General features: G+C 39.9%; 1 protein-coding gene and 1 non-coding gene across 3 annotated transcripts; one reads left to right on the forward strand and one right to left on the reverse strand.

Annotated features, from left to right (window-relative positions):
- Positions 1-30,236: 30,236 nt before the first annotated feature.
- On the forward strand, positions 30,237-39,560 carry LOC131253630 (methylesterase 17). Of its 2 annotated transcripts, XM_058254708.1 has the most exons (4): positions 30,237-30,755; positions 32,267-32,407; positions 37,809-37,943; positions 39,122-39,560. In XM_058254708.1, exons 1-4 carry the CDS (start codon positions 30,252-30,254, stop codon positions 39,401-39,403), a joined length of 1,062 nt encoding a protein of 353 aa, XP_058110691.1. In that variant the 5' UTR covers positions 30,237-30,251; the 3' UTR covers positions 39,404-39,560. The 2 variants fall into 2 exon arrangements, with proteins under 2 accessions (XP_058110691.1, XP_058110692.1); XM_058254709.1 differs by lacking the exon at positions 37,809-37,943.
- A 19,035-nt stretch (positions 39,561-58,595) lies between these two features.
- On the reverse strand, positions 58,596-58,702 carry LOC131254563 (small nucleolar RNA R71). The gene has a single exon (XR_009175682.1). It is a non-coding gene; the product is annotated as a small nucleolar RNA R71 (small nucleolar RNA).
- Between the last annotated feature and the right edge of the window lie 2,246 nt (positions 58,703-60,948).

Raw genomic sequence — 60,948 nt, forward strand, 5'->3', positions numbered from 1 at the left:
ATCGGAATTGCAGTCTTTCCATCAACTACAAGACATCTTAGATCTAAAACATTAAACCTGAGTTTTTTTATATGTATGAGTCGTGTTTCCGATTGAGTTGAGTCAGTACCAAGTCAGATTTTGGGTCGGGTCGAGTCGAGGCGAGTTACCCGGTGACCCGAACTCAACTCGGTTTGAGTTCGGATTGAATGAAGTTTACTCAGTTCAGATCGACTCAGTCACTTAGTTCAGGTCGAGTCAAGTCCAAACGAGTCGGATGAGTCGAGTTTACCGAGTCGAGTCGTCCTATGACCAACTCTACTCTCAACAACTCATTTTAGCTATGCTCATCTTATGAATATGTTGTTTCTTAATTATTTAGTGTTGTCTTACAATCATCTTATAAAGTCTTACTTCAAAAGCTTTCCAAGGGCATATTCCTTGGCATAAAACTTTAGAAGGGCATCTCTACATCAAATTAACACCCAGCTCTAACTCTTAGGAGCAACATCCTTCTCAATCTCTCCGCTCCATTGAGTCGTCGACGGATGACATCAAACAGTAGTGATTAAATTAAACTAGGACTTAAATATTATTATATTTTATTCTAGATTTTATATTAAATATGCGCAGGCCGGTAGATTATTTGAAAAATATTGCAGCTTGTCCACTCCATTCAAAGTCAACTTTGTGAATCAATCCTAACCTCATATAAACCACATTGCTTAGATGATCCTAACCATTAATTAATGGCCTAGAAATAGCGAAAACAAGAGAAGATTATTAATGGCTCACATTCAACGATGAGATGGTTCCCTTATTGGATGGATGGTCCAACCGAATTTAACTTTTAGTTAGTGGCTGATCGATGATGCAGCCTTGAAATTGGATATTTTGTATCATGTGTGTGGCATTATAGCATTGTAGTTGGCACCGGATCTATTGACCTTATCTGCTCATTTTCCCATTATTTCCAATATTTCAACTATTAAGTGGGCCACCAGAAGAAGAATACAACTCACTCATAGTGCTAAAAAAAATTGTGGTGATCAGAACTGTTGTTTTTGTTGGCCATCAGGAATGATTGTCCATATCCAAAAATCAAGGGCAGTAGACCATCATAGACATCCAACAAGCTATCTACAATAAAACCATTAAGACTTACAACAACTAGGGAGTGAGGGTGGTTCGATCACTGCTATTTTTTGGCTATAGTCCATCCACGCGGTGGGCCACCAAATCAACAGTCCCGATCACCACATTTTTTCCACGTGCACCTTGACAAGGGAGCAACCAATTTTAAAGAAACATTCAGTATCCGTCCATTCTGCCCAAGCACGGTCCAGCATTTTCTGATCCATACCGTTGATATAATGGGACTTACCATCGATTGATTACCATCTAAAAATTTCCAGATTCGACAATTAGATCTAATCAATCGAAGATCATAGCTTCAAAACCATTGGTTTGTTCTTTTCCCAGCCAGTATTTATCTACCTCTATTCCAAGGGTTAGAATAGTCTTACTCAGGAAAATTTTCACACATCACTCATCCTTTGCACTTTCCTTTTTATTAAGGTCTTAGATCCCCCAAGCATGGGCCCCACATGAACAAACTAGAACATCAGGACCTAATTCTTCCCTAGCTTTTATCTACTTCCATTTTTTTATTTATTTTATAGCTAGATGCCTCTATCCAGAAGGGAAAAAACAAACAGAGATGAAGAAGTCACATTGGACTTTGTGATCATGAAAACTACACCTGACCTAAAAATGGCACTTTCATGATCAATGCCCCACTTATGCTAAATTGGAGATTTCTCACCTAATAAACCAACTTACTAATTTTTCGGGCCCACAACATGTGTATGGCATGGCCCACTAAATGAGTGGCCCAGATCTTGCATATTGGCAAGTGTTGTTAGTGGGCAAGCTCGGGGTGTCTCTACCAATAGCGAGGTTCGTAAACACATTTTGTGTCCATGTATGAACTAAGGGTCCTTTTTCATAACATGAAAATTACAACTTAACTAATATTTTCTAAAACTGAGAAAGCATTTGATATGTGAGAATTGTAAACCTTAATGCGGAATTGCACGGGACCATGCATGTGACACAATTGTAGCGCACCGCCCCTTGCATGTTTTTAGATGAATCAAAACTAAGTGGGGTTCATTGGTACTCTCAATCACACTATCCAACCCTTAAGGCAATCTAGACAATTGATCAATAAGGCTCACCTTATAGATTTCTTATAAGAGCATCTCACACTTCTTAGTTAAAAAGATTAAAAAAAAAAAATCCATGCAACTAGCTAAACATGGGCCCACAATGGTGTGTGTGGCATCTACCTGTCAAGTAGGTTTTACCCACCAAGAAAATGGGATGCCCTAAAAATCAGGCCAATCAAGTCGACTTTATTAGCAAGCTACCTAAAGGTAAAAAGCTTGAAAATGGCAAAAAATTTTAGGTGATGTGATCATTAAGTGGGCCATGATTATATTACATGAACCGATGTTTAAGAAATATCAACCAATGTTAAACGTTGTAGGTATGTAAGTGGTCCACCAACTCATCAAATTTGTTTTGATCTTTGAGAAAAGGCATCAACAAGGATGCTGTGACCCGATGAGCAGCTCCGGTCCCTCACATGCGTGCCCAATTGCTACATGTATAGTGAGTTCACTTACAATGTGAGGAACTTTCGGCGCCTTTATTGTACTTCAAACATGTGCATCTTCGTAGAAGGATTTGAGGAGCCTTGCAATTTCATCCCACTAGCGCATATATATGTGCATCCTTGCAAAATAACTCAATAGCCTTGCATTTTATAGTTTTAGCAAATGGTTTGAACCAATTTGAGCCACAGAAGTTCATGTGGTCAGAAGCTAGGTAGGGCTTATGGTGATATTTTTAACGTTCATGTGGTCAGAAGCTAGGTAGGGCCTATGGTGACATTTGTTAGAAATTATTCTGCCCATCCATTTTATTAGATCATGTTAGGTCATGAGCCCAAAAATAAGATAGATCCAAAGGCCACATGACAAAAATTGAAAACACAAAAAATATTTATATGCCATCCAAACCATTCATAAGGTCATTCCTACTAATGAAATGAAAACACAAAAAAATATTAGCTTGATCCATTCAGTATCGTTAAGCCATATTCTGTTTTTATAAGAGGTTTGCCCAATTGATACGTGGGCTTACAAATCAAGATCCAAATGTGGTGTTAGTTGGGTCCATGTGGCTAGGCCAGCCAACGGGGGACCCGTGAGTGTAACATGTCTTGCCATTTGGCTACAGCTTCTAACCGTTGTAATAACCGTCGTTGTCGGAGTGAGACAACCAGATAACTTGCATATGAAAAAGCATGATTACGAAATGACATGCTGATTAGGCATATAATTGTGTGTGATAGGGTGAGAGAATGTTGAGAAGACACACAAGCCATTATCAAGAACAAACAAAGTGTCCTTACATTTTGAAAGGTCAGGATCATCTCATGATTGAGACTTTCAGAGCATTGTCCATCAATAGGGAGACATAAAAGACCATTGCTTTGGATCACCTAACAATGTGCTCCTCTAATTCAAACTTTTTCTCTTTTTCTGAAAGCAATGTGACAAATATCACCTTGATTTTGAAAACCTTGCAATATTTTTGTGAAAAATAAACTAAGTGATATTACTGTGAGATTTTCAACAATTTTAAGTCTTAAATATATATTTTTTTTTTGCAAAAATGTTGTAATATTAACACAAATTCTTTTTGGGGATTTTACATAATAGCTGTACATTTAAAATTTAAAATTATCTCTTAGTTTATAATTATAAATAGTTCTAAAATTTTATTTTTAAAAAGATAGAGCTATTGGGGTTGAAAAATCGAGCTAGGGGCCTCCACACAGCCGGACAAATAATTGGGTGCCACCAATAGAACCAAAACATGTAAATATTGGGTTGGGTGATATTGATATGGATGGATAATCTTTGAAAAAAGAAATTTATTAACACAATTCTATCTATAATTACTTCCTTTTCTTTTTTCTTTTTTTTAATACCGTTTAGCCATTGCATATTTAACTGTTAAATGTTTTTATTTTGTACCTTTGTATAGTAGCTAAGATAAGATAAATGGTTTTGTTGTATTACTGTGTTGGAATATTTAGCTGAATTAAATAGACTATAGAAAATTGAGAAATAAAAAAGAAAATAAGATTTGAGAAAGAGGACTTATTGAATTAAGTCGAGGCGTGACTGAGTCACACTCGGCTTGAAATCAAATTTGCTCATCTTGGATAGTGTCCCAAGTGCAATAGGTTTCCAGAGTAATCGACCTCTAAGATACAACAACTATGACCCGGTCCTAGCAGTGCACTCACTGTACACAGGCTCGAACCACTTGCAGTTTAACCCGAAGTGCTGAGTTGACTCAGCGATGAACTCAGTAAAATTTTTAAACCAGAATATCAGAGAAAGTTTTATAAAAGAGAAAGATTTTTCGTATTTTCAAACATAAATTAGAAGTCTTTATATAGACTCCGAAGTGGTGTATAAGCACCATTTACAAAGGGTTAGGTCCGTTGGGTTTAAACCCAACAGGTGCGACTAACTGGAACAGATACATCTCCCTGGTTTAAAACGAAAAGGCGTAAGTGTGAGTACGTTCTCGCAAATAAAGTCCCGCGAGTACCCATACATACACCCACGCGAGTACACTCACACCGCACCCGCACCCGCACATGTGCCCACGCCCAGTCTGTCCCGTCCCGTCCCGTACGCGCACGGACTCGGCTCGGCGCGCGCGTGTGGTCAATGGCATAGATTAGAGCTATTGGTATAGCCCCCATGACCAAATTCACATACCCCCTAAATTGGGCTTAAGCCTAATGCAAAAAGCCTATCTTATATATAAGAGGATCTACTTTGTCAAATTCGATGTAAGACAAAACCCACAATCTAAAAACATCAAAAATTTTCAAATGTAGAGGGAAATCGAAAATTTGAAAAATCGAATTTTTAATAGTTATTTTAAAATAAAAGACAACATACGGTACCATGTCACCATATCACGAGGCGCAGATCGGCTGGAGACCTGTGCACTAGCTAGGTAGTTAGTGGAAAAGCTTTCTGGGTCACTATGATGTATGTGTTTTATCCACATTATTCGTTCATTTTTTTCAACTCATTTTAGGGCATTAGCCCAAAAATGATACACATCCAAAGCTCAAGTGAGCCACACCATAGGAAATAATGAAGACTCAACACTCACAATTGAAAATGTCTTACAGGCCCACCACAATGTCTAATTGCCGTCCAACCTATTCATAATAAAGTCATGCATTTACTACAAATGAGCATAAATATTAGCTTGATTCAAAACTTCTCTAGTTCTTAAGAAGTTTTCAACTGTAAGAAGGATAAAACTTAATTTGCGGAATTAAAATGATCAAACGGTGAATCAGAAATGAGATCAGATAATCCATAATTTAATCATATCCGAATAAGATACCATCTTTAAAATATAGTTGTGAAAATCTTCTGCACCGTAGAGCTGTTATAGAAGCACCCGGGATGGAAAATTAGCTTCAAAAGTGTGTAGATTTGGAGGCCAAGCCAAGTTTAAATAGTCAAAGGATCGAAAAGTTTGAAACCCATTATAATTCCTCTCTAAAAGCTTCACACAAAATTTAATATTCTTAGTCTAATTAGCACCCCGTAAGTATAACATAGTTGAAGTGTACCGCTCCTATATCAATTTAGGTTAATCACAATTTTAGTCGATATCATTAGTATGCCCTATCACAATATCCAACCCTTAACTAAATTCAAACTGTTAATCAATTAAGTCCACCATATAGGATTCTTATAGTTGTTTAATCCCTACTATTTCTTGTTTTGTGATTCACTTGAGCTTGTAATATGCCTTATTTTGAAATAAGTGTGAGTGTCTCTTTAATTTTTTTTATTTTTTATTTTAATTTTTTAAATTGATTTGTCATTTTGATCTCCTAATGGATTTTCCTTTGCTTAATGTAGCCTTCTAGCCTTATTCTTTAGAAACTTTTGGAAGTCGAAAAATTAACTATAAGCTCATCCCCTAAAATGTGCTGGAAATATGGATGGATGGTGTGGATAAAACACATACATTATAGAGGGTTCCAAGAGCTTTTCCACGGTGGTCTAACCGTCTGGTGACCGTTAGGATTGTCCAAAAGTATAATTTCTGAATTAAGGTCCATTCATTCTTAGACCGATCAATTGAACGGTTTGGATCTAGTCCATGTATAGAGTATGCAGCAGACATCCACCAACATCCCTTCCCAGGCATGATCTGGTCCCTTGAAGCAATGAGAGATAGCCGTGATTTACAGATCAACGGTCTCTCGCACCGAACCAGGTTCTGCGATCTACTTTTTTTTTTTTTTTTAATCAAATCATCGGAGTGAGCCGAACAGAGACTATACATTCAGTGGGCAAAAGTCCATTGATCCAACGGTTAAGATTGAGTCAATGTCATTGGAGTACATTTGGCATACACGCGTTGAAACCGTTTATTTGATAAGTCAAATGGTGAATATGCTTTATTATATGATTTTAGTACTGTATGGAAATCCTAACCTTTGAATCGAGTGCATACAGACGGATACCAAGAAATTAAAAATAAAAATAAAAATCAGCAACGGCTCATATCGAAGTAAGAAAGGGTCTTTGAGCGAGAAAAAAGGCCCATTTATTGGATGGTTATGATAGTACAGTCAGCAATTAGTCGCAAGATGCTTGGTTCGGATCACCATACAGGCATACACTTGCAAAATGTGCGACGCGGATTGCATACTGACCCTGTGCTCTGTGGACCCCACTATAATTTATGTGTTTTATCCACGCCGTTGATCCATTATCCCAGCTCATTTTATGACAGAAGCCCAAAAATTAGGCAGATCTAAAACTCAGGTGGACCACACTATAGGAAGACAGTAGTGATTAAATTTCCACCATTAAAAACTTCCTAAAGCCCATCCAAACCGTTAATTAGGTCACACAGACCTGCATGAAGGTTAAAAACAAATATCAGCTTCATCAAAAACTTTTGTGGGCCCCACTATGTTTTTAATAGGGGGCGTTCAATCACCACCGTTTCCTGTGATGAGAATTGGATCTGAACTGATCAGAAAAATTGATGCACGGCGTGGATTAAACACATTCATCGTGGTGGGGCCCACAGATCACCCATCAATAGCGACGTCTTTACAGGCAGGATCAGTAAGCAATCCGCCTCCCAAAACGTGTGGTCCACGATGTCGTGCCTCAGAAGGCAATGGATATGCTCGAGTCTTTATTTTCAGCATTTGTGGGCCCAATCAAATGAACGGCTTGAATATTCAACATCTGATTCTTTGATAATTGTTTGTTGATATTGGACAACTGTCCCCCAATACGATAGTCAGGTAATCAAATAAATCTTAATTGTTAAAACACGTATGCCATTCCTGAGTCATTTCGAAGTGCCTGAGTATCATACAACACGCTCTACCGGAGTATCATTTTTCTCTCTGTTTTCTAATCTTCGGTTTCAACCGTCTGTCTTCTTTGTCCGTCAAAAACAGTGTGTCCGTCGAAAACAGTATGGGCATCGGCAAACATGAAACACCAAAGGGATGGCAAGGTACAGCAGGACGAACCGGAATATGGTACATCCATCTCTCAACAGAACACGTGTCAGTATAATACATCAATCTGAACCGTCCATGTAGTGAAAAATATAATGAATGGTTGATATGTTGAAAATATCTCATATTGGAATTTAAATCCGTAACCATTCCTCACTTCCATGAATTGACTTTTTGACCGATAATGTATCTTTCTTTATCACCGTTAATTTTAAATAGTACCAATCTATCTATGAATTTATTTAATTTTCTATCCACAATAAGAAAAACGAGATGGACAGTCCCGATTTAAGATTTACAATCTAATATGTCATTTTTGGAGATGGATCTACCTTGTTCTGGCACTTCGCGCTCTACCTTTTCATGGTATTTACAGACCTTAGCTGTAACTTGCAATGCGTTGATGTCATCCACGGCATGTACGTCCTTCGCTGTCGTTTTGTCAGTCACTTTTGTATCTTTTTTCTTCTATCGAATATAAAATGAGAAAAGATTTGATACTCTGTCAGTGTGTGCAGATGATACACCCGCACTTAAAAATTGCTTATAAGATACACTTATGAATATAATTATGGTTTATATTAAAATATCTAAAAATTAAGCCAAATTGATATTTTGACTCTCGTATTTGTGGGCATATATTGGACGGTCAATAATGAAAATATCCCATGGTTCTATGTCAATAAACACGTGTCCCCACATCAGTAGTTTGGTTTGTAAAAAAAACAAAAAAAACCTAACTTTGGAATTTTGATTTTTTTCCACAATTTTGTCGGTTTACCTTGAGTTGATATATGACACGTATTCAATTTCTGAGCATGCGTATCAAGAGTTATATGCTGTCCGAGTGTCATATAACTTCCCAAAATTGGAAATCGGATTGCGTACTGAGTTGGCCCCACCCTGAATGTATGTGGTTTATCCACGCCGTCCATCCGTTTTTCCAAGTCATTTTAGATCTTGACCCCAAAATTGAAGAATATCCAAAACTCGAGTTAACCACACCATAGGAAATAGTGAGAATAATGATCTCCACCGTTGAAACCTTCCTAGAGCCTACTGTGATGTTTACTAGTCATCCAACCTGTTCGGGAGATCACACAGACATGGATGAAGGGAAAACACAAATATCAGCTTGATCTAAAATTTATTTGTCCCACAAGAATTTTTCAACGATGGATGTACAATGGCGGATGTACACTGTATTGAGTGCCCTTTTCGTTTACGAAAAAATTGTTTGGGAAGGACTGGCTTTAGACATGTAATCAGTGGATGTATGCATATTCACTGTTTGTTGAAGGATGAATTTGCAATGGACGGTTAAGCAAACCACATACAATATAAGGTCCGGACCTCGTCTTCACCACATACATCCACGCTCAGGACCTCGTATGGATCTCGACGGACGGCGGGTGCTAAAGGATCTCCCATCTTCGCAGACGCCATCCTCTCTCTTCTCTCTCCCCCTCGCCTTCTCCCTCTGTCTCTTTCTGTCTCTGTCTTTCTCTCTCTTCTTATACCTCTATCTTTCCATCAATCTTCCAAAAACCAAACCTTCCAAATCACGATTCCCTCAATTCACGATCCAATGCTTTGGAATTCAACGGCCTAGGGTTTCAAATAACCGGCAAAAGATCGTCAGATTCTGAAAACATCGGCAAAAGGGTAGGAATGAAAACCCAAGGATCGGCATGGATCTGAGACAACGTGAGAACGGAATTCTAATCAGCGTACCTGATATTATAAGGTCCAAAAAAATCGATAGCTGCACCTCTTCTCATTTTGATTTTCCGTCATTTCTGTAAAATTAAGGAAATGCGGTGTTTTCATTAAAAAACGAGGGGGTTGTTTTCTTCTTGTTTTTCCTGATGGAAGAAAGCTCTTTCAAGCACGCAGCCTAAGGAAAGAGTTATTTGGTGGGAAGAGGTGGTGCAGTGCAATGACTTCGCTGCACTACCCGATGTCTTCTAAATGTACGTCCGAACCACGTGTCCACGCTGTTTTGGTTCCGCACTGTATTCGCATATCATGTACAGATACGGATTTCAAATCCAATTCAAACGGCGTATATTATATTTATTACTCATAAAATAATGCAGTACGTTAGGATCCGATGATCCAAACACGCCGCCCAAATTTATTTGTCCCACAAGAATTTTTCAACGATGGATGTTCAATTCACACTGTTTCCTGTGGTGTGGTCCACTTAACCTTTGGATATTCCTTTTTTTTTTGCTCGATCTGTAAAATTATCTGGCAAAATTGATGGACGGAGTAGATGAAATGCATAAAGCATGGTGGACTCCACGGAGTTTATTCAGTACACAATCCGCTTCCACAAAATTGATTTTTCGGAAAAGATCACGTGCACTAGGGTGCACCCACGTTATTATACCGGTCCAGGGCTTTTAGACATTGGTTTGCCGAATATCGATATGGATCGTCCATTAATTTCCTCGACTATCTATTGACCACCATAGAAAACTTCAATTGATTAGATGCCACTGTTTAAAAGATTGAACTTAGTACGCTCCTCTTTTTTATTAACCGTTGGTTTGCCAAGCAAATGAATGGGTGGTTGTGATGATCTTTTTTATTTCATCCAAATTCCAAAGTGGACGCTACCCAATGGACGATTTATATTGATTATTAGATGTTTGATCTAAAGTGTCCATTTTTGTGTGACATTGATCTGATGGAAATTTCTCTCCAACAGGTGTGGATTTTTCATGTGGTTCATGTTAAAGTGACACCACTACCTCCGATGGGACGGTGGGACCCACCAACAGATCGGATCAATTGGCCAATTGGGCATCCTGTTCAAGCATGAGGTGGTGGGCCAGCATTCACAGAAGCAATGTGCATGTTTTCCGTAATATGGCATCTGCCCTGTTAGGTGAAAATGGGAGGAGCGGATTAGGTGAGACCCCTCCCTTGGGGTGGGCCCACCTTGATTTATCTATTATGTATCCATGACGTCCATCCACTTCTACGGAACAATTTAGGGCATAATCCTAAAAATGATTAAGATCCAAATCTCAGTTGGACCACACTTTAGGAAACAGTGATGATTGAATGCCCTACCATTAAAAACTACTCAGGCCGCACCTTAACATTTCCGTGGTGTTTACTTTCCATCCAATCTTTTGATAAGGTCATATAAGTGTAGGGAAAAAAGGATGGACGGCATGGATTTAGAATAGATACATCATGTTGGCCCCACCGTAAGTCCCCACCGTCCATGGGTGAGTCGGGGTCTCTAGAAACTCCAGAAATAATAGTTGACTTGACATACCATGGAAACAATGAGGGAAAACGCAGCCACTCCGGTAAAGTATGATGGATGATGCGCATGCACTTAAAAATGAGTTATGTAGCATTTAAATTGTCCAAATTAAAGTGATCAAATTTGTGGTATTGCTCTAGATGTGTCATGAAAAAAAAAAAAAAAAAACTTTTCTCACTTGCAGTAATGTTTCAGATTTTTACAATTTTTTATTTCCAAAAACTCTAAAAAAAAAATCACTATTAGCTTACGTTGTTACTTATTGACCCTTAACACTCGAAGTAAGCCTATACGCGAGTGGTACCAATAAAGAACCGCACAAATCCAATTAATCAACTGTAGGAAACCAAGAAATATGACCGATCACTCAAACCTTGAATCTAGCCTCGTGATTTATTCATTTAGGGCCCAAATTTATCTGACCTATCACTGACTAATAAAGATAGCCACAACTAAATAAAGACATACTAAAAGCCGAGACAACTAGGGATTTGATCTTAATTAACAAACCAATCTAACTCAGTTACTCTTTTAGCCTAAAAACCAACGGTTTATGGTAATTATGATCGAATCGTCATTTTCGTTAATTACAAATAAAGCATACTATGAAAATATCTAATCCAAATCATAATAATCACATATAAGAAATCTTGATACCCAATTCATTCCAGAAATGTTATGATTGTCCAAACAAGTTATACATCACTCATCAGTGGGCTACTAAACCCGATACAATAGAAAGACATCTGTCTTAATAGACTTGACGTCCATCGTGAGACATCGAGTTGAAATCGCGTTTCAAATCTTTCAACATGGACTCTCAAGGCCATTAGATGAGATATGTGAATACTTCTGAAAGTAATTGAGAACTTAAGTTAATTGTCCGTATCTAATCTTTGCCAAAGTTGTGGCCTTTAGACTGTTAAATCATAACCAAATTTAATGCAACAACTTAAGTTAATACCATTCACATATACGTATAGTCTTGGCCTCGATCGATCATCGGTGATCATCAAACTGACTTCTGATTATACCCGTCGATCGATGCATCCAAATGGCAGACTGATCACATTCATACGTATATCATCACTAAAGCCAACTATCATATGGTATATATTGACCCTTACACCCCATAGTAGACTTCAAATGTTAGAAACAACCTCCCATATGGCTAGTATAATGAAAACCTAGGCCTTAAAGCCATTTGCACAATTTCTGGCACTATAAATAGTTCACTATTTCACACCCCGTCTCCCCTTACGAATTTCATTCCCTAAGTTGGGAAAGAAAGAAAAAAAGAGAGAAAGAGAAGAGAAAAGGAGAGAGAAAGGAGGAAGAGTGAGAGCATGTGAGGGGGAGATTGGTGTCTCCACGTGTGGAATAAATGTGAATCTGAATGAGGTCGCACGTGCATTTTCATTTGGTTCACACCCGAAAACTTGGAATCAGGGTCTCTGTACTCGGGTGTCGATTTTTGGGGTGTGACACTTGTAAAGTGGCAAACGCATGGAGAGAGAGAGAGAGAGAGAGAGAGAGAGAGAGAGAGAGAGAGAGAGAGAAATTTTCTGAAGCAAGAGAGGAGAAGAAAAGAAATAAGGGAAACGATGCGTTGTATTCACACATGAACACATTCATGGATAAGAAGTCTTAAATGGTGGTGTCAAATAACAACTCCAAAAAACTTAAGCTGTTAGAGGACGATGTATCAATGTAAAAATCATCCCACTTTCTTCTTTATTATTTTTTGTTATTTTAGATTTTAGAATTGTTTTTATTTAACTGACGTTTTAATATAAGATGGTACAATAGACACACAAATGAATATTAGACAATTGCTATGTTAAGCCTCATATTGCACTCCAATTCAATCAAACTAGATCACTTGTGTGACTGAAGGTTTAAATTGGATACATGTGTGTGCCAGAGTCTTCTTGACCCATGTGTTGATTGAATTGTCAGTGTCTCTTTACTAAGGTGAACAGATTGGAGACTGAGATTAAAGATTCAGAATCTCTTGGATACCAACATTACACTCCCTTCAGGCGACTAGTGAAAGGAAATGAGGCTACTCCTTCTGAATGAGTTCTTTTTTTACTTGTGATAATAGACGTAGGAGTACATCCTTGAGGACTAGTTCTTTCACCAATACTTTAAGTTCAAAATACTTCACAAATGAACAAAGATGCACATTCAAATTAAATAAGGCAGAATGGTGCAAATTTTATTAAGTATTATAAAATGATGTTAATTACAACTGACAACTTGCAAGATAACCAAATGAGTAAACAAAAATGAAAAGGGATGAATTCTTAATATACCTATTAGAATAGACGAACCAAGGTGGGTGTGATCAACCAAATCGAAACTTAGAAGATCATGATTTACAACATAAGGTTGCAGAAAGACAAACTCTACTCTTAAAGTATTGCAACGGGAGCCACTGGGCAATAACTAACTTAAGTAAAGCTAAGCTACGCTAGAAAAAGAAAAGAAACATAAAATATAGATTGATGTATTTGGCATAGGGCTTGTGTTTAGCGTGGGGCTTGTATTTGGCGTATGGCCTTGCAAAGCCTTCAGTATCGTGAAGGATCTGGACGTTTGGTTGTGCAAATTTCATTGATTCTCCCATGTAAGCATAACCTATCGCGTGCAGCGTACAAGAGAGAGACTTACGCGTGCATCAATTGGAATCCTCGCATCTCTAGACTCCCATATTTGAAAATTGGTAAAGTCCTTACATCACTTTGGCATTCGTAGAGAGTTGCTTTGGCCAAGGCTCTATCATTTATATGCTAGATAGAGAACTCATTTAATTGGATTCTAGTATTTAATGCTGAGAGAGATAGAGTCTTACTTTAATGAGATTCTTACTTTTGCATAGAGTGTTTTTTATAGAATTATAATATTTAATGCTCTCTCATGTTCACGTCTTTAACTTCTCTTAAAGTTGATCTACACCGCATAATGTATGACTACCATGTGGCGCCTCTTGGGCTCATTCGATTTGGTTGCGCCAAATTGTGTGTAAACAATGATGGAAAGCGTGAGTAGGATTTCACTCATCATTTAGCATGTGATGCTGACACATTGTGACATCTCATTGACCCATGTAATTGTGCAAAAATTGGGTATAAACAACTATTATAACGTTTCTTAAATGGACTTTGATAATAACATCATGCAGCTATAGGTAAACCTGAAGAGAAGTGAAAGGGGTACTAATGCATAAGAAAAGAGCAAGGAGGATTAGGTAAAGTCTAAGTCATTAGTTGATGTAATGTAACACATGTCATCCAAGTGGGCCCCTTCCACTAGGAGATGTTTATGGCGGCATCAAGGTAACTAACTACCTATGATCTAGCAGTTTCCAAACTGCAAGAGCAATTTCTTCTGAAATTTCATAACTACCCTAGTTGCATTTTCTATGCTCATGACTAAGGATTTAGAAAAGATTTCGAGCACTACTTTGTGACGTGTAGAGAGATCATTTGTGAAGAATGGAGAGTTGAATTCTATCACTGCCACACAATTTACAATGTGGATCTTGCTTAACGAATAGAGTTCCTTTAGACCTCTTCTTATGCTAGTGAAAGCAGTGTAAACTTCTTCCTGTGATGTGAGATGCATCAGAAAAGATTCAACATTCGAGCCTCCATTTTATGTTGCTGTTGGATCCAAGGAATTTATCGCTTTCAAGTAGATAATTTTTAACAGTTGAGACAACCAAAATTAAAGCTATTAATTTATAAGTAGCTATATTTTCAAATTGTCATAAATGCCCTGTTGGGGATTTGTGCTGCGAAATCACATAGATCTACATCTAGGATAGCAATTCAATAGTAACAAGCAATCATAGAAGAATACAAAGTTTAACGTGGAAAACCCTTACGGGAAAAAACCACGGCACAAAGTGACAGAAATCCACTATGAAATAAAAATTACAAGAGAAAGGACTTACCCGATTTGAACAATCTCGAATCTCACCCTTGCTACACCCTTTGATAACCCTAGGATCCCTTTAGAAAGCTTTAGAATTATTTCTCATGCCTTAGAAAAATCCTAGGGACACCTACTTATAGTTTAGGCAACTTCCCTTTCGCGCCCTTGTGAAAACCGACTCAAATTTCTGCAGTCCGCATCAAATCCAGAAACGAAACTGTGTAACTTCGACTGGTCGAGCAACCTGCTTGACCGGTCGTGCAATCTCCTCGACCAGTCGTGCATCTCGGACACCAAAAAACTGAACTTACTGGACTTTGAGTTGAGCGGGCCACGACCGGTCGAGCCAGTCCCTCGACCGGTCGAGCATAGCAAAAAACGTCAGATTTAAGACATCTGACAACAATCTCAACATGTCTTCAATCTTCAACCGTGTAGCTTCTTGACCTCTTTTCTTATTTCTGTATTGCATCATAGCTTCAATCAACACTTCTCATGCACACTCCATCCTTCTTTTATGTCATCGCCAAGCCCAGAGAAGTTACACAGAACTTGAACTTCTCTACAGGAATGATCTAGGTGAACATGCCTGCCAGATCTGAGTCCACGTGCCCAACCACCTTTGTTCCTTTCTTCTCAAAAGGAAAGACGTGGTCTTCTTACCATTTCACTGCTACCCAATATTGCTTGCCGGGGTACTTGCTTACAACATTGATAGCCTGTGAAATAACCGGTCTAATCTAGACCTTGGCATACACTGACAACTGTATTCGAATAAGGCTCATGAGATATCCTGTTTTTCCTCATTTGTTTTGGGACATGTCCTGAGGAAAACTTGAGGAGAGACACGTAGGGAACGCTCTCTAGCTTTACCTGGCTCATCACATCCTTGATTAATACCTACACACAAGGTATTCCTCCTGTGATTACCAAAGCCTACTCCTCCTTCAGTCTCACTGCCGAGAACCATCTTTACAACCCTCTGATCCTTCATCCTGAATGTCCTACTTAACCGAGTCTTTAGCACATTGATTTCAAACATGTCATAATTGGCGATCTACATGTCATCAATTCCTGACTTACCATGAAGGAATCAAACCACTGCCTAGGCGACAGGTCGAACCACGACCTCTTGCAAAGTCTTTTCTCAACCCCTTTAACTTCGAACCGTTCTGGTTGCTTCATGTAAATCTGCTCTTCACTTTCCCTTACAGAAGTATAGACTCTACATCCATCCTTCCAGCTCAAGATCACATTGGCCAACCAGCGCTAATCACGGATCTGATAGACACCTGCTATACCGTCAGCGCGAATATCTCTGAGAAGTCGATCCCTTCTATCTGAGTATAACCCTTCACTACCAACCTCACCTTATATCTATGATGTATCCTCCAGAAGATCCACTTGCATCTAACCGCTCTCCGGCCCAGTGAAAGCTCCACCCGCTCCCATATATCGGTCTGATACAATGAATCCATTACATCGCCCTTAGTTACCTTTCACTTCTCATCACCAAGCCTACCTAGAGCCATTTGAATAGAAGATAAATCCCCCGAAATATTGGAGTCATTCATGTACCTCACCGATATCCTGCAATCATGCTGTGTGATTCTTCTCACAGGTGGCTGCTCCACCTACTCTGTATCCCTGTCCGCATGTCTCAGCCTTACTGCCCTACCCGCTCTTGTGGTCATGCCCAACATGTCACACACGTGCAGAGGTGGAATCCACTACATCCACTACAGCTCCACCTTTTGAAGTGCTGCCTATCAACCTGTACAAGTTATCGAGTCGTTGCGCTTTCATGATTTCTCGTGCCCCCTTAGATACCTTAAAAGTACCATCAATACTTGTGTACATGCAGCCCATTGCCTCAAGTACACCAAGAGAAATCAGATTCTTCTTCAAATCAGGAACGTGCCTGACATCAGTCAAGGTACACTCCACCCCATCAAACATCTTGATGCACACCAAACCAACAGCTACAACATTATAGGCAATGTCATTGCCCATAAATACTTATCCACCATCGCACCCCCTGTAGCTGGTGAACTAACTCCGATGAGGAGTCATGTGAAAAGATGCTCCTATGTCTAGCATTCACTTATCCTTACGATCATTGTATGACCGCCTGATAGTAGACACAGATAAAACATTACCATCACATCCACTCGATCCATCTGACGTGGCAGCATTGGCCTCCCTGTACGAAGCCTCAGAATCTTCTCTCTTTGATTTAGGATTTTCACAATCCTTCTTCACATGTCCTTCCTTCCCACAATTTCAGCACTTTACTTTTCCTTTGCCCTTGCCCTTGGATTTGGACCTAGAACATAAAGAACCTGTACCTTGTTCAGATTTCTTACCCCTTGTAAGCAGTGCCTCAGAAGATATCATCATGTCGACGTTAAGCTTTCTCATAACCTTCCCTTGAAGGGCTGAGATAACGGTGTCGACACTCAGGATTTTATTCGTGCTATACATAGTGTCATTAAATGACTCATACGATGCCGGGAGAGAATTTAGCAACATACATGATTGTTCTTCATCTTTCATCACTTCATTCATATCCAGCAATTTGCAAACCAATTTAATAAAGTTGCTGATGTGAGCCTCTAGATCTTCACCCTCTGCCATCTTGAAGTTATACTACTACTGCTTCAAGTGAAGGCGTTTTCAGAGAATTTTTTCGCATAGACATCCTCTAACTTCGCCCATAACTTAGCCGCAATTTTCTCCCTCATGACGTTGTAGAGCACCTCATCCGTGAGATATAAACAGATCGATGATAAAGCCTTCTTATCAAGAGTATTCCATTCATCATCAGTCATAGTAGACTTTCGCTCCTCAAGAGCACCATCTTCGCTTTGCTTGATTAAGGAACTCATCATCTTGATTTTTCATAACTCAAAATTATTTTTCACTGAGTACTTCTCAATATCATACCTAGTGCTTGCCATTATTACTAATCCATCAGATTCAGATCTGTGCCCCAATGATTTCTCTGATACCACTTGTTGGGGATTTGTGCTGCAGAATCACACAGATTTAAATCTAGGATAGCAATTCAATAGTAACAAGCAATCATAAAAGAATACAAAGTTTAACATGAAAAACTCTTGTGGGAAAAAACCACGACACAAAGCGACAGAAATCCACTATGAAATAGAAATTACAAGAGAGGAGACTTACCCGATTCGAACAATCTCGAATCTCACCCATGCTACACCCTTTGATAACCCTAAAATCTCTTTGGAAAGCTTTAGAATTATTTCTCATGCCTTAGAAAAATCCTAGGGACACCTACTTATAGTTTAGGTAACTTTCTTTTCTCACCCTTGCGAAAACCGACTCAAATTTTCGGAGTCCACATCAAATCTGGAAACGAAACTACGTAACCTCAACTGGTCGAAGGACGGCCACGATTGGTTGAGCAACCCGCTCGACCGGTCGTGCAATCCCCTTGACCGGTCGAGTATCCCGAACACCAAAAAACTAAGCTTGCTGGACTTTGAGTTGAGCGGGCCATGACCGGTCGTGCAGCCCCCTCGACCAGTCGAGCCAGTCCCTCGACTGGTCGACCATAGCAAAAAACGTCAGATTTAAGACATTTGACAACATGCCCTTTATTTATATTGAAAATCCCATTTAATGTCCCTAAAATTTTTAAATAATGACTCTAGTAAGGAATCATTTAGTACCTTACATTTGGGAGTAAATGGGTGTATTTCAAATTTAAGCAGCTACTTTTTTAGTTTAGTAACCCCATATTTAGATGTAAATGAAATTAGAGATATTTTAAATATACCATTTTGATGTGTTTTAAAATTTCAAAAAAAAAAAAAAAGTAGGAATTTTCGTGTAATCTAAATAAAATGCCTATTTTGACTCTTTTTTAAAGGTACAAGAGTCACATGTGTAACAAAAGTGTCACTAAGCTATTAATCCATTGTATAGGTGAGACATTAATGATACCCCTAAAACAATCCATTTATTAGTTTCAACATTGAAATCACTTCAACAGAATGATTTGAAACATCCAAACGTTGGACATTTGAATGAACAATTAAAAATCATCGGTGAGTCACTTGTTTGTGCACCTGATGTTTGTAAGCTACCCAAGACTTGAAATTTCCTCATTTTTAGCTAAAGTATATATTTCAAAGAGCTTATTACAATCATTCTACCATTTGTATGTGTGTATGTGTGTATAGAAAAATGTTCACTTGTGCACCTTGTTAGATGTGCACCTGTGCGTACCTTCGCACTTGTGTCATGGGCACAAAATCTGAATGGTTTACATGATGCGGCACCCCTTGAAACCTCACTTGCTAACTTTAAGAAAGATTCAAAAATATGGTGGGCCAAGGCAAAAGGAAACAATTTCCTCCCTTGATTTGCATCTCTCTTTACCATGGCTCACTAGAGTTTTGGATCGGGATGAAAGTTGGGTCCATGGGTTTTCAAGGGGTGCTTCATCATGTGGACCGTTCAGATTTTGTGCCCATGGCATGTGTACGAAGGTATGCACATCTAAGAAGGTGCACTGGAGAGTATGCCCCCCTCCCTCTCACGTGATATAAGCACAAAATCTAAACAGTACACATGATGCAACACCCCATGAAATCCACTGAGGCCCAACTTTTATCCTAATCCAAAATTTGGTAGGCCGTGGCAAAAGAAATCAATTCCCTCCCTTAATTTGTCTTTCTTTGCTATGACCCATAAGAATTTTAGATCAGGTTGAAAGTTGGGCCCCGGAGATTTTATGAGGTGCCACATCTCATAGACCATTCAGATTTTGTGCCCATGACACATGTGTGAAGGCGTGCATAGGTGCGACTCTAAAAAGGTGTCCCGGTGAGCATTATTCTACACACGCTAATTTAGGATATGAAAGTTAATTTAATTACTCAAATATAAGTCCCATGAATATATCGAACAATTTCAATATATTCCAAATACAACCTTCCAAATAGAAGAATTGGATTCCAGTGCATTTCAACCGAACACAATTAGGATTTGGAGTCACCTTAATTCTCAATGTAATTGTAAGTTGGATTCCAATGCATTCCAAATCCAAGCTCCCGGACAAGTCATAAAATTAATTGTATGGGAAGTGTAGTGTAACGTCCCGCCCAACCAGAACAATGTCCTGGGGCGTCCACGTAGGATTTGCCACAAGACCGTTCATTTAAGCTACTCGTAGTGAGGTATCACAAATAAATTAGACCAAGATTTGCCTAATTGATTAGGCCAGACGGGTCTGATAGAACTGGTGCGGGCCTCGAGCCGGATGGACCGTTACACTAGCGGCGGCCGTGCGAGGCAGCGCGACGCGGAAGGTCGAAAAATTTAAAAATTTAGGGAACCATAGAGCTCACCGGGCTTGTGGACCATCGCGGACCACGGACCTAGTGGACACCCAGTGGGATCGCGCGACTAAATGCACCACTTATCTTGGGACCAGAATCGGCGCTCGCAAATGAAGGTGAGATACAAGGTTATCCAGCCGTCGGATCTCTTCTACATTTTCAGGGGAGGTCTAATGAATTTTTCTACACCCGTCCACAAACTTTTGGACTCGATCGTGGAACGGTGACCGTTGATCGCAATCAGGCTCGTGCGACCAAACTCCAGATCCGATCGTCCCCAAATTTTACGTGGCCCTTCATCGGGCCATGAAGCAACTATCCTATGAAATTCATAACCAGACGGCCACCAGAACTAATCCAATCACCAGAATGGACCCCATAAGGGCATTTGAAAACCGGGACCGTTTACTTAAACCCCATAACCGTTCATTCGTTTGTTCTCAAATTTTTTATGGCCCCTCATTGGGCCATAAGGCACCTACACACCAAATTTGGTGGCCAAGGGGGTATTGGGTCCGCCCCAAAGCCAATGAGGAATCCTAGAGGGCCATTGTGGGAATTCATTGAAACTTAAGGCCAGAGGGCCCAAATATAACCGACCCTTCGCTAACTAATCAAAGCAAGTATGACTAAATTAAAGATCTAACTGGGACAGAATAAGATAAGGCTCGGATCTTGAATAATAGACTAAATCAACCCCATTACTCTTTTAGTCTAAAACCGACGGTTTAGAGTGATTATGACCAAATATCCACTTCCACTAGTTATAAATAGGCCACCCTATAAATATAGTTAATCCAAACCCTGATCATTGCCCACGAGAAATCTCAATACCTAATTCATTCCAAAAATGCCTCAATTTTCTGAACAAGATCTAGACCGCTCGTTGGTGGGCCACTAGTTCCAAAACTATAGAATAATGTCCGTCTCATTGGGCTTGACGTCCATCGCGGGAGACGGACTCTGGTAGTGTCCAGAACCGCTCAACTTGAGCTGAAGGATGAGTGCATGAGAAGCGCAAATACCCTAAAGACAGGATCTGGAACTTAAGTGAATTGAGTATCCACTCTTATGCAAAGTTGAGGATATTGGACCGTCGGTTTACGACCAAATTTCACACATAGAGTAAGAATATTTCCCTACTCATATCCGTATAGCCGCGGCCCCGATCGACTATCGGTGACCGTTAACAGACTTCTAATCATATCTGTTGATCGGCGCATCCAAATGGCGGGCCGATCATGTTCATACGTAGATCATCATTAGGGCTAACTATCCTACGGTGTATATCAATATGTACACCTCATAGTGGGCCCTAGAGCTTAGAAAGACCCTCCCATAGGTCTAGTATAGTAAAAACCCAACACTTGGGGCCATTTCCACCAAATCTGGCATTATAAAAGGGCCTCATTTGGGCACCCCCTCTCCCCATACGATTTTTTCCTAGAAAAGAGAGAATAGAGAAAGGGGAGAAGAGAAGAAGGAGAAAGAGAGAGGAAGAAGAGAGTGAAGAAGGGTGTTGTTGATGGTGGGGCCCAAGGAAGCTCAACCTTGCAACTCTCTACCTCTTCTCCAAGAAAACCCTCCACCACAACCGCAAGAACCGCTTCCGTTGATTATGTAGGTAAATTCGTCACCCCTTTTTCCTTAAAACCCTTGTGATGAGAAGGGATTTCATGGATTTCTAACATGCAAATGGTTATTTTAGGGAATCCGGCCGTCCGACCCCAAAAGCCTCATTCCTAGGTCGTTTTCCAAGTCTCCAACGATCCATAGGTGCGGACTATTATTCTTAGGTGGTCTAGCACCAATTATAGTACGAGATTAATGATTTTGATTGCTTGGATGCCATATTAGGAGAAACTAGAGGAACCCTAGGAATTGTATGTTTGTTGAAATAGTATGGAATTGTAGGTTTGACTCTTATGATGATTATTCTTGCCTCTCACATGATTTGTGTATGGATTATTACATGTTCATGCCTTGTTTGATTTTTTCATGTATTGTTGTTTCATAGGATGTATGATTCATTACCCTTGTGCATATGATTTCTTAAGATGGAGGAAGTGTTTAACTTCCTCACGAACCCACACTCACACACGCACTTTATTTCTTGATAATGTTGCTTGCTTGCAGGAATGTCCGTTTTGTATATTGAGATGTCCGAGAATATGATAATGTTAAGCTTGTTGATAACTTGGATAGTTGACATGTTATGGATCACCTCACCCTCTTAGGTTGGTCAGGAACATGAAGAGAGACGGTAGTTCCATCGGTAGGACTATGCTATGGCTAGACTCGAGGGTTTGAGTGGGTGTGTTCGGGTGGCTGTAGTTCGATTACATGGGTTCCTTGTGCTCGACGTCACTCGTCTCACGCTCGCCTGACTCATGCGGTCTAGCCTACTGTCTGACCAACCTTGTTTGTTAACCCTGTTTGCTCACACATGTATGGAACCTGGAACACCCTACGACCGTTGTAGCTCATCAATAACCCACTTGAAATTGGTCCACAGCCTCGTGAGCGGGGCATAGTGGAATGGGACATTATGTTCGAGCTGTCGGCCTACGTTGGGGTACCGCGTCTCCCTGTAGTGACCGCAAGCGATCCCTTTCTCTCGGCACTCCTCATGTGCTTGAAGTCGAGGATGAGGAACCCGACGGGATCACGGACCGCGGGGTCTCGGCCTCACGCATTGGGGGGTCTTGGCCTCGCACCCAGTTTAGGGCATTAATACGTGGGGTGTACCAGATTCTCCAATCTGCTGGATGAATGGACCTAACTAATAACTCGGCTAACACGATCGCATTGCATCGCACTAGTTAGGGTGGCGACTCGGCAGTCGAGGTCGCACTGAGGGAGTGTTGTCATACGCGATCGTTAGATGGAGTCGCTCGAGGGAGCGTTGTGGCGAGGGCATGCATCATATCATCCTGCATGCATGCGCATTAATAAGATTAGTTAGATGTTTATGCTTGACTGCTTTTCATTAAGGTCATATTATAATTGATGTCTGTGATAACTTAAGATTAATAGCACTCACTCCCACTCTGGGACGGTGTTTTAAAACACCAACCAGACCCTTTTCTAGATGCAGGTGAGGCGGAGCTCGATGAGCCGAGCGAGGTGAGCAAGGATAGGGAAGAGGAGCTTCTCTGCTTCCAGACTTTCGACGGATCCGTTTAGTTGAGTTCGGGCTACCGCAGGGTATGGACCAGGGCCCTAGTCGCTTTGGGTCGTGTATGGGTGGGACTAGTTCCCTATTTAGATGACTTTGGATTCATTATCTGGATATTTTTATAATTAGTAGCAATTGATACTGCTTATGACGTACTTCTGCTTCATGCCTTGCTAAATCCATTCATTGCTTTTGAGATCATCCAAATGTAATTAAAATATGAAGCCCATTATTACTCAAATATAAGTCCCATGAATATATCGAACAATTTCAATATATTCCAAATACAACCTTCCAAATAGAAGAATTGGATTCCAGTGCATTTCAACCGAACACAATTAGGATTTGGAGTCACCTTAATTCTCAATGTAATTGTAAGTTGGATTCCAATGCATTCCAAATCCAAGCTCCCGGACAAGTCATAAAATTAATTGTATGGGCAAAAATATTAGTTTACTGCTAGCATTACATATGATAGAGATTTTCTATTAGACCATATGATTAGTGGACACATATTGGATGGCTAAAATGGAAAAAAAACAAAAAGTTTTAATTTTGACTTTGAGAAAGTGGGTTCCAATAATTAGTTTGTTTGACTCACTTCAGTAATTAGTGAGTGCCAGTTCTACATGTGCTGCTTGAGTATTATATAACTCTTAAAATAACAAGGAATGGCACTTGCTCGGCTGGGTCCAGGTTAGGTTTGAACCTAGTCAGTTGCCCGTGGCTTGAGCCTAACCCAGACCCTAAATCAAGCTAAAGAGGCCGTGGTCCTGATCTTCACCATGTAGGACGAGAAGGGACTTGGTCTAGCCCTATAAAAAAAGATTTAAATAATAAAAGGCTTAAATGACCTATTCTATAAATTTTTATTTATTTGTTTATTATTATTTTGGTATCCCTAGTAGATTAGCTAGCCTCATCATATGAATGATCTGTAACCCGGAAACATTACCCGGATCTAATGAATGTTTTAAGCTGTCTATTTTTTTAATGCAATGGTGGCTCACTTGATGATTTGACAGAGTCAATGAACCAAGTGGGCCCATTTATCATTATCCCAGCTGGATTTCGTGCCAAGTTTAGGGGTCCAACCCCAAGTCCTACAAGCCAGGCCCCCTGCCCAGTGGGCACTGATTGCATACTAACCCTAGTTAGTACCTAGCTACTGCCTGGTGCTGCGTGGCCTCATCATGATGTACGTTTTTTTACCCATATGATCCATTCATTTTTCCAGCTCATTTTTAGATACGAGCAAAAAATGAATCAGATTATATATATATATATATATATATATATATATATATATATATATATATATATATATATATATATATATAGATATATATATATATATATATATAAAAGGAGATTATTAGAAATAAGCATTGACCACATAGTATCACAGTGGAAGGTTTTGTATTCCATTTTTTGAAGTAACAAATATGACACTTGGAATATATTCATTTATGGTGTGAGTTATATGTCCCTTTGGCACGATGTGAGTTGAGTGTTCCTTCACCTTCCCTAATATACCCTAATGCGTGGTTTCACCTCGTGGGGAAGTAATATTAGAATGTTAATTCCATTTATATACATTGATACACCCTCCTTCAATAGCTCGGGCTTTTAGAAAAAATGATGATTTGACAAGTTAAACTACACCACAAGAAACAGTGGTAATTGAACACCCTTCATTAGAAACTTCCCGGGGTATACAAAAGTTTTGAATCAAGCTGATATTTTTGTTTTCCTTTTATCCATGACTGTGTAACCTAATAAGATGGTTGGATGAGAAAGAAATATTACAGTAGCTCTTGATAAGCTTGTAATGGTGCTCATTCAAGCGCAATTGTTTTCATGTAGTTTGGTCCACCTGAGATTTGAATCTACTTTTTTTTTTTTTTTTAATCTCGTATCCTAAAGTAAGCTGGAAAAATGAATGGATATAGTGGATAAAAGACATGCATCACGGTGTGATGGGGTTTTCCTCCTCAGGTCAGAGGAGATGTGGTGCGGTTCGGATGCCATAAACAGTAGAATCACCACACTGCTCGACCAGTCGAGTGAACAGTACTCGACCAGTCGAGGGTCACTCGACTCAAAGTCTAGCGAGTTTAGTAAACAGTGCTCGACCAGTCGAGTGAACAGTGCTCGACCATTCAAGGATTCTGGTCGATTAGTCGAGCTTACACATTTTTGAGTCCGAATCTTGTGCGGACTATGAAAATTGGAGGCAGTTTTGCAAGAGGTGCGAAAGGGGGTTTCCAAATATATAAATATGGGTGCCTAGGGCCTTTCTAGGTAATGTAAGAGGATTTTCTAAAGCTTTGCAAGGGTTTGCTAAAGAGTTTATGGCTATCAAAGGTGTGTGTGAGAGAGAGAAAGAAAAAGAGGAAGCTTGTGGAAGGGAGACTATGCTCGTAGAGGTGATCTACTATGCACTGAACATCTCATCGCTTTTACGTTCTCGTGATCGGTGAGATCTCTCCGTTTTTCTTTTATTCTGTTATTGTTTATCCACTCCTGCGTAAGTGAAGAATGTTGTAACGTTCTACTTTATAGTGGATTATTGTTGATCTGGATGAGGTCCCGTGGTTTTTACCTCTTTGAGAGTTTTCCACGTAAAATTCTCTTGTGTCGTATGGTTTGTGCTTTGATTTATTTCATTATTTTATTATCTCATAATTCTGATTTGTTTTAGGAGGTTATAAACTCTAAGGTTTTGTGCCAGGCCCCCAACAAGGTAGGTCCTACAGAGCACCGATTAATAGCAACATGCTAATGTGTACTGTGGGTCAGTATGCAATCCATGTTCCCCATTGCCGCCCCTTATATTAAAATAAGGAAGAAAAACAACAAAACCCGTGGACGAATTTTATATGAATAAGTTTTACACGCATACGAATAAATTATGGACGTGTATTAGATTAGGCTTATCCACAAATGGTTGTAGGATCTAATGATCATTAAATCGGCAAAAGCCGGATTATCTTTGACAGTGTGTGTCCCACCTAATACACCGCTGGATGTTCTACACACGTGTTTGTATGTGGGGCCGGCAAAGTTCTTTTTTACTTCTTTTTTAAAAAAAAAAAAAAAAAGAAAAGCAAAAAAAGGATATTTGGTATTTTTATTTCCATTTTGCATCCTGCGTCGACACGTAGCTTTGGTACTAAATGGGAATATAGACAAGTGGCTCATGATCCATTGATCCTAGCCATTAATCGGATGGGTTCCACTTTCTATGTTGGCTGAAGAAGGCTGCTTGCATCCATTGTCAAGGGATCAAATAATTAATCTTAAATACTAATTTGCACCGTTCAAATGAGGACATCCACTGGCCTGCACTCGAATAGATTAAAAAAAGAGAGATATTCACATAACAACGCTCCAGGTGAACTTTCGCGTCCGACGGTTCTTTTCCTACCATCGTTTTATTTTTGAGAAAATCCGAGCCGTTAGAAATATGCAACCTACTATAAAGATTAATCAGATGAAAATAAGTATGGGTCATTGACATCAATGGTCAGATTTTGGTCTGATACGAAGGGCGGGCCTGGCCCATCTAACGAGTGAATTTGTCTGCTTTTTATCCCATATAATATCCATAGCTCAGGCCACATTTTGCACGGCTAGGATGTTCCATGAAATGAGATTTTTGTAGGAAAAGAATGCCTTGTACCTTAAAATCACATGCAATGCTGTACACGAACAATACTATTAAATGATAATAAAAACAAGTACAAAAACCCAATGACTGAAAATAAAATGCAAAAGAGCAACTGGCATGAGAGTGACCTCCAGTATTCATGGGTCTACCCTCACTGATCCTAACAGTTCATCTGGTGGGCCGGCCAAGGACATATCAATATGAAAAAAAGGAAAAAAAAACCCATGAACTGCAAGATTCAGTCGTCATCATCGAAAGTCAACCGTCCGTATTCAAGGGACAAAAACCAATTGATTGGGCATCCAAACGAGACTGCTTTCACAATATGGGCCATTGGACAGGGTATCCGGCGAGATGAACGGTTGGAATCACAAAGAAATTCACACACATGGTGGGGCTGACTGCGTACTACAGTTTCAAATATTCCCAATTATTACCAGCAAAGAGACTTACTAACTCATTAACAGAATTATTTAATACTCTGGAAAAGTAACATGCTTCATACACAGGCACAGAAATTATACAAGTGGTAAATAATAACTCAAATTAGTGAAGTGCATAGCACACTTTCATGGATGGAGATTGCTTTGTGACGAAGCTATGGCTGATGGCCTTGCCATGTTTTGTTACCAAAGATGACGCCACACAAAGCTTGTTTGAAAGTGATTCGGCTCTTTTTTAAATTCTCATATTTGGCTGTATTACGTGACCCAAATAAATTCTGTCACATTGAGAAATCTCTTAAGGTAATGTGGGTCCCCCCATAAATCTTTGAAGATGCAAATTATTAGGTGACCACCTAACATAGCAAAATTTGATTGGGCTACATGTCAATATCTGGGACGGAGTCACGTGAAGTATGTTTGAAAGTCGTTTGGTTGTGTCTAATAATCAACTAGTGGGCCATCTTAGCAATGGCATATGGCCAAATCAAATCCCGTTAGGTATGATCATAGGGATATCAATGAGCCATAGGCCCTATGGGAGAGAATTCCTATCTATTGATTTGTCAATACTTGTTTGTTGAAAAACTTGACCATTGGATTTTTCAATGTTAACCGTTTAATAAATGTCCAGCATCTAAACGATGAAATGATCTGAATTGTTGGATCATTATACATCCAAAGTGGGACCTGTAATTTGAGAGCTTAATTTGAATTATTTGTATGCCATATGTGTAATTCATCAATGTAGGGTGTTTGCAATCCACAACGATTCAAGGACCTGATTTGTGGAAGCAATCTTATTAGTAGCAGATCAAACATACAAACCTTATGTCATGAAAATAATGTCTTCAAATCGCAGTTACATGGTTACAATTACAAATGATTGAACTTGTGTTGTACGTAATTCAATTGTCTAAATTTCACTAACTATTGATAGTGCTAGATGGATTCTCTAAGAACAAAAAGAATGGTGGAAGAGAAAATGAGGTTTTTGGACAATTTCTTCTTAGTCCAAAAATATTATATTCACCAAGAACAAGAGAGCTTTCTATGAAATCTCTACAACTTAATTATAGTTAACTTTTCTTTTATGTTTATTTTCACTTTTATACGACTCTTCATGCAAGTTTTATAAACCACCATAAAATCACATGCATATGCATGCTGGGTAACTCCTCCATTAAGGACAATCAAGGAGCCACGTTAATGGTTACACATGCAACTCCTATGATGAATATATATAAGGAGCCATATTAATGGCTATACATATGCATATGACTCCTATAATGAAAGAGCATCAAGGAGTCATGTTAATAGCTACACATGCATGGCAATTCCTATGTATAGTGTTTGTGGAGCCTATGGGGGACTCATAAGATCGCACACACCTATATGAAGGGAAAACACGATATGAACTTAATCCAAAGCTTTCAGGGATTGTTGGATATGCGAGATTACATGGAATAGAATTGTATTAAATGGAATTAACACCATTATTACACAATAATTATATGTATGAAAATATTATGTATTTTGACCATCCAATCTCATGCTTGGGATCAAATTCTTCATTTGAAAATAACACGATATTAAGTGAAACCTGCATTTGGTGGACCATGGAATAGCAATATTCAATGGACTATATTTCACAACTAATGCTGGTGATTGCCTGCACACATTCAACTCAAATGTCATGTGTGAAGGACATGCAGATGGACTACGTGAGTAAAATATATGCATCAAGGTGGGGCCCACAAATGTAGTGGATTTCAAAATCCATAAAAAAATCCCACAATATTTATTACGACTAGATGATTTGATACTTTGATTAATCTAATCATTCTTATCGTTTCCAGAGATACTGGATAGAATTTGGATGAGACCAAATACTTACATCCCACCAAATCCCATTTAATCCCACATTCCCAACGGACCATTGGTGGCTCCAGGGAGTTTTCAATAGTAAGCACTTCATCCCCATTGTTCTCTATAATATGGTAGATGTTAGCCTTGAATTTGCCTCAATTTTTTTCCTCATACTTTAAAACGATCTTAAAAAATAGATGAATAATGTAGATAAAAACACATACATTACAATGGCCCCCATAGAGTCTATGGTGACCGGGCTCTCGTAAATACACTAGATGAGTTGTGTACACACACACACATATATATGGTATTATTATAGGTTGACTTCATGGGAAATTCCCATGAGGTTGAGCTATGTGGGCCTTACCGTGATGTGTGTCGAACATCAACCCCATCAGTCAGATGCACCATTCTATGATGGGCCATGGGTTTAAAAATCAAGTCAATCTATGACTTGAGTGGGCCACAGTACAACCATCAGTTGAGAGGGGTTACCCTCCCATTAAAACAGTCATAATTATTTATTCGGCCCACCGAGACGTGGTTCGAAAATCCAGACCATCCATTGTGTGTGTCCCACTTGGATGAGGTGTCAAACCAAGTTTCAGCCACATCCAAAACTGAAGTGGACCCCACCAATTACTTTTATATATTTTAGGCATGTACCATGATTAAGGCCAATTCAAATATTACATGATATAGAACTTCAACAGCCCCAGTAAAGATTGAATGGTACGTATCAAATCACCCAATTTCCTATGGTGTGGCCCACTTGAGTTTGGATTTATTGGAGATCACGTCCAAACATGAGCTGTATATAACATAGAAACCATGGTGGCCCACGGAGTGGAAACTATTCATTCCTACAAAAGGGGAGGCAGGAAATTCGCATCTGCCTCGTGCTCAGTGCCAGGCGTACAGAATCATGCGCTTGCGTGCAAATTCCCATACTCCAGCAGAGCACCGAAGACTTTTTCTCGCTCTGAAAATCCGCACCCGACCCAGCATAAGAAGAACGCGTACAGCAGCTGTATCATTTGTATTGGAAACGCCGGAGGAGGGATAGATAGAGAAGATTCCATCATGGGGGAGGAGGTGAAAATGACCAAAACACCCTCGACGCAGCACCACTTCGTGCTCGTGCATGGCATAAGCCACGGTGCATGGTGCTGGTACAAAATCAGAGTACTATTGGAGAATTCGGGCCACAAGGTGTCGTGTCTGGACCTTGCCGGAGCCGGTATCGACCGTTCAGATGCCGACGCGGTCCTCTCTTTCGACGACTACGATAAGCCGCTCGTCGATTTCATGTCGGCCTTGCCGGAGGGCGAAAAGGTAATTTCACACGCAGTAGAATTGTTACAATACCTTCTCCTCTCTCAATGTTTTCAGTGTTAGGAGAGAGAGAGAGAGAGAGAGAGAGATTTTCTTTCATTAACTTGATTGTATCTTGAGTAATTTAAAATGGTTTTTTCATATCCACTTTTTTCCATTGAAAAAACAAGAAATCTTCTAAAAGATGTAAATTTTTTTTTATAAAGAAATAGATGTGATTTTTTCATGAAAGGTAATTTTCTTTATTTTTTTTCTTAATTTGATTGTAATTTGTACGAAATGGGTATTTTTCATTCCTTCGGAAGAAACAAAAAAAACTTTTTTTAATTTTTGGTTTGAAAGAAATAATTTGATTTTCATTAAAAATATAATTTTATGCAACAACTTAGTAAGGGTGTGTTTGGTTGCATTAAATTTCATGAAATATTGCACCTAATTAGACTGGCTGATTACTAAATATCATGAAAGCTGATTTTATTCAATTCTCAGTGTTTTTCAAGATCGGAAAAAGATTATAAGTAGAAAATTTCTTTCATTCATTTGATATATATAAGTAATTTGAAACAGGTTTTTTTTTTTCATTGAAACAAACAAGAAATCTTCCAAAAAAATGTATTCTTTTTTTAAAGAAATGGATGTGTCTTTTTCACGAAAGGTAATTTTATTTATTTATTTTCTTAATTTGATGGTAATTCGAATGAAATGGGTATTTTTCATTTCGTTGGAAGAAACAAGAAATCTAAAAATAATAATAATAATAATAATAATCTTAAAGAAATAATTGTGATTTTCATTAAAAATAGAATTCTATGATTAGTTCTATAACTTAGGATGGGCGTGTTTGGTTGCACCAAATTAAATGAGAAATTTCACCAAATATTTTATTCAATTTTCAGTGTTTTTCCAATATAGGAAAAGGATTATTCTTGAATTTTTTTTTAATTTTTTTTTTCTGCATTCTATTATTTTTACAAAATAAAATGAGAATTGATCATGTACAACCGGCTGCATGCTAATCTAGTATGCAACCCATCTTTCCTATCAATCTATCACTTGTATATAAAATCCAATCCGTGTAAAGGGTGGGCCCACCTTGAAGATCAAATAACAATGAAAACAGGCCAATTCATTTACCAGAAATTCTACGTTGTCAAAATCATTAGCTGGCCGTCTGTATGAATCAGTATAAAGGTGTGGCCCATCTAACAGGTGGAAGGTCATGGTTTGCAAAATAGAAAATACTAACGGCCGTCCCCACCTTTTACATGGATAGGATGTCCTTCAAAGTTCATATTTTTGGCGGGAAAGCTGGGGCTGCGTGCTAGAATCCTGGAATTATTTATTTTTAATATTTTCTTGAGGAAAATGAAAATAGTTGTTTTCCCATCTATTCATCTTCTTTAGTTGTTCTCCTATCTATTCATCTCCTTTCTTTAAATAATTATTTTTTTTAAAAAAACGACTTATAATTATAAAAATAATTTCTATAATCATTTCCTTCAAAATTTCAGGTAATTTTGGTGGGCCATAGTGCAGGTGGACTGAGTGTAGCCCACACGTGTCACGAATTTCCGAATAAAATCGAGCTTGCAATCTACGTAGGTGCGACGATGCTAAGATCAGGATTTTGTTGCGATCAAGACATCCATGACGTAAATATTCCTTGCTTATTATTCTTTTATTTTTCTCTTTTTTACTTAAAAATGGATTAATCTTAAAATGTGCATGGTGCGCAGTACGCATACCTGCATTAGGCCCTTACCCTCTTACACATCCATGCATGCATGCACACGTAATTTCACTTTTTTAAAAAAATTTAGTATTTATTTTCAATTCATTAAAAAAAAGGAAGCTGCTATTTAGACCCTAAGTTTTTTACGCATGCTCCTGTTTTTCTACTTTCGATAGTCTTCTCTAGACTATTCTGTACCATTCGCCACTGTTTTTCCCGCCAACGTACTACGTGCATGCTACATCCACGTGCAAAAGATGGACCCTTCATGACGATTTCCCATCAGGCAGATCCGCTCATCAAGTGGGCCACGTCGTTGGAATCAATGAATCACGCGTGTGGCGCACGTGATTAAAGGATCTGCCTGATTTTTTCGGCAGGTAACTTTTATGATGGGCCCCACCTTTTGGTCGGCTCGGATGTACTGGGAACATGACAGACTGGCGAGAGTCGAAATGTAAATTATGCATTCTTCATCAAAGGTAGAAAACGGGGTGTAGCTATCAAAAATAAGGTTGTTAGTGTTAATAGTTATTTTAGTTACTATCATATGGTGGAGGCAACTCTTCGTGTTACACGTGGCGGTTTAATATCTCCATCTGACCGTCCATATAGCATCCCATATCGTGGATGAGATTATGGTCACATATTTCGACATATTTCGAGATTTTAACCGTCCGATGAGTGTCCTGAAAAAGAGATCCTGTAAAATGAAATTTAACGGTCAAATACCATTACCGTAGAAGAAAAGTGATGGGTAAGAGTGATTGATTGATGTATATATTAAAAATGAACCATCCATGATAGTTTTTAGTAGATGGACGGTCTAGATTGATCTATATTATTGCAGCGTGTGCACTTCTGGAGATGGCTGTACCATATACCGTTTAACCAGGTTCCATCGTATCAATATCATCTCTGTATCACAAGAGGTTTCGCTTGTCGCCGAACAAATCATTGGCCTCGTGAATACAGGCGAGAGATGACCGGTTAAGGCCGGTGACTTTCTCTGACACGTAGGCCAGGTTAGGATCTTGTCCCCACCTGGAAACAGCGACCTTACACGTGGTCATGGTGGATTTTAGGCCACCCATCCTGCGGCCTGTACTTTCGATGTGTGAATGTTACAGTGATTAGACGATCTTAACCGTTGATGTCATGGTGTCCCGACGATCTTAACCGTTGGATCAATTACTATTTTGCCTTTGAGTTGGACCCTTCACCAGTTTTGTTTTTCGACCGTTTGTTTCAAGGTCTCGTATGGAACAGTTTGGGTCATATTCTTCTGATGGCTATATCCGGCGTGCTGATTGGTGGAGTGGACTGATCTCCTCAAGGGCTGCTGGCGATCCACCGAGGTGGGTGGATCGGAAGCGGATTGTGCAGTAACTCACTAAGCTTAGTGTACTGAGTAAACTCTAAGAGGTCCACCCTGATTTATATATTTTATCCGCTCTGTTGATCCATTTTACCAGATAATTTTAGAGCTTGAGACCAAAAATGAAATATATACAATGTACAAATGGACCACATCACAGGAAAAAGTTGAATTTAATGTCTGCTGTTGACAAATCCTTGGGGGCCACAGAAGTTTTGGATCAAGCTTATATTTTTGTTTTTCCTTCATCCATGTCATCTGTATGATTGTATGAACGGTTTGGATGACAAATAAACATCACTTTGAGGCCACGGAAGGTTTCAACAGTGGAAATCATTATCCCCACTGTTTCCTATGGTATCATCCACTTGACCTTTGGATATACTTTGATTTTGGCCTAAATCCCTTAAATTAGATGCAAAAATGGATGGCAGGAGTGGATAGACCACATACATTCAAGGTGGGCCCAAATGAGTTTACTCAGTGCAATAAGAGCCTACCCATTTCGTTTTCGGGTGGATCCCTGTTTGTAGGGCAAGATCCGTTTTGAAAATTTATTCCAGGGCAAGATTCCGTAAACCACAGAGATTCAAATCTCAAGTGGACCATACTATAGGAAACAATGGTAATTAATCATTAAAAACTTCCTGTGGACCACAAAAGTTTTAGATCAAGCTGATTATTTTATGCTATCTTCATCCAAGTCTTTGTGATCTTATCAACAAGTTTGATGGAAAATAAACATTCCGGTGGGCCTCATTAATTTTTTTAATGGTAGAAATTCAATCACTACCTTTTCCTTTGGTGTGGTTTAACTAAGATTTGGATGTTCTCTGTATTTTAGTCCTTGCCTTAGATTGAGATTTAAAAATGAATGGACAGTATGAATATAAGTCAAATATATCACAGTGTGCCCACATCCAGGAATCCACGACCTCGGTGGGATCCACCGAAGCAGCGCCCAAAGGTGTGCGGATTCGGTGGGCGCGGATTCGGTGCTATCCAGCTACTCGGTACGCTCTTCTCGTGCTTAGTAAATTCATTTGGGCCCAGCTTGAATGTATGTGGTCAATTCATGCCATTCATACGTTTTTCCATCTAATTTAAGGGGTTGAGCCCAAAATTTAAACATATACAAAGAGCAATTGAATCATACCAATGAAACAATGGGGATAATGATTTCCACCGTTGAAACCTTTCTAGGCCCTACAGTGATGTTTATTCGTCATCCAACCTATTAATAAGATCAAACAGACATGGATGAAGGGAATAAACAAATTTAAGCTTAATCCAAAACTTATGTGGCCCCAATGAGTTCTTCAACAGTAGACATTCAATTCACACTGTTTCCCATGTTGTGGTACATTTGAACATTGGATATGCTTCAATTTTGATATAAAGTCATAAAATTATCTGATAATATGGATGGACGGAGAAGATAAAATACATAAATTACGGTGGACCTCACAGAGTTTACTCAGTACCCTAAGCGTAGTGAGTTACTCAGTACGCAATCCACTTCCGTGCTATCCCACCTCGACTAGCTATAGTCGGACGGTCCTGTCAGCGGTACTATGTAGCCCAACACGATGTGTATGTTTTACCGACGCAGTCAATCCATTTGACAGATCATTTTACGGCATGAGTCTAAAAAGAGAAAGTTTGAACGGTCTGGATCTCTTTTCTATCGGTAGTAGTCATCCACATCGTGGCCTGCAGTATTAACGGTTCTAACTGAATTGTGGGCCCAACTTGTACACACTGAAAGCCAGAACACTGATGGAACAGTAATGTCAACCTGACTGCTTCAACAGTGGTCTACGTACAATGCTCGGGCCGATTTTATTTTATTTTTAGTACGCTTGGTTTCTGATTTTGTACAAGTTATGTCATGACTAGTGATCTGAACGGTTGATATGATGGGCCATGTCCTCGGTAGCTTACCCACTAAAAATAAAAGAGGAAAGAACTGTCCCCTTTTTGAATTGAATATGTACCATGTGTACACCGAGTCCAACCTGAGTTGAGCTGGTCTCGGCTCAACTCAGCTCGGCCACTAGCTGACCCAGCTTGAACTCTGCTCTGCTCGGTCTAGTCAGTAGCTCAGGGTAGTTTGAGCTGAGTTCGAGCCAAAATCACGCTTCTGCAGCATTTTTACAAACACATACAATGCACTTTTAATTTCTTATGTAAAGAAATAGTAGCTATTTATAAGTCTTTCATCAAACAACTTACATACAACATTAAAATCAAGGAAAAATAGTATTTGTCTCATATACATACCTTCCTCGCTACTAGTTGGCACTTCATTTAATCATTTCATCGAATACTTGGTGAGCAACATCAATATCTGAGTAACAGAGTCACCGAGCTATTTTGATCCGAGTTTGATTTGAGTAGGGGTTCAATTCGTGTTGAGTTGAGCTTCCGCAAGCTCGAACTCAGTTCAAAATTTTCATCAAGATCAAAAAATCAGCTTGGCTCGGCTCAAACTCAGCTTCAAACCGAGTCCAATTAGGCTTTTTCGAGTCGAGTGGAGCATGCTAACCGAGCTAACTTGGTTTGTGTACACCCCTATTACCAGCTCTTTCCTGTATTTTCTTTTATTTATTTTGAAAACCGATTGAAGGGTTAAGATGTATCCATCTGGGAGATTTTCAGTGTATCATCCACCCACTTTTGGGCCCATCATATCAACTGATCAGATCATGGACCATGTGCCCCACTTATCATGGACCGTTTACTTGTCGAATTATAGTGGGCCAATTGATGGAAGGGTTGACATATTTCAATCATGAATGTTTTTGAGGCAAAGCTCATCAACCGTGCATCTCAATCGATCAATGGTTTGGATCACAACCATGGGCCCCTGCACGTACTGAATAATGACGTTTTGTTGCTGTTAATCAGGATTCAGGACCCCAAACATTCCTCGCTGGTCATTGTCCTCTGTCACTATCACTTCCTTAGTCATGTGGTGCCCACCTTCTGATGATCCATACTGTTGGTCCACAAGGTCATATCATTAATGGGACATCGTGAAAAAAGTTCACCGATTCGAGATCCTCACCCTCCATAAGAAGTGAGACAGAAACAACGGTCCATGTCTCGATATAGGTGTACGGACCATGAGGATTTCTAATCAGTTCATGTAGGCTTGACTGAAGACCTGTACATGAACCGAGTTAGCTTAGTTTATTTGTTCGACTTGACTTGGCTTGAAATTAGGTTCCAGCCCCGTCGAGCTGATCTTTTGAGCTCGAAAGTCTCGGTTAGACCAAACTCAACTCGACTCAGCTTGAAACTTGACTCGGTTTGAATCGATTCAACTCGAATCGAGTTCACTTAATATAAATATTGTATATATATTTATATATTTAAATAAATTATATATTACATATATTAAAAACTCTATAACTTACCCTCCAACTCACCTAGTAGGTTAGAACTCATCAAGCTCAAGCTCAGCTCAAACTGGGTTGAACTATAGGCCGAGTTGAGCCAAGCTACCCAGTCAGGCTTGAGAACTGAGCCAAGTTGAGTTCGAGCTAGGGTAACTTGATGGTCGAGCCAAGTCAAGCTGGGCCAAGCTCGACTCGGTTTAACTCGTGTATAGCCCTAGGCTTGAACTTCAGTCTCAAGCTCGGGCCTGATGTCATGGGCTAGGCCTGGCTAATGGCATGGGCAAGGCCCAGCCATTTGATTTTGAGCCCAAATGAAATGGGTTGGGCTCACGGGCTCAGGCTAAGCCTATCCCATCAAGTCCTAATGGAACTGTATAATTGCAGCCATGCCAAAGCGCTAATTGGATGGTATCATTAGTGTCGTGGACCGTCCAACATGCAGGATGCAGAATCGACGGCCTTGATCATCACACACGTGGGACATGTGATACGATCATGATGTTGATTATAGCTAATATCTTTTTATTATCATTAAACAGGGTGTTCCAGATTTGTCAGATTTCGGCGATGTGTATGATCTAGGGTTCGGATTAGGGCCCGATAAGCCTCCGACAAGTGCACTTATTCGGAAAGAATTTCAACGGATGATCTTATCTGAGTTTAGCCCAGTAGAGGTAAAGAAAACAAAAGAAATGAATAATATTAAATAGAAAATCATTTTAAAAGGATGGTTAAAGTGTGACGGGTCATCTCGCGCACACGTAAGCGTCCACCGTGTACACCCGAGTCTGGATGGGGCATCAGCTGAAATTCAGATTGATTGGACGGTCTTGATCTCTGATCTCGGTGGCTGATCCTTTTCATTTTGACCCTCCATTTCATTGAAAACACGATTTTGGATAATCTGGATTATGTTATGGTGGGCCCATCTGATTGGGCTGCTCTCATATTTCACAGGCCCAAGAAGCCCATTTTCTTCCCAACACCAAGTTCTTCAATTTGGGGCTGTCAGTGGGCCAGTCTGAAATTCCAAGCCCATTTATTAATTGGGCCGGACTTAAAGACTTTTTTTAAGAGACCATCGTCCTACCCTTTGAGTGGCCACCGTGATGTGTGGGTATTATCCACACCGTCCATCCATTTTTTTCATATCATTTTAGGGTATAAACCCAAAAATGAGGCAGATCCAAGTCTTAAGTGGACTACACAATGGGGATTAAACTCTTACCGTTGAAAACTTCTTAGAGGCCACATATGTTTTGGATGGAGCTGATATTTATATTTTCTCTTCATCCAGGTCTATGTAACTTGATGAATAGGTTGGATGGAAAATAAACATTACAGTGGGGCTTAGAAAAGTTTCAACGATGGTGTGGTCCATTTGACCTTGGATCTTCCTCATTTTTGGGTTTATACCCTAAAATGATACGGAAAAAAATTGATGGACGGTGTGGATAAGACCCATATATCATCGTGGCCACTCAAAGCTCCTGCCCATTCCCAGCTGGAGATCTGTGGGGTAGGATGCAATCCGTGTCCATTTAGGATTTCAGTGGTAATTTTTTCAATATATCTTGTAAAATGGGCCATACCTAATGAACAGATTGGATCATGCAATAAGTTGGGTGGGCCAAGGATCTTGCTGTGGCAGTCATTATTATCTTGGGCTGGGCTTGGGATCAAGCCCATTTGTTGTGGCCCACATGAGTCTAGCCCTACCTAGGCCCAGGTTTTACTACACGGGTCAAGCTTGGACAGACCCGATCCGTTTACAGCTCCGTCTTATTTTAAGATAAAATTACCATAATACCCTTAGTAAGTTTTGTAATGTCCGGCTCTGATTGGTTCTTAGGACTCGACCCTTGGCTCGATGTTGCTGCGGCCTGGGCCAGTTATGGCGATACAAAGTGCAAGGTTTGAAGGAGGGAATGACCAGATCAACCAGATAAAACGGGTCTACATAAGGACCACGCATGACCGAGTCGTTAAGCCCGAGCAACAAGATGCGATGATCAAGAGGTGGGCCCCGAGCGAGGTGTGGACACTAGAGAGTGACCATAGCCCTTTTTTCTCAACTCCCAATGAGCTATTTGGCTTTCTAATCAAAGCTTTAACTTATACCCATTGTGACTAGATACGTGTGCATGTGGTGTAAGCATGCGTGATCTGGATCGTTTGTTTGTTGAGAGGTGCCATGGATGGGGTATTGTGAGAAAATCACCCTGTTTTGATAATCGGCGCCTCTGATTGGATGATTTTTTTTATGATTATAATTGGGTCTTGATTGTGTAGACATGTCATACACTGCGTGTGATTTGGACCGTTCATTTGTTGTGAGTTGCCGTAGATTAGCTGTTCGAAGAAATCGCAGTGGTGCATGTGGGAGGGCTTAAAGATGGATGGCAGCATATATGACACGTGTGAGGAATAAGACGTGTTGTATATGTACATGTGGCCCATTGAGGTATGTGGCATGTTGGCACACTCACTAGGGTGCATGACATTGGCAAACGCAGAGTGGTGGTTGTACATGTCAGTGTTTTAAGATGGATTTAGCACGTGTGCCACTTGAAAGGATGTTTGCACGTGTGTTACTTGAATGGATGTCTATACGTGTGGAGCTCTTGTTGTACACCAATAAGTGATGCACTTAAAGATGAATAAATGACATGTGGCACATGTAAATGAGGGTGATACATATTGCAAATGGTGTTGGATATGGACCTCGTATCCACAGGTAGATGGGTCTCACATGAGATTCTTCTTATATCATTCCTTTTCATTTTTCTCTAAAATTTAATATTTTAAATTTTAAACTATAGTTCATCATTTTCTATATTCAATTTATAAATGTAGCTCTCTTTTAAATAATCTAAGTTTTGTTTTTCATAACCTGAGAGCTATATTAACTATAGAATAATATGAGTAATATGACCATCTCTACTCTCATAATAATTAGGTCGGACCACTAGATACAAATGATTTATCTTCAACTTTGCATGAATATTTAAATTACTGGGCCAAAAAGCCTAAAAGCTGGTGACTCTTCAACAGAACATATGACATAATTTCAAGGCAATCCAAACCGTCAAAACCATTATGCAGATGCAGCATAACAAGCAAGTGGCATTGAGAAAAAGATGTTTTACTTATGAGATTTTGGCCTTGGAATTAGTATCAGTGTATCACTCCCTATTTTACTTTTAGTCTTAGAGATCTCATCCACCTTACTTTCCACAATTTGAATGTTCTGCATAGATATATGGAAGAATGCCTCAAGTGAGGATGATGAGCCACAGGCATTTTAAAATGGTGGTAGACGGGCCCGTATAATAGATGTGCAAATGGGTAGGGTTCGGACGAACAATGCCTCGGAACCCAACCCATTTAAGAATTAGGTCAGAATTTGGACCACGACCCAGCCTATTAAAATTCATGTTGGGTCACTCATCTATTTAAAGGGCTTGGCTTAAAAGTATAGGAGGATACAAAACTAACCCATTTATCACATGAGTTGGATTTGGGTAAGGTATTATAGTTGATTTTTTCCTTAAATATTGTTGTAAATCATTTAATTGCTGGTGACTATTAACTTTAATGATAAGGAATAAAATGAGGAGCAGTCCAAATTCAATAAAAATAATTAGACTTTTAGGGTACACACACACACACACACTCACACACCCCGTATCAACATTGGGCTTGGGATTTCAATGGTCCAAATTGTCACAAGTAGTGGATAGATAACCATTAAGCCTAAGAGAAGAAAAAACAAATCCACATGCTTAATTAACTACATTTTCTTGTATGGGTCAGCTTAGTGGGATCAAAATATAAAAATGGGGTAGGTGGTCCCGAAAACACTACGAGAGGGACATTTGGTCCCTATCCCCAAAATCAAAAGAAGGAAAGGGGCATCCACAACCTTTATGAGTCCGCCTAGATTCCACCCAATAAATAGCTTTTTTAACTTATGCAAGTTAATAAGCTACTTTTCTTAATTATATAGTTTGCTTATTAAATTTAAATAAGTAGCTAACTAAACAAAGTAACTTATTTCATAGTGGATTAGGTATGGCTTAACCTCACCCAAGATGGTCTAGCCTTACTAGGGGTGTTCACACCCCAAGTATATGGATGTGATGTAATAATAATTTCAGTAAGACAGAGGTCGAATTCATAGGGACTGAACTTTGTACGTAATCTAAAAGTAATCAGAACTAAAACTAGAAGAAGATGAAATCTGTTAATAAATATTATAAGGACAAAGTAATGTGTGACATGGTTAATACAGAGGCTTGTCACATGCTATTTGATCGACCATGCCAGTACGATGTTGATGCCATGCGTAGAGGTCGGGATAATATATTTATTTTTATTAAAATGGTATAAAGATTATCTTTGCCCCTATGAGAATGGAGAATCATCCCAAGACTTTTAAAGTAGAGAGGCGCTCTCTCATAATTATATGAAATTTCATTAAAGAATTTAAGGAGGCATTGTAGATTATTGCATTAGTTGTAAAGGGAAAATAAGTAGAATCCATGAATATCTAGAAAAGTTAAAACTAGTTATGTTGAAAGAGTTCAAAGGGATTTTGTCTGATGAACTTTCTGACGAGTTGTCTCCTATACTTATTATCTAACACTACATTGATCTTGTCCTAGGGGAAAATATACTTAATTACCCACATTATCAAATGAGTTCAAAAGAATTTGAGATCTAGTGAAGCAAAGCATGAGTGCACGTGTTATACCAGCCTGTAGATGATCAAGAAGTTACAGGTCTAATGCTTAGTATAATGAAGAGGTTGATAAATATCAACACCAAAAGGTATTTGAAGTGAGTGATAATATACTAGTTTATCAATGTAAGGAGAGATTTTCAACTAGAATATATAACAATCTGATGAATAAGTAGACAGGTCATGTTTCAATACTCAAGAAAATCATTGATAACACTTTTGTTGTTAATCTTTCCAAGGATATGGAGATCTATGCACTTTCAATGTCGCAGACTTGTATGAATATCATGAGCAAGGCCGTTAAATAACTCGATGGTGAGTTCTTTCCAAGTGGAGGAGACTGATGTAGGATGTGCTATAGATGCATTCTTTGAACAGTTGGACCAAAGGACGCCCAAATAAAAACAAAAGTAGTCCATCAAATTCAAGCCTAGTCCTATGTAGGGCATGACATAATTGGACCCCAGGAGGATCCGGTTTGAAGAAACTCATTCTAAATAGGGGGAAATTGTAATTCAAAGTTTGGACTATACCATAACTTTTGATCTGGGCATTGTCATTAAATGCATGGCCTATCGATCTTTATTAGGATTTAAAAGTGTTTTGTTATTTTGGGTAATTTTGAATTGGGATTTTGTTTTTCTTTATTAGTGGTGTAATCAACAAATTATATGGACATTATGTAATAAAATACAAGATTTTCTCTCTCATTTTCTTGTGGAATCAAGAACCCTCACTGTAAATTCAAGGTTTTAATCACTTAACGAGAGATAATGATCTTTCGCTTATTGTTCCATGCTCTTTCATGCATCATGTTTTAATGATCCAAAGCTTTTATGTGGCTTGGATAAGGAACAAATGACCCAAGGGTTGGCATATTTAGAAGAAAAAAAAAGATGTTTCCCAAGTCTAGACAACAAACAAAAAAGTTACCTTTTTAAGAAATAAGAAGGAAATGGATATTGTGTTTTCAAAAGATGTATAAAACAAGTAATAAAAATGTTATTTTCATAGAAAGGAGGTTTTCTTAATTTATATTTCAAGGAAACAAAACATGTTTTTATTTTTATTTTTTACCTTTCTTAATTTATATTTCAAGGAAACAAAACATGTTTTTATTTTTATTTTTTACCTTTTTCCCTTTACATGAATAGTTTGTCGAGTTGGGAGACCTCCATTTTACAGGCTATATTACGTAGATGACAACTACTTTTTAAATGGTGATGACTCTTTAACACGACAGATGACATAGTATCAAGGCAATCTAAACCGTCCAAACCATCCAATCGGTTATATTGTATGCGTTGAGAAAAAGACAGTAACCATCAAACCATCTGTTTTGCCTTTGGAATCAAGATCACTCCCTAATTTACTTTTAAGAACTTCTTAATTAGTTAGATCTTAGAGTTCCCATCAACCCTATTTTTTCATAGACCTACATGAATTCCACAAGTGGGGATGATGAGCTACAACAATGTTAAAAGTGGTAAACCACTGCATAAATAGGTAGGGTTGGGTCACTCATTTATTAAATGGGTTGGCTCTGAGAATACAAGAGGACTCAGATCTAACCCATTTATCATATGAGTTGGGTTTTGATTAAGTATAAAAATTACAGTTGAGTTCAAATATTGTTGAAAACCATTTAATTGGTGGTGACTATAGACATTGACGGCGAAGAATAAAATAGCTAGCAATTAAAATTCAATGTATATAATTAGATGGTCAGGTACCCTAAATATACATGTATGTTTATGATCACATTCACCACTGGTACACATAAAGTCACACATTCATCCATAATCTAATCCAAATTTAACCGTTGAGAACATATTAAACCAACCCGATCATGACCCTATGATCCATGTATCAAAACCACTCAATTATGATAGTTTATTTACATTAAAAATCTGTCCAAATAAAATTTCCCATTGTACACTAAATCAGTCCATGCTAAAACCATTCAATCTCAAATTATAGCGACACACAACAAACCCATGAAATTTGAGATTAATCTGCCCTCATTTGACCTATGATTTCCATTATAGACTTGCATCATTAATAACCATTAACCCCATTTTTGGACGCAGATTAGCTACTGACAGGTTGAGTAGCGAAACTCGCGAAGTGACGTCACCAAGTACTGTGGGTCCCACCATGATGTATGTGTTATATTCACACTGTCCATCCATTTAAAGAGATTATTTTAGGACATGATCCAAAGAATGAGGCAGATCCAAAGCTTTAGTGGACCCCACCACAGAAAACACTGGAGAGACATGCCCATCATTGAAACCTTCCTAAGATCCACTGTGATGTTTATTTGAGATCCAACTTGTTCATAAGTTAACACATACATTAAAGAAGAGAAAACACAAATATCAACTTCATCGAAAACTTTTGTGGCCCTTATAAGTTCTTAATGGTAGGCGTCACTCTCTCCACTGTTTTCTATGGCGGGGTCCACTAGAGATTTGGATCTGACTCATTCTTTGGTTCATGTCTTAAAATGGTCTCTCGAAATGGATGGACGGTGTGGATACAAAACATACATCAGGGTGGGACCCACCGAACTTGGTGATGTCCCTTCCATAGCGAGTCTCCCTAGTCAACTTGTCAGTAGCTAATTAGCGTCCCCCTTTTTCATAGCCACATCTTAAGTCATATGATAATGTGCCTAAACCATCCAAAACAATCCAATCAAGAAGATAAACTGACCTCTCCATTCTCCCCCTTAATCGACGTGTACAAATCATTCAACTCTATTATTGATTTTAAGCCACTTATTCACAAATCTTCATAAATGCTTATATACTTGTGTACCACACACCAGCCAATCAGCTTCCCCTCTAGTGTCCACACCTCACCGGGGCCCACCTCTTAATCATCACATCTTGTTACTCGGGCTTGAGGACTTTGTCATGTGCTATCTCTTTGTAGACCCATCTCACCTTCTCAACCGGGTCAATCCCTCCAAACATTGTGCTTTGTAGCACCGTAGCCACATCGAGCCAAGGGTGGAGTCATGATAGCCAATGCAAACCGTGGGTTTATAGAACTTAATAAGGGTGGTATGGTCGCTGTAACTCTATAAAGAGTGATGTCCTAGGGATGACCGGGTCGACCCAGGTCCATCCAAGCTTAGCCCATTGAGCAAAACCTAGGTCCTAGAGCAACTGGGCCTATGATGGGCATGGTCGTTGTAACTTTATAAAGAGTGGTTATGTCCTAGGGATGACCGGGTCGACCCAGGTCCATCTAAGCTAAGCCCATTGAGAAAAACCTAGGCCCGAGAGAAACTGGACCTACTAATGGGCCAAATAAATGGGCCCAAGGCCAGACCGTGATGATTACGTTGAGCCCAAGTCCTAGTGGGAGCAGATTAGGTGAGACCCCGAATCTGACTGTGGGGTCCACTGTGATGTATGTGACTGCATCCACACCATCCATCCATATTGAAAGCTAATTTTAGGGCATGATTCAAAAAATGAATCAGATCAAAATCTTAGGGAGGCTGTAATATAGGTAATTGACTGTTAAAAACTTCTCGTGAGCCACAAAAGTTTTGGATCAAGCTGATATTTGTGTAGTCTCTTCAATCAGATCTTTGCAACATTATCAACAGGTTGGATGGTAGATAAACATTCTGGTGGCCCCCATGAAGTTTTTAATGGTGGAGATTCAATAACTTTTGTTTCATGGTCCACATAAGATTTGGATCTACTTCATTTATGGGATCATGACTGAAAATGAGCTTTCAAGAAAGTTGAACAGTGTGGGTTTAAGGCCCATACATCGCTATGAGCCCCACAGCCATGGGTCCCACCCACCTAAGTGGATTTGGGGCCACTCAATGCAAGATCCAAGCTGTTGGTTACGTGTGCCCCACTGTACAAGATATAGTATACTGAACAAAGCATGAGCCCAGCTTGCTCAATAAACGGGCTTCAAACTCAGCTGCCTAGGCCTAACCACTGATCCTAAGTACAGCCCAAGCCCAACATGAAGTGGGCCAGGCTGAAAGCATTTACAGCATTTAATTGAAGAGCTTGGGTGTCAAGGGCTGTGTACGAGCCAAGCTAGATTGAAAAGCTTGTTTGGCTTGGCTCGATCTAACTCGGCTTGTTTTGGTTTGAACGATGACTCGAGGTGATCCAAGCTTCATATGACCCAGCTTGTTTTGAAAACGAGCTAAGTTTAAACATATTGGAGCTCGACTCAATTGGACTTGAATATATATATATATATAAACTTAAAACTTAAACCGTATCTTATGTATCCATTCCTATCTTATTCTTTTCATTCCTTACCCAGCATGTCGTGTGTTGAGAGTTAAATATTGTATAATTTTTTCCGTTTACATCTTGGTTTTATGAACATGAATTAGCTTAATGTTCTATTTTACTCATGTAAGTGTTGTAAGGCGAATTTAAGAGCTTGAATTGAAAAAGGGTGTTAAAAAGCATGGATTTGATGCTCAAGAATCACCAAGGCAAGAGATGGATCTTAAGAGACCAAGATTGAAGAATTCACATGTCAAAGATCCAAGAAAACCAAGTGAGAAATGAAAAGAATCGAAGATTTGAAGTGAAGAATCCTGAAATCATCCTGAAAAAGTGTATTCTGAAGTTCTGAAATCTTTTTGAGAAACTGCACAGTGGAAAATCTATTTTAAACAAACTATGCAGCGAGAAGTTTATTTTGAAAAACTGCATAAATTTGAGGCAGTTTCTAGAGTTTTCTAACTTTGTACAGAAGTTGGAGTTCCCCACTTATAAATAAGGCTTCCTAGGGCATTCCTAAGCATCATTAAAAACATTCAAGAGCAATATTTAGAGTTTTTAAAGGGTTTTCAATTTTATAAGTTATTTTTTTTCTTTTAGATATTTTCTATTTGCATATATTCTTTCTTGTTGCTTTCTTTCTCTATTCTAGATATGTTTTTCTAAGTTCCTTCTAGCCCAAGCTAGAAGGGAAGCACATGGGTTTAATAATTCTTTAAGTTATGATGATTGATTGTTTTAATGTTTAGATGAATAATGTATGCATGTTATCTATTGTTTAGGTTTTGTTTTTTATCCTTTTGTGAGATCCATATGTTTCCATTATATGAGATCTACACTGATGGATAGGCTTACCCTAGATCAATCAGATTTTATAGATAGGAAAGGTTTTCAACCTGTTATATTTCTTTGATTTTCATTATCTCATTGACATTGAATTCTTAAAATCACCGACGCTTGAGAATATATGTCAATGGTACAAATTCATATTTTCTAATCTTTTATATCATTTATTAAAATATTTAAACTATTTTATTTTCCGATTAAGCTGACCATAGTACTCAGATCCTAATTGTGTTATCCAAGTGTAACGCCCTGAAATTCGAGGGTCGAGCATAACTCAGCTCCCGAGTTCCAAAACATCACTTATGCAACATATTTAATGATGAATGTATGTTGACTGTATTAGTGCATAAAACATGGAATAGATTAAGCCAAAACACAGATATGATTCAGGGACAAGTGAATAAAGCAAGCGGAAGACTTATAGTAAAATGTGTACAAGTGTAAATCCCTGAATTACATATAAAACTAGATCGTGTAAAAGTGTTATTTAACAAAATTATAAGTATCAAATTACATCATTTCAGTTCCCAAAATATAATCCCAGAGATCTCGCGCAACAGACCAAGGCTCGCTAGAACCCGTCTAAAAACTGCATAAAGGAGAAGGCAGCCTCATCGTCATCCAGCTCCCGCTCTGCCTCAGACGTCGCGTCCACATCTGCAACATCAGGGCCTAAGACAGAGTCTGGTGGGTGTGTAACACCGCCCCAGAAACGTGGGAGTAAGTGATCAACTCAGTGGAACAATAAGGCACTGGTTAACATGTTATCAGTTCAATCAAACAGTAATGATAAAGCAGGATAAGTAATTAAATCCTAAGTACTCTTGTTAATACAGGGATGAATGCAATATGATGCGTGCCCTCACGCGTACACCCTCAGCGTCTTCATCTTACGTTACGCATGACATCGCCTCAAAGTGCGCCACATCTACAAAGCACATGCAAATGCGGTGCATGGATATGATTACCAAGTTGTTATTAGTCCAATTCATACAGCAGGATTGGGAAGCTAAGATACCTTCCTCATGTCACCATCCAAACAGTGATCCATTCTAGGGTCGTCAATCCTAGACATCTCATACGATCATATAGTTGAGGTCGTAGCAAAGGGCTCGTCACCAATCAATGCACGCCTTTCATGCCCTTACTACCACAGATCGGCTCGTCACCTCCTTGTGGTATCCAGGTATGCTCGAGGTCACTACAAAGGGCTCGTCACCAATCAATGTAGGCCGACAGCGCGAATATAGTATCCCATACCACCATAATTGGCTCACGAGTCTAGTGTGCTCACTGGTCACTATGGGGAGGCTCGTCACCCCAGCGTAGGCCGACAGCTCGACCACGGTGTCCCATACCACCATGTCCGGCTTATGAGTCTTAGCGGATCAAGGTACAACGGTTAACGAAATTTTATTAGTAAGTTTGGTACCCTAGATTCAAGCAATGACGTCCATACATGGTTAACATACATCGGATAATTGGGTTACTTGACGAACCGACTAGCACGAGTGCACGTGGGGTTGAACGATATAGAGTGCGCAAACACTCCGCATGGCCAAACCACTACCGACAACTCTAATACGACTCGGGTTCGTCAAATCGCGTCCTACGTGGCGAAAGCAACCTCAGCCACGAACTCAAGGCCGATTACCGATTTTCTGGACTAATTCATAGTCCCAAACACAATTCACTACAACAGATATGCATATACAATTTAGAATGGTAATGGAACAACAACTCAATTCATGGTACATACACATCTGAAGAATATCAACTTAACATAAGTGTAAGCATAGGAAATGCTTGAATTTAAATAACTTGAAAGGTAACTGCATAAAGGAAAACATGCGCATCCATAGGAGTATTGAGAATCACTTCTCAACGCCCGCATTTAGTGTAATCAGTTACACTTTAGATCATTCATGCATTTCTACAAACACTTAGCATACATGGAACAACATACATGACATATGTTGAAATACATGCACTTAGACAATTCCTTTTACCAAGGAGTTGTCATACATGCATCTAGCATACATACATGACAATTAATCATGGCAAACATAAGTGCATATTTTAACGTATACGGTACTTTATAAATACACTTAGAATACACAAATCTCAATATAGCACATGCATATCAGGAAAGCAATGTAAACACAACATTTGGCATGTGAAATCTCATCCATAACAAGAATAAACCACTAACTGGGATTGAAAGCCTTGAAAACCATAACCTATACACTCAAAGTCCGCACCTTAAGCGAAGAAAGAACCACCGAACTGATTTAGACGAGTAGTCTTCGTCAACGGCGCTAGAATACCCTAAAACAAAGATGGAAATGAGATACAACAACACCAAGTCTAGTCTAAGCTCTAACACAGGTTAGGGTTAGGTTAACTTACCCCAAAAGATCTCAGAACCGTCAAAAGAACGATTCAAAGTGAAGGTTCAAAGATGAAGAAGAACAAGGAAGAATCAAGATGATTCACCAACCAATCTCTCTCACTAACTCTCTCTTTTCCACTCTCTTTCCAGGCTAGGGTTAGAGAAAATTCGTATGGAAATGAGAGCTAGGGTTTAAGGACTATATATAGGCCTTAAAATGATGGAAATAACCCCAGGGTCAAGGTATACTTAGGTTATAACCAAAGCACGCCTTTCTCGATCCAACGAAGCACTTCTGGTGGACCTATAACCACGAAAGGTCGGACTTAAGCTCCTTGACCATGGATCCAGGTCAAGCTGAGTTTTCGTACCGACTCAGATCGGCCGTGGCGGACCACACACAATTCAACGGTCACGGAAACTCGATCAGTCCACAAGCACTAGGATATGCATGGGCCATTCCCTGATCGGATGGTGAAATTGGGTAATAATCCAACGGTCAGAATGCTTAAAATCGTCGCGCAAGCGACACGACTCAGATTTCATAAAAAGCTTATTAAATTCCAACCGTTCTCACACTCTTCACTCCGAGCCCAACCAAATCGACCTAGAACATCAGATTGACTTGATTTTCGAGGTGAAGATCAAGCCCAACTCGGTGACCGCAACAACCTAAGATCATCGCCATCGGACTTTCGACGCGCGGTCCAGGTCCGATCCAGATCTTCCAAAAATTCCCCAGAACAACTGGATTTAGCGATGGATCCCAGATTTCAGAGTAACGTAGCGCTCACTAATCTACACGATTAGAGCCATGCAGATACAATTTAAAGTGATTGATGCGAATTTCACAAGCAATCGAGTAAAGCGCTCATCACCCCAAAATAACTACTTAAGGAAAGATTAGCACAGAAATTCCAAGGTCGTTACAATTTACCCCCCTTAAGGAAAATTTCGTCCTCGAAATTCATACCTTCATATAATCCTCGAGGATCAGAGGGTAGGTCTTCCTGACTGATTCCCAAGTAGCCTCTTCCACACCATGATGCGTCCATAGCACCTTCACAAGAGGGATAACCTTGCTACGCAATACCTGCTCCTTCCTGTTGAGAATACGCGTCGGTCGCAGTACATAAGTGGCATCCTCACTCAACTGCACTTGCTCCCAACTGATAATATGCGAAGGATCAGGAACGTACTTCTTCAGCATAGAAACATGAAATACGTTATGCACGCCCGCAAGAGGTGTGGGCAAAGCAAGGCGGTATGCTACCGCTCTCACTCGATCCAGAACTTGAAATGGACCAATAAATCTCGGCGTCAGCTTTCCCTTCTTACCGAACCGCAGAACTCCCTTCATAGGAGAGACCTTCAGAAAAACATGATCTCCCACTACAAACTCAAGCGGTCGACGCCTCGTATCAGCATAACTCTTCTGCCTGCTCTGCGCTATCAAAAGTCGACGTCGAATGATGTCAACCTTCTCAGAAGTCACCTGCACCAACTCTAGGCCAAGCAAACTACACTCACCAATTTCTACCCAACAATGTGGTGCTCTGCACGGGCGACCATACAACGCCTCATGGGGAGCCATGCCGATACTCGCCTGGAAACTATTATTATACGCGAACTCTGCATACTAAAGACAATCATCCCAACTGTCTTTGAAATCCAAAACACAAGCTCGCAACATATCCTCCAGGACTTAATTCACGCGCTCCGTCTGCCCATCTGTTTGCGGATGAAACACGGTGCTGAACTTCAGTTTCACACCCATTGCTTCCTGGATACGAGTCCAGAAGATAGATGTAAAACGCGTGTCTCTATCAGACACAATCTCCAGGGGAACTCCATGCAGACGTACTATCTCCTTGATATACAACCTAGCCAACTCGTCTGCAGAGTAAGTGACTCTGATCGGTAAGAAATGCGCCGACTTCGTTAATCGATCGACGATCACCCAAATAGAATCAAATCCCTTTCTCGTCCTCGGCAACCTAGAAATAAAATTCATAGAGATGAAATCCCACTTCCATTCAGCTATGGGCATGGGCTGCAACAACCCAGGAGGTCGGCGATGCTCTGCCTTGACCTGCTGGCACGTGAGACAACGAGAAACAAATTCAGCAATCTGGACCTTCATATTGTCCCACCAATAAGACCTCTTCATATCCTGATACATCTTCGTGCTACCTGGATGCATCGCAAGCTTAGAACTATGGGCTAACTCGAGAACCTCACGTCTCAAGTCAGGGATGTCAGGAACACATAACCGGCCACGAAAACGTAGGCCCCCATCAGAACTAACACTCCAGTCGGAGCTCTCATCTGTACCAACCCGCTGCCTCATCTTCATCAAAAGCTCATCATCTGCCTGAGCTGCAACGATCCTCTTGTCGATAATGGGCTGTACACGAATGTGTGCGATAACCTCATACGGCTCAACTACCGTAAGCTTCTGCTCAAAATCGCGTACGAACTCCAACATATCCCACTCTGCTATCATCAGTGGAGCCGCAAACTCCAAAGCCTTCTTGCGACTCAACGCATCTGCCACAAGGTTCGCCTTACCAGGATGGTAAGAAACATCGAACTTGAAGTCCTTCAATGTTTCCATCCATCTACGCTGCCTCATATTCAAATCACGCTGCGTGAAAATATACTTAAGGCTCTTGTGGTCGCAAAAGAGCTCGAACTCCTCACCATAGAGGTAATGTCTTCAAAGCTTTAATGCGAAGATGACAGCTGCCAATTCCAGGTCGTGCGTAGGGTAATTCTCTTCGTATTTCCTTAACTGACGCGAAGCATAAGCAATCACCCTGTCCTTCTGCATAAGGACACAACCCAGACCAACGCGAGAGGCGTCAGTATAAATAATATACTTAACCCCTTGCTCTGGCAATACTAGCACAGGGGTGGACATCAACTTGTCCTTCAGCTCCTGAAAAGCTAACTCCGCCTGCTCACATACGGGAGAAGCAGAAACGGTCCAAGTGCCCCACCTAATATAGGAAATCTACCATCAGGCGCGTACACTCGCTGCGGTTGCTCCACCTTGGATATACATTGAACGTAAAGATGTGGTGAAGCAAACGGAAGTCGTCCGTCATGAAGGAAGCCAGGAAACTCCTATTCGGCTGCCATTCAACCAGACGACCACACAAGAATCGGGTGCGACGATCCCTCTCGCGCACACTGTTCACATTCTTCTCGCTGGCATGCACTTCCCCAAGTGGCACCTTCAAGAGTCGGGATATCAAAGCAACATTGACAATACCAACTCGACCGCTATCACAGGGAATCTTGAACTGCAGAGGATCCAGCGAAGGCTCCAGAATGTTGGCATAAAAGGCCCGAACAGTGCTAGCATTCACGCTATACTCGCCTTCGAACAAGGGACCCCAACCAGCCCCTTCTAGGCGCTCCAACAAGAAGAACTCACCAAAGAGCCGCGGGTCAACATGAGCCTCAAAAAGGACTCTACGCCCCTCATAGACTCCATGGGACAATTCCGCCAACAAGGTCCTACTGACAGGAGCACGAGGATCGAGGTCCCGCTTCGTCTGGAACTCGCGCGTGGCGGACGTGCTAGCGGCGGCACCTCTCGACCTCCGTGCACGGGTTGGGCGGCTCGGCCCGGCTTCATCCACAGGCGCTCTCTTCTTCCCCATCAAGGAAAGAAGGGAAGAAATGGAAAAGATGGCCGTCACAATCTCAAAGAGGGCCATGAGAAATGAGAGAAAGAGAGAAATAGGAAGATGGTGAAGCTTCCACACAACTATTAGCCAAATAGGGAATGAAAGGGCTCAAATGAGAAGGGAAAAAGAAGAAATCAGCAATGAAATGGAAGATTTGAGAATGGGGTGATGGGTTTGCACGAAAATGGGAGGAAGATGAAGATTTGGGAGAGATTTGAGAGAGTTTGGAGAGGTTTTGGAAGAAAAGGAAAGCTTGGGGGTGGGTTTTGTGAAGGAAATAGGTAAAAGGAAGGATTTTAAAAGGAAAACCGTAGAGGGGTGGGCCACACAAGCCCCATGAACAATCGGCCCGCGTCGGCCAGGCCCGCCTGGCCCGGCGACCGACGATCCCTCGCCGAACCGGCGATGGCATCGCCGGTCTCTGGACATATCGGCGATGCCTCGCCGATTTGGCGAGGCCCTCTTGGTCCCCCTTGGTCCAAAAAGTGTGGTTCCCCCCCTGGGCCCCACTGGAAATGCCTCAAATGGCCCCTTGCGTAGTTTGAGGCCTATCGGGTCATTCTGACAGAAATCTGGTTCAACAGCGATTTCTGGAAGGTTTAAGATGAAAAAAAAAAGGGAAGATAGACCGCCTACACTTATTAATAGAGAGTCTAGGAAAGGTTTCGGGTTGCTGTGTGTGATCAGGTAAGAGTACAGACTCGATCTCGGCAAAGGTTTTCAAGAAACTTTCGCCGATAGAAGCTACGGAGCACAAACACAAAGCGATGATAGACCCGCACCCAAATACACTATAGTGGCGACAACGTGCGGTGTATGATCATAACCCAGGTCCGGTTTAATCCAGATCATGCTCTGATACCAACTTGTAACGCCCTGAAATTCGGGGGTCGAGCATAACTCAGCTCCCGAGTTCCAAAACATCACTTATGCAACATATTTAATGATGAATGTATGTTGACTGTATTAGTGCATAAAACATGGAATAGATTAAGCCAAAACACAGATATGATTCAGGGACAAGTGAATAAAGCAAGCGGAAGACTTATAGTAAAATGTGTACAAGTGTAAATCCCTGAATTACATATACAACCAGATCGTGTAAAAGTGTTATTTAACAAAATTATAAGTATCAAATTACATCATTTCAGTTCCCAAAATATAATCCCAGAGATCCCGCGCAACAGACCAAGGCTCGCTAGAACCCGTCTGAAAACTGCATAAAGGAGAAGGCAGCCTCGTCGTCATCCAGCTCCCGCTCTGCCTCAGACGTCGCGTCCACATCTGCAACATCAGGGCCTAAGACAGAGTCTGGTGGGTGTGTAACACCGCCCCAGAAACGTGGGAGTGAGTGATCAACTCAGTGGAACAATAAGGCACTGGTTAACATGTTATCAGTTCAATCAAACAGTAATGATAAAGCAGGATAAGTAATTAAATCCTAAGTACTCTTGTTAATGCAGGGATGAATGCAATATGATGCGTGCCCTCACGCGTACACCCTCAGCGTCTTCATCTTACGTTACGCATGACATCGCCTCAAAGTGCGCCACATCTACAAAGCACATGCAAATGCGGTGCATGGATATGATTACCAAGTTGTTATTAGTCCAATTCATAAGCAGGATTGGGAAGCTAAGATACCTTCCTCATGTCACCATCCAAATAGTGATCCATTCTAGGGTCGTCAATCCTAGACATCTCATACGATCATATAGTTGAGGTTGTAGCAAAGGGCTCGTCACCAATCAATGCACGCCTTTCATGCCCTTACTACCACAGATCGGCTCGTCACCTCCTTACGGTATCCAGGTATGCTCAAGGTCACTACAAAGGGCTCGTCACCAATCAATGTAAGCCGACAGCACGAATATAGTGTCCCATACCACCATAATCGGTTCACGAGTTAAGTTGCTCACTGGTCACTACGGGGAGGTTCGTCACCCCAGCGTAGGCCGACAGCTCGACCACGGTGTCCCATACCACCATGTCCGGCTCATGAGTCTTAGCGGATCAGGTACCATGGTTATTAGGATTTCACTGGTAAGTTCGGTACCCTAGATTCAAGCAGTAGCGTCCATACATGGTTAACATACATCGGACAATCGGGTTACTTGACGAACTCAACTAGCACGAGCGCACGTCGAACTGAACGACATAGAGTGCGCAAACACTCCGCGTGGCCAAACCACTGCCGACAACTCTAATACGACTCGGGTTCGTCTAATACGTCTTACGTGGCGAAAGCAACCTCAACCACGATTCATAGGGTCAATTACCGATTTCCTGGACTAAGGCATAGTCCCAAACACCTTACACTACTACAGATATTCATATGGAATGGAAAACAGTAATGGATCAACAACTCAAATCATGGTACATACACATCTGAAGAATATCAACTTAACATAAGTGTAAGCATAGGAAATGCTTGAATTTAAATAACTTGAAAGGTAACTGCATAAAGGAAAACATGCGCATCCATAGGAGTATTGAGAATCACTTCTCAACGCCCGCATTTAGTGTAATCAGTTACACTTTAGATCATTCATGCATTTCTACAAACACTTAGCATACATGGAACAACATACATGACGTATGTTGAAATACATGCACTTAGACAATTCCTTTTACCAAGGAGTTGTCATACATGCATCTAGCATACATACATGACAATTAATCATGGCAAACATAAGTGCATATTTTATACGTATACGGTACTTTATAAATACACTTAGAATACACAAATCTCAATATAGCACATGCATATCAGGAAAGCAATGTAAACACAATATTTGGCATGTGAAATCTCATCCATAACAAGAATAAACCACTAACTGGGATTGAAAGCCTTGAAAACCATAACCTATACACTCAAAGTCCGCACCTTAAGCGAAGAAAGAACCACCGAACTGATTTAGACGAGTAGTCTTCGTCAACGGCTCTAGAATACCCTAAAACAAAGATGGAAATGAGATACAACAACACCAAGTCTAGTCTAAGCTCTAACACAGGTTAGGGTTAGGTTAACTTACCCCAAAAGAGCTCAGAGAGAAAAGGAAGAACGATTCAAAGTGAAGGTTCAAAGATGAAGAAGAACAAGGAAGAATCAAGATGATTCACCAACCAATCTCTCTCACTAACTCTCTCTTTTCCACTCTCTTTCCAAGCTAGGGTTAGAGAAAATTCGTATGGAAATGAGAGCTAGGGTTTAAGGACTATATATAGGCCTTAAAATGATGGAAATAACCCCAGGGTCAAGGTATACTTAGGTTATAACCAAAGCACGCCTTTCTCGATCCAACGAAGCACTTCTGGTGGGCCTATAACCACGAAAGGTCGGACTTAAGCTCCTTGACCATGGATCCAGGTCAAGCTGAGTTTTCGTACCGACCGGCTCTTCAGATCAGCCGTGGCGGACCACACACAATTCAACGGTCACGGAAACTCGATCAGGTCCACAAGCACTAGGATATGCCTGGGCCAACTATCCTGATCAGATGGTGAAATTGGGTCAGAATCCAACGGTCAGCATGCTTAAAATCGTCGCGCAAGCGACACGACTCAGATTTCATAAAAAGCTTATTAAATTCCAACCGTTCTCACACTCTTCACTCCGAGCTCAACCAAATCGACCCAGAACATCAGATCGACTTGATTTTCGAGGTGAAGATCAAGCCCAACTCGGTGACCGCAACAACCTAAGATCATCGCCATCGGACTTTCGACGCGCGGTCCAGGTCCGATCCAGATCTTCCAAAAATTCCCCAGAACAACTGGATTTAGCGATGGATCCCAGATTTCAGAGTAACGTAGCGCTCACTAATCTACACGATTAGAGCCATGCAGATACAATTTAAAGTGATTGATGCGAATTTCACAAGCAATCGAGTAAAGCGCTCATCACCCCAAAACAACTACTTAAGGAAAGATTAGCACAGAAATTCCAAGGTCGTTACACCAAGTCATCATGATTTTGAAACATTAACCTATGCGTGGAACTTTGAAGCTTGAGTGTTATTTTAATTTAGTTAAATTACATCCATTCAAAAATCTCAAAATCAAATCATCAATTTAGTTTTTATTACCTAGTTAGTTTTGCATTTGATTTTTTCCTTCTCGCAATTTATCTCCCTGTGGGATCGATCCTGTATTTACAGGGTATTACTTACAAACCTTTGCACTTGGAGGCAAGCAATCAAGTTTTTGACGCCATTGTCGGGGCAAGACTGAGATAGATCAGATCTGTGCAAGATAACTAAGGTAAGTTCTTTTCTAAGGTCAGTTCTCTTATAAACCCTCTAAATTTTCTGTAGATTTTTTTCCTTTAAAAGTAAATTCAGTTGAGTCTTTCAAGCACTAACTATAACATAAGGTTGCCCTGCTTGGAATTTTATCACACAAGTGCTATGGTTGTCCTACAGTTACTGTTTGATCACAAAGATCATCCACTGAATCTATTTTCCAGATTAGCATAGTTTAATTTCAGCATTAGTTTTACTTTTGTTAATTAATTTATTTATTTATCTATTTTGTGGATTGAACTCTCATGATCGGCCATGCCGCCTGGGTTGTTGATTTATTTTGCTTTGTGGACTGAACCCTCATGGTTGTCCCTGCCGTCTGAGTTGTTGATTTATTTTTGCTTTGTGAACTGAACCCTTATGGTCGGCCCTACCGCCTGGGTTATTGGTTAAGTTTTTATTTTTATTTTAAGTATCATACTTGTTATTTGAATATTAGTGGTATTTGTTGTGTAGTGTGGATGGTTTATGTCCCGTTGGAGTAGGAATCAAAACAATCAACTCTCATCCGTAGGTGGACTAGTTCCAGGCCTTGATCATTAACTTAGAAGAGGCACTCAACATTACTTGAATTCCATGACATACCTAGTTGATAATTCAAATCCAAATCTGTTAGATCTAACTATAAATCAAAACAGAGAAAATCAACCTAATCATCCTCTTAAAGATGAAAATAAAGTTCATAGGAATGTGTTAAACCAACCACGGACTTTACATGAACATTTACACCATGAGAGATTAACTTTACCATCTTGTATAGTATTCCCTACTCACACAGGGAACATTGATTTTAAACCAGGTGTGATTCAATTAATTCCTAAATTTCATGACTTAGATTCTGAAAGCTCCTACTTGCACCTCAAGGACTTTGAGGAAGTAATTGCAACATTACAAGTAAACAATGACAATAGGGATGTACTTAAGCTTAGGTTATTCTCATTTTCTCTAAAGGATCGGGTCAAAGCATGACTCAACTCTTTAAGAACTAATATCATCACTACATAGCAAGCTTTAAGTAAAGAGTTTTTGAAAAAGTTCTTTCCCAAGCACAAAACAAATACACTAAAACAAGAAATCTTATCATTCTCCCAAAAGGGGAATGAACAGTTTTTTCAAGCTTGGGAGCGCTTCAAAGACCTTCTAATTACTTGTCCACATTATGGTTATGAACCATGACACGTGATTGATGCGTTTCGAAAGGGGCTCTCCATGGATACTTGTCAGTTCATAGAGATGATGTGTGGTGGAACCTTTCTTGACAAAGATCATAATGAGACTTGAGATTTTCTAGATATGTTAGTAGAGAATACGCAGATATGGAATGTATCTACTAAACCAGACCAAACTAGACTCATTTCTAGAGAGAAAGCGGAATGTATGTCCTAAGAGAGGAAAACGACCTTAATGCAAAATTCGCTACATTAGCTAGAAAGATCGAAGCCTTGAAAATTAGAAAGGTTGATACGCTAAATATCTCAAGGACTTGTGCACTGTAAAAAGGAAATTAAATGTGCACAAAAAGGCTTTCCTTACTGACAAAGTGAGCGATATCATTCAACAAAAGGCCGTACCCAAATACAAAGACCCAGGAAGTCCCACTATCCCAAAAAAAATACTTTCTTAGGTAATTTTTGTAGCATTTGTGGTGGTACAGACCATGACACAAAGGATTGTCTAATAATCTCAGCTATACAAAATATCACTCGTGAGCATGAGCAAACAAATTCTATAAATAACTATCAAAGGTTAGTTATATAACCAATGGGAAACATGTATAATCCAAATTGGCATAACCATCCTAATCTTAGTTAGAGGAATGAACCACAAATTAATGCGCCCAATGCACCTCAAAGCCTCCACAAAATAACTTCTTCGAGGCATCTAATAATGTACCATATGTGACCCCACCAAAGCAATCATTTGTGGAGGATGCATTGATCGCATTCATGAACTCTCAAGTTCAAATGAATCAGTTTCTAATACAATCAAATCAGGAATTAAAGACGATCATGGCTAGGATTGAGACTTAACTAAGAAAAAAGGCATACTTCCTTCTCAACCTGTGCCAAACCTCGAAAACACACATTTCATTGGAATTTAAATCCAAGTGAGCTACATCATGAACAAGTTAAGGCCATCATTACCTTGAGAAGTGAAAAAGAGGTCGATAACAAGATAATGGAACTAGTAGAAATACCGAAGAATGAGTCACTGTCTCAAGAGAATGATGAACCAGCTATGGTTCAAGAGCCGTAATAATAAAAGAATAAAGAGACTAAGTCATATGAGCCTCCAATTTCGTTCCCATCTATACTTTGGAATCCAACTATCCCCATGAAATATCAAGAGGAGTTGGATATGCTCCAAAAGGTTACTATCAATATTCCTCTGCTTGATGCCATTAGACAAATTCCATCATATGTTAAATATCTCAAGGACTTGTGAACTATAAAGAGGAAATTAAATGTGCACAAAAAGGTATTCCTTACTGAGAAAGTGAGCGCTATCATTCAACAAAGGGCTGTACCCAAATATAAAGACTTGGTAAGTCCCACTATTCCTTGTATTATTGGAAATTTTCAAATTTAACATGCTTTGCTAGATTTTAGTGCAAGTGTTAACTTAGTACCTTATTCGGTTTACAAACAAATGGGGTTAGGCGAGCTTAAGCCAACCATGATTACACTCCAACTCGCTGACCGCTCCATTAAGGTATCAAGGAAAATTTTAGAGGACGTGCTAGTTCAAGCGGATAAATTCTACTTCTCTATGGTTTTTATTGTACTAGAGACTGAACCATGTGTAAATGCTAGCGCTCAAGTTCCCATCATTTTAAGTCACTCATTTCTAGCAACTTCAAATGAAATCATAAATTGCAAGAATGGAATAATGAACTTGTCTTTTGGTAACATGGCTATAGAGCTAAATATTTTCAATCTATGTAAGCAGCCCATTGATAATAATGAGATCCATGAGCTGAATTTCATGGACTGTTTGATAAGAGAAGAGGAATTGGAACCTAGTCTGACTAAGGAAATGATTCAAGTCATTGGGGACTTGAAAAATTCTGATTTAGAAAAAATGCTTACTGAAATTTGTGATGATAATGAAAGCATTACCACCCAGGACATTGGTATGTACCAATGGAGACCGTGCACTCAAATCCTATCTATCGAGGACTCGCGACCTCTGCCATCACCAACCAATGTTCTAAAGCTTAATTTAAAACCACTACCAAATGAGCTTAAGTATGTATACTTAGGTGAAAATAAAACTTATCATGTGGTGATATCTTCATTTTTAGAGAAGGATCAAGAGATTAAATTGTTGAATGTTCTAAGGGACCAAAAAGAAGCCTTAGGCTGGACCATTTTTGACATCAAGGGTATAAGCCATTCCATACGCACCCATC

Source organism: Magnolia sinica, chromosome 8, assembly GCF_029962835.1.
Source record: "Magnolia sinica isolate HGM2019 chromosome 8, MsV1, whole genome shotgun sequence".
Taxonomy (NCBI): domain Eukaryota; kingdom Viridiplantae; phylum Streptophyta; class Magnoliopsida; order Magnoliales; family Magnoliaceae; genus Magnolia; species Magnolia sinica.

Coding starts and splice junctions, on each gene's coding strand:
- LOC131253630 (XM_058254708.1), top strand. CDS start 30,252: ATGGTGGCCCACGGAGTGGAAACTATTCATTCCTACAAAAGGGGAGGC. Junction 30,756..32,266: donor CCTTGCCGGAGGGCGAAAAG/GTAATTTCACAC, acceptor TCAAAATTTCAG/GTAATTTTGGTGGGCCATAG. Junction 32,408..37,808: donor GCGATCAAGACATCCATGAC/GTAAATATTCCT, acceptor ATCATTAAACAG/GGTGTTCCAGATTTGTCAGA.